Below are 71603 nucleotides of genomic sequence, written 5' to 3'. Positions count from 1 at the left end.
ACCAAACTTTGTCCTTTCTGGGGCTTGAGCCTGCGACCCTCCGATTCTCGAGTCAGGTCCCCAAGGACTGAGCTACTGCCGCCCCAAGGTTATTAAGCCTTGCACCCCTCTCCTCTTCCAGTTCATGCACACATTTGATTGCATCACTATACGTACAGAGTTACACCAAATAGCATACTGCACTATTACAAATCAGCTGGGGAACTTTAAAGAGAAAAAGCAGCCAATACGTGCACTGGTGGAGACCAAAACAGAGCCAAAAGAGAGATAATTTTGGTAATTAACAGGTTATTAAATCTGGTCTGGTTGTGGATTATTTTTTGGATTTGCATTAATGTTGTAAGGTATCGTTTTATCTCCAGTTACTGCCTTCATCAGCACCATCCCAAGCATCAAATATAGAGTAAGCACCAGCATCGAGCTGACGAGGTGTAGTGTTTAGGATCCCGGGCTCATACATCACCTGTTGTGGGACTCGTAAGGTGACTCCTGGCAGCCCGACAGGAATATATCTGCTAATAGAGTCACTCTGAGCTCCTCCCTCCTCCCCCTTTGATTTCTCAGCTCATTCATCAGCTTCTTTTAAAACAGATTATCTGCTCAGCATCCACAGCCACAGCGCATTTAGCATCATTATGTGAGCATGTTTTACTCCTGTCAGGGATTTATACAACCAGAGTATCCAAGACTAATATCCACAGACAGCGACGTGAATATTAATACACAGGTAGGACTTTAAGGTACTTATCCTGATGTCCCCTGGTGCTCTCATGTCTGATTAAACACAGAAAAAGTGCCCTCTTTGGAGGGCCTCTTTATGCTGTTGGGTTCTTATGCTTTGTTCTTATGTATGTCCTGCTGTCTGTCAAGAACTTCGTAAACCATTGTTTGTTTTTTAATATCTTTATTGAGACATATGGCAAATTAACAGTGACAGATCCAGATTGGGAATCAAAAAAGCAAAGACATGTATAGTGAGTGACTATAATAACAGAATGCTGTCTATACAAAGTATTTGAGTAAAAAATTAGAATAAAACAAGACTTCCTGTTTTGTAACTTCCTGTTTCAAAAAAAGACATGAAATATCTCCCAAAAATATCTATATATAATAATAATGTTTATGACAGTTATAATAGTAAAATATTAATACAACTAAACACAATAAAATTAATTGATAATCAAAAATAAATAACAAAAATGTAAGAAGGAGACAAACAGACAAACAGACATGGGGGTTGGGGGGGTCATTAAAAACTATTGTTTTTAAATAGTTATTATTGTTATTATTAAGTGTTGGATGCTCCATATTCCTTGGGGGGGGACCCACAGACCCTCTTATTGCTTGTGCTTCAATTTGATTGAATATAATTAAAGGTTCCCAAACTTTTCAGCCTGCGACCCCCAAAATAAAGGTGCCAAAGACTTGCGACCCAACCTGTCCCTCAGAGTGATTTAATGTGGATTAATTTAGCTGGTCTGCAGAAAATTGGCTTACCTATATGAGCATGTGTCTGTGTTTCTACTGTTACTGATGCTTTTGATAATTAACTGTTCTCTAACCCTTAACTTAGGAGTCATCTGACAAAAAGAAAGGCAGAAAACTTTCTATTTTCAAGGTTTTATTTCAAGGTTACCTACTATTTTTGTTGATATTTTTACTACAATGGGTAAAATGAACTATTTTTAGATAACTTTAAAAAATAAAAATTCTGGAAGAAATCTCACGACCCCCAATTTGTGTCTCCTGAACCCCACACTTTGGGAACCCCTGCTTTAAAGGGATAGTTCAGTTTGCAGGCAGAGGGACTCGTCGGTGGAAACAGTGCTGAACAAAATGTCTTTCTAATGTCAAAGTAAAGAACAGAGAAACTTAACTATGGCTCAAACTCTTAAACTGATGATAGTGTTTGGGTTTGACTTTCTTAAAATGGCTCGGTCTGCAGCGGTGCAGGGTGCAGCTTCTGTGCATATTCTCAATTTAACTCGTGAAACTGCAGTTATCTCAGGGAACAAGTGAAGTGGAAGACTAGAGTATCCGCAGGTCCTGCATACATGTGCATGGCTAAAGGGTGGCTAACGTATCTTGAGGAGATGTCAGGGATGGCTGAGAGTTACACAAGTGGGGAGAAAAAAGTGTTGTGAGTGAAGTCCAAAGATGAAAACAGTCAGCTGAATGAGAGACGATGAGAGGAGAAGAAGGAAGGAGGAGGAGGAGCTGAAGCCAGACGAGCTCATTAAAGAGAGGGCAGCAGTGTGACAAATGATGCATGGAGCTGGCGGCATCGATCGCAGTGTCTGGGCTGGGAGACGCATGGAAAAGTGTGTGTGTGTATGTGTGTGTGTGTGGACTGAGAAATACTCAGGTGCTGCTGCCCTAATGGAGAGGCCAGAGCTGGCAGCCTGTTGACAGATGACTTGTCAGAGGAGAGGAGGAGGAGGAGGAGAGAAAAGAGGAGCTGTAGTGATTAGATAGTTGTGCTAATGCTTGACCTCTTCTCCCTCAGTGTCTGTCCTTCATCTCAACGGAAGAAGGGAGTGAAGAGGGGGGAGAAAGACAGGGAAAGGGAGGAAGAATGGGGGGGAGGAAAAATGCTGAGATGGGGAGAATATCTGGCTTCCTGGCTCTGTGTCAGCAGATTGTCCATGTGCCGTGCTAGCTAAAGTAAATGAAGTTTCCAGGGGGTTTTAAAACCTGCATCACTGAAATTTGGACTTATTCATCCTTAATAATGTCCTGTCTCATTCTCTAATACCTGAAGTTTTATTAAAAATATCAATAACTGCAATTTGAAAATGAAGGACTGGGAAAGACTGATAAATGATGCTGAGTTCTTAGCTAGCTAGCTGGCACATTATACTGCTTCATACTGCTGAGTCACACTAGCTAGCTTACATGTTCTGTGCATCCTGGCTGAGCCACAAAAGAATAAATGTTTTAATAATTTTTTTTTATTCTCTCTCAGAAGTGCACGAATCTAAATTTTTAACATTAAATAACAAATTCTAACATATTAGGAACATTTTTGTCATTGTTCACTGACAGCTACTTGAAAATGGTGCAAATACTTGTGATTAAAAAAACACTACAATTATTCTAATTTATTTTCCAACTTACATAAAAGCAAAATAATTGTGTTTACTTTAACCGTGTGCTTTCTCTTTCAGCATCTGTGGTCTTTTAGCCCCAAGAACTACTTTTAGCCCCAAGAACTACTTTACCCGGTAGTAAAAGGTTCCTGTGCCCCCATTGTTGTCTGCATTTCAACGACGAACTGAAGTCCCGTGTAGATTGTGCAAATCAGGCCAGTGACGTATGGAGAGAAAAATAAGTAAATGCACTACACCACCAGACCAGTAGAGGGCAGTAAGACAAAGACGAATGCCATTCATCACAGATGACACCATAGAAGCAGACGGACAGGCAGGGTAAAGTCCCTAGTTCTGGAGTAGAGTTCCTCCGCTCGAATAACGCCTTAAGATGAGATCAGACTGAGTCCCATCTTCTCTCTTTCTTCATCTCCCTCTATCCCTCTCTCCAACACGGTCTCAGCAGATGTGTGTCTAACATGAGTCTGGTCCTGCTGGAGGTTTCTGCCTGTTAAAGGAAGTTTGTCCTTGCCACTGTAACTTGCTAAATGCTGCAAAGTGCTCTGCTCATGGGGGATTAAGATGAGATCAGACTGAGTCCTGTCTGTAAGATGGGACTGGATCTTATCCTGTCTTGATGTTGGACATAGAGTACGGTCTAGACCTGCTCTGTTTGGAAAGAGTCTAAGGATAACATTTGTTGTGAATTGGTTCTATATAAATAAAGATTGATTACTGATTTTACCTTTTAAGCATTTGAAAAAACTCCAAGCATCATTAGAAGATAAAGTACCAGAGAGGAATGAGGCAGTAATGATTTAAGAGCTTGTATTTTGTTCTAATGGTTTAACTGGGAGAGTTTAATGTCCATCCAAGCAGTTAAAGGGCTGCAGCTCTGAGTCATGTTAAATTGTATTTAGGAAAATTAATCCCACATGTTTCCTAACCAGGCAGAACCCATAATGTTACATGAGTAAAATGACCACAAGCGCTGTCATCAGAAAATTCTGCAGCGGCGGTAATTGTAAGTACATCAACAAAAGTTTATCCTCCTCCTGTTTGGAGAAAGAACTCAGCGGATGAGTTTGGAAATGCGTCATTAAGAGTTTACACGTCTGTCGCTCAGGAAACCATTGATGATGTTCTGCTTTAAACAAAGTAAAACGAAGCTTCTCCCAGAAACGAGGGTTTCATTGAAGTCTGTTGTAGAAGAATGACTGCATGTCAACAACAAACAAACCCACCCGAGAGCTTTCCTCCCTTCATTCACAGACAACCTGAAGTTAAGTAAACATGGCTGCTTAAAAGTTTGTCTATTTTATTATGGGTTGCTGTAACGGCATAAACCAGAGAGAGACAGTTTTGTGTATTTGTGTGCCAGTGTGCAAAGATGCAAATGTCTTCCTGTTTATTATTGGAAGATGGGCCAAGATGACTGCAAGGACAAAGTAAAAAGAAAACAGTTTGCAATGAGGAAAGCAGTCACAACGCGAAGGAGGGAGGAGAGAAGAAGAAAATAAATGAGCGGGTTTGTTGCGATTCAGGCAGCCACACCGGGACTATCATTACCATACATCAGGACAATGAATGAGGCTTTCAGCAAGCGGTAATAAGAATTTGATAAATCATGAGCCGAGAATTAACTAGACGTCAAAACAATGAGAGCACCCTGATGGATGAAGAGAGGGTGATGGCATAGATTAGTCAGAGCAGAGCATGGGAGCAGAGAGAGAGAGAGAGGAGGAGGAGGAAAGGAGAGAGGAATAAAGGTCCGTACAAGGTCAGGAGGTCTGCAGGAAAGAAAACTGCAGATCGCTAATGGAAGGAGAGGAAAAACGAAAGAGTGGAATGAGAGAAAAGTGTGATTGAAGAGGTGACGGAGTGGAAAATGAGTGGCCGAGAGAGGGTCAGCGGACAAAGCAGAACAAAAGCAGGACAGGTTTTTCCTTTGGACACATGTCTGAAGGACACGGTAACAGCTGTGTGTGTCATCCTCTGACATGTGTGATGAAGCAAAAGAGCAAGAGCGTACATGCTAACAATAAGCATGTGTTATTTTTGCATGATAACCCTGTGAGCTTAGCATGTTTGCATGCTTGCATTTTAATGATAGATACAGAACACAAAGCAACAAAGTACCTTCAAATTACAGCCACGGTTGCTTTTGGAATTGTGAGACTATACGGTCAATTATAGGACGTTTATTCTTTCCACTCCACCATCAGCTCCTCGACCCTAACACGGTGGAAACTGCGCCCCATGTGTGGAGGCTGGAGTCCTTAAAGCAGGCGGCCAGGTTTACATATGACCCTCTGCCCTTTGCTCCACTCTCTCTTCCCAGTGTCCTACTCCATCCCTCATCCTATCATTTAAATAAAGGCATAAAAGCACTCATTACCATTTTTAAAAGCTGCACAGACTCCAACCTGCTCCAATCAAACCTTCACAATCACTCAAAGAGGAACAAAAGGTGGGTATCATTTCGACGTGGATGCTCAGTTTCCTCTTGAACGTGCTTTGTGAACGTGTTTTGAACTCACCTTTGCTCCAACAAATCATATACGCTCTAAAATCCTTCTACTTGAGCTTCCTGTACGAGCAACTTTCACTTGTATCAGAGGGATATTTGACCGAGAGGATCTGTGCTTTGACTCAAGTCATGAAGTGGTCTACTTTGTCCTCTACTGCCAATTTGGAACCATGAATGTCCAAAGAAAGAGTTTGCAAATCCACGGTGGACAGGTGTAACTCACCGGAGGCACTAAAGGAAGATTGAGGACACCATTGAGGACATCAGGTACCCCTTATTGAATGAGGCAGTTTCAGGGCCGGTTCAGAGCCGGCGCTCAATTGAGAACTGGTTCCCAGCCAGGAAAACCAGCTCCAGAGCGGCTCCAACTCTTTGCTGGTCTAGAACCGTGAACCGCATACGTCAGGGGCGAGGGGCGGGGTTGCCGTGATCAAAAACACAAACCAAACATGTTTCTGCCATTGTCCTGCAACACCAGCAAGCATGCTACGTTGTCCGCCATCGTTGTTGTTGTGAGGGAAAGTTTTTGCTAGAGCTGCTGGGAAAAGTGGTCACGTGTCTTGTTGCTTAGCACCGTTCGAGTGGCTGCTTGTTGCAGCAGCTCTCTCTTCATTGTTCTTTTTTCATATCTGTTTACTTATCTTTGTATTTGGAGTCTGTCATTACTTTTAATGACTCATTTATTAGCCATGGACACCAAACTGGCTTCGTTTGCAGTGGGTTTTTGCTGTTTTTGTTCCTGTGTGTGTCTGGAGATCCTGCCTGTATCCATGGTAACATTGTTTGCATACGAGATCAGCTGTTAGCAGCCCTTAGCATGTTGATGCTAAACGATGCTAGGCCCGATGTTCCCTGCGAGCTGAGGAGAAGGAGGCGAGGACGACATGCTGGTACTGAGGTGCAAGCTAAAAAAGATGACATGGACCTGTCCTTCCACCCACCTTTATGAGGAATGTAAGATCTATCTATGATAAGGTGGACGAGCTAACCCAGCACCAGAGGGAATAACTGGCAGAGTAGCATCATGCTAACAGAGCTAACACCGTACACGAACACCACATTGGAAGGATTTCACCTGCTGTGGGCGGACAGGATACAGGAGAGCAAGACTGGACTAACTGGGGAAGAAGGCCAGCTCAGTCCTGGACCCTGTGGAGGTGTTGTCTTGTACTAGACACCTTCTTGTTTGCCGCTGTAACTCCATGAATTTCCCCGTTGTGGGACGAGTAAAGGAGTATCTTATCTTATCTTAAATCTGATGTCATGGCGTGCTTCTTCCACAGCTCGAGCGTGAGCAGGTGGAAAAACAAACGGGTGCCATGTTGGTTTGCGAGTTCAACCAGCTCCGAACCAGCGTGAGCACCAGCCCAGAAATACAACCCGGTTCACGTTGGACAAAAAGAGGTTCATCCTCTGAGGAATATCTTTTGTATTTTTTCATCACTATCAAAACAACAGTTGTCAGAGTGACTCTAAACCTCATATCACTTCATGAAAAATTGTTTTGGGTTTTTCCAGTGTTATTAGGGTTCATCCTCTGGGGGTCATGAATGTCATTATTAAATTTCACAGCTATCAATTTCATAACCGTTGAGATAGTTCAGTCTGTGCTGAAACGGTACACCAACAGATCGATTCCATGCCCAGCATGTGAAAAATAGCACCTCAAGCTATTCTGCAAGACTGTCAACCCAAATCCTGCCGCTGATTCGACTTTGATGGACACGTTTTTCATTAACATTCCACTTTATTGTCTGTCCTACTCATACCTCATCTCCCTTCGCCCCTCCTGCCTGCGCTCCTTCTCTCCTGGCAGGGTGAAGGATGTGACAGGAGGATGTTTATTTAATGAGAGCAGTCTGGAGGGGGTAATGAAATCTACCCTAACACCATTAACAACCAGGCTTATCAGCTCCTGGGACACACGTCAGCATGCTGCAGCCTTTTGTTCTCTGGCTCCGGGCTGCCACAGACCTAAAGGACGGATTAAGGATTCCCTGATCGACGCTGACACCTACCTTTAGAAATTAAAAACTGACCAGCAGTCTCTGTTTGGAAGTTACTCTATCAATTTCACTTGGCTCATTATAAAGTGATATGGAAGGCATTAAGGAGACTGTGTAAGTGGGCAGGTGTCTGACAGGTACATGTAAGGGATCTGTAGAGAGTTTGTTCGAGTGTGGGAGGTGGTTGGTTTGTTACCTGACCACACAGACACAATCAATCTCCCTCCATGTCGCCGTAATTGATGCTGATGGTCGGACTTCTCTTTCACTAACACATACAGAGACAGGGCAGGAAGTCTGGGTCTGTGTGGACACATTCAGAGGGACAATCAACCTCACGGTTTCTGCCAAATTCACGTGATATCCACTCTTTATTTTCCTCAATCTTTCCCTGTTTTGGATCCATGTTCCTGACGATAAGTGCCATCCTGTTGCAGCCGTTCCACCCTCGAATCGTACAATATTCAGTGAAAGGCTCATTTGCTGAGCATTACATTAGAGCGAGGCTGTTGATGGCCACACAAAGGCCATGTAAATGAGCTGTGAGAGAGGCCCATCAGTCATCATGCCAGATGCGTGCTCCCATTATTATTTATGGCCATAATTGGCCCGTGTTTCCTCAGGCAATGACTCCACACTGATGGATCTGATGATGACTCCGCTCAGCCCAACAATCAGGAAGCAGAGAGAGGGAAGAGAGGAGGACTGGGAGAGAGAGAGAGTTTGCATGCGAAGTAGGGATACATGTTGGAGGAAAGTGGAAAGTCTGTGTCAACATGACACCGAAATGTTTCCAAGGTAAGCTAGCGCCACATTTAAGTGGAATCCGCCGACAGTAAGGAAACATTTCATTTGAGAAAAGCAAGAAGGGGCGAGTAGACTGCCAGCGACCTTAATGATAGATCGCAGAGCTGTTCAATTTTAAAATTAATGAAGCATTTGGCAACTGAAACATGGTCAGTTTGGACAATGAGAATCTTGTAATTTTATCTTCCTACCATTATTTTGCACTATTAATCAATGTTTTTAGGCTTTTAAGATAAAGAAAGTCAGATATGGACTATCTCTCTGCATCGATATCATCCAATCATAAATGCATCCAGTGGTTGAGTTGCACCAAATGGGATGCATCCAAAGATGGAGGAAGTCCAAAGATGCAAGGTAGAAATTCAGTTGCACTGCTCCTTTAATTAAATTCAAGAATAGTGGTCCCTAGTCAAATTTCTGTACACTAAATCATGTCCAATGTTTGGGTTACAAAACATGAAGAAAGTTTTACTTTGAATCAATAATTTGATGCGATTAAGACCTGAAAAAATAGCAATTTTGTCCCTTTTGGCACACCGTAGTTAAGCTGCTGCAGCATCTTCCTGCTTCCTGCTGCCACCATGATTAAAAATAACAACAACACTGCACTTTTCAGGGATACATTTCACTTTTAAAAACTTGGCTCAATTAAAGCTAGGGTTGGTAGCCACGGAAAACTAGCATGAATTTGAATGTAGCATTTCCTCAGGACTCAGTCTAAGTAATCCAAGTTGCATTGTTCCTTTAATTGAATTCAAGAATAGTGGTCATGAGTCAAATGTATGCTCAAACATTCACCACATCTTAGAGTTTCAAAACATGAAGAAATGTTTACTTTGAACCAATAATGTGATGCGATTACGACCTGAAAAAATAGCTATTTTGTCCCTTGTGGCACACCGTAGTTAAGCTCCTGCAGTGTCTTCCTGCTTCCTGCTGCCACCATGATTAAAATAGCAACAACACTGCACTTTTCAGGGATACATTTCACTTTTAAAAACTTGGCTCAATTAAAGCTAGGGTAGGTAGCCACGGAAAACTAGCATGAATTTGAATGTAGCCTTTCCTCAGGACTCCGTCTAAGTAATTCCAGTTGCATTGTTCCTTTAGTTAAATTCAAGAATAGTGGTAACGAGTCAAATGTATGCTCAAACATTACACCAAATCTTAGAGCAGGGGTGTCCAAACTTTTTTCAAAGAGGGCCACATATGATGCTGTCAGAATACCTCAGGGCCAGTGGCTCCTAATGAGACTTTGGAATCCTAAAAATTATCTATGAAATATTTAATATCAATTGTTTTTAATGTTTTCTCAATCAAACAGTAACTAGGAAGTACCATGTAAAGATTAGCAAACGTTATCTTCTCCTGGGGGTAAATGTTTTTCATTAGGGTCGGGCAATTGGGAAAAAATATTGTATCATTATTTTTCTATGGCAGGATCACGATCTGGATTTCATCACACTTCTTTTTCATGTTGTTTTTAAGACTGTTCTGACCAGCAGACAACATTTGAAGAACAAAATAATTATTTTCCTGAGTTCTGAACATTTTTTATGCACCTAATTTTGCCTTTTCTGTACAATTTCATAATTTTGATCTTGTCTTGTGTCCTCTTTTCTGTCTTCTGAACTTTTAGTGTTCATCAAGAACATTTTCACATCATGATAAAAACATTAATTTGAAAACCTGTCAACTTTAAGAGTTCTTGTGTTTCTTCTTTATTGCCATCTTGAAGAATTCCCAGTGCTTTGGCTTTAGAGAGGTGGTCCATACGAAGCTTGTTGAGATGTTTCTGGATTTACTTTAGTTTTGTTTGTGCACTTGAAAGAAACTTCAAATGTACAGATGACTCAGAATGTGATTAATTTCTGTGCTATAAATAACACAATTTAAGATGGAAGCTTGGGGCCATAAATAAATGGACCTCGGGCCGCAATTGGCCCCCGGGCCGTACTTTGGACATGCCTGTCTTAGAGTTTCAAAACAAGAAGAAAGTTTTACTTTGAATCAATAATGTGATGCGATTAATACCTGAAAAAATAGCTATTTTGTCCCTTTTGGCACACTGTAGTTAAACTGCTGCAGCATCTTCCTGCTTCCTGCTGCCACCAAGATTAAAAATAATAACAACACTGCGCTTTGAGGGATACATTTCACTTTTAAAAGCTTCCAGGTGGCTCAGTTGACAAGTCAAAAGTAATATTCAGGGGGCGCTGGTGGCCTAGCGGTCTAAGCGTCCCATGTATAGAGGCTATAGTCCTCGTCACAGAGGTCCCACTTCATGTCTTCCCCCTCTCCCTACTCCCCACATTTCCTGTCTCTCTTCAGCTGTCCTATGCAATAAAGGCAAAAAAGCCCCAAAATATAACTTAAGAAAAAAAAGTAATATTCAGTTTGTGTCAAACAGAATTAAAATATCACCAAAATACTTAAAAGTCTGAGCTAACATCAACGAGCTAAGCATACAGGTGCAGATAATCAGACTGATGTCAGCGGGAAACCAAATCTTTGAATACTTTGAATCGTTACGAGTGTCAACCTCTGAAAAAACTCAAATCTAGAGCAAAAACATGCAGAGGTGCACTCTTGGATGCCTCTGTTGTAGATCAAATTATTTTGTAGTGGCCCCTCAAATGGATTGTTGTATCTTGACCGCCCGTGATGTGTAGATGCAGAAGGAATCTTCGTGACACTGGCTTGCTTGCATAGTAATACGTTTATTACAAGAAAACAATACCAGTATCGAACAAGCACCGCGGAATGCCTGGGAGAACAGCTCTGCAAATCTGCTGACTCCCAGAATGCTGTTGACCAGCACCTTTTATAGGTCTGCGAACCAATGACATAGCCTACTACCAAGCCCAAACTTATCTCAACCTCTAGTTATTTATTATACTCTCCTGGGCTCTGCTAGCCTAAGGGTTACAAAACTTGTCCATGCATGTCACTAAATTGGAAGGGGGTCTCAACCAAAATTCCTTGAACGTCTGGGACAGCATAGGTTTCTCCTTGACTTATTTTTTACGTCAGTTACTTATTAACTATCAGATACTTCAGGATAAAAAGGTTAAAACAAATAAAGGTATTGTTTCTTAGTATGTGTAATAGGACGGTCGTAGATGGGCTACTACCTTAGGAAGTTGGGAGGGTGAGGGTTGGCAGGGTAACGGGGATTTATTTTCTATTGCCTTATCTGTCCTTTCTATCTAATTTGGGATTTTTTTTTTTGTTCTATCCCATGCAGACAATATGTCCTATCTTGACTTCTATATGACATAATTTTGTACCGTCTGCAAAATTAATAAAAATAAAAAATAAAAAAATAAAAAAATAAAAAGGGTCATCTGGATGCACTTCCTATTGGGTTAGATATAAAAAAAGTGACCTCTGAACACCCTTTCCAATTGCTATAACAGAAAAAGTGTCCTCTAGCCATTGAATTAAATGTGATAAGCTGCCCTATGGGTAACGTATCCTTAATATTTAAGTTCAGTTTTCATTCAAGGTCTGTGAGTAATGTTTAAAGGTGACATATCACGCTTTTTTCATCAATATATATTGGTCTAAGAGGTCCCCAAAACATGTCTTTAAAGTTTATGCTCAAAAAAACACTTTGAAATCAGATTTTGGTCTGCCTGAAAAGTCCTCTTCTTCATTCCTCATCAGAACACTCTGTTTTCTCTCTGACCACGCCCCCTCAGGAAGTGGATGTGCCTCGGCTCTCCAGCACGTTGATCTAATGTTTACATGTTGGCTGAATATACACGGCTGCTCAGAGATCACGTTACTTCAACCCTCTGAATCTGATCCTGACGGAGAGGCGCCTGTAGCAGGACCTTTCTGAAGGATTGGTCACAGATTTAGTGTTTCTTGTTGTTTTATTTGTCAGTATGTCGACGTGTGTCTTGGTACACAGCTACAGCTATGAACATGTAGCTATGTGGCTATGCCAATTAGCGCTAGCACTTATCCATGATAAATAAAAATCATCCACTAGATCTTCAAATCTGCAGACGTGGGGAGTAAAACCGACCTTTGTGTTTATTAAGACAGCCTACAACTAGCATGCCTCCCTCCTAAGCTCCTTGTTAGCACACATTTGTGCAGGTAATGAAAAACGGGGGAGGGATTCAGTATTATTTTATACAGTCTATGGGCTGAACAAGCTCCGAGCTCTGACTCCGTGACAGACCGGATATTGTTGTTACGTAACAAAAACACGGAAGTCTGAACGGCTCGTTTCACACACATTTACAGAAAGGTGGAGAAATCAGAACAGGGGCAGAATGGATTTTTTTCATTCTCGGGGGGTTTGTAGACAGGGACACATATTTCAGGTAGAGAACCATTAAAAAGTCAATTTTGCATGATATGTCACCTTTAAAACACCAGAAAGTCCTTAGATATAATAATTCAATCAGTAAATCAATCACTTTATTTACACTTAACTAGCTTTAAAATGACCTTGTGAAAAGTAAAAGCTTCAGTCTCACTAGACTGTAAGCTTGACCTTATGATTACAGAACGCCAAGAGATGACAGAAAACTGAAGAGCTCACAAAACAGTCTTTAAATTGTTGTTTCATATCGTCAATCAAAGCTCTCTGAGCGCTGGTGCCCCATTTAGTTTTTCGCCCCCGCCCCTCAAACAGCCTGAGTACGCCCTTCCTTAGATAAGCAATCACATCAGTGTCCAAACAGACTTTATTGTGTGAGTCAGGGAGTAGATGTGTCATATCCTAACAGCTTATCTTGTTTTAAATATCTGCAGCAAACTCTTCACATCATGAAAGTGTTGAAGGCTTTTAAGATCTGTCAGTATATTTTCTGTGGCTTACCTTCAAAAGGACTTCACCGGTAAAGTTTGTGGACTCATTCAATGACGGTGAGTCAGTTCAGATTTGATGTCAAAGATTCCTCCTTCAGGGTGCTGAACATCACTTGGTTAAGGATCTGAAACACAAGACACTGACGCAATGGAAGGCTTATTTGACTCACTCCACACAGCCATCCATCATTTAAGCCTGATTTAACCTCCTAATATGAGTCAATATGGGTTGTTTTGCAGTTAGTGCCAATCACAGGACACAGTTCAGGGAATTGAGGTATAGATTGTCGGGGATTGACGTTGGGACGAGGTTGGCTGACTCTTGGATTGACGGGCAGGGCTCAGAGGTCACCGGGTAAGTGGTCAATCGTCTCCTTGTATCGGATGTGCCACTGACCTCGTCTCCTGATCACTTTCTGTCTGCTTCTCCCCGGCGATGAGCTAATGACTTTCTGTTGACGCAGCCGGAGTGGAATTTGTATCAAGGCTGCAGAAATGTTTCTTGTCACGGTTTGTCGTCAGTCATCAGGGACGTGTTGACAAGTCCTGTCTGTTTGCCTCTACCTCTTCCAGTTGGCAGGTGGACTACTTGTTGGCAGGTCTATTTCCCCCTTCGTCTTGCACCGGAGGGCTCCATGTTAGATTAGAGCGTGTTGTTGAGTGCAGGTGTTCTGAGTATGCATATCTAATATGTGCAACTCTGCCAGGCTGACTCAGATAATGTGCTTTGCCTTGTTCGTTTGGCCCAGAAAATGCTGACCTCTTTAAGTGCTGATCTGTGTTTCCTCGAGGTTTTCCTCTTTTAATGTGTCACTCTCAGTAAGTAGAGGGAAATAAGCACAAAATCTTCCCCTTGCGTGCAAATCGGAGCAACCTTTACGACCTTATTATTCGACAGAGGACTCAGGTGATGAGGGGCGAACACATGGGGAGTAAATCTCTCTCCAAGAACTCTGAAACAACAGACTCCCAGAGAAAGAGAGAAAGGATTTATACTTCAATAAAAGGGAACTGTCTACTTTTACAGCAGAATTCTAACTTCAGGTGAACAAAGGGACATTATTTAGCAGCCTGTGTGGTACCTTACTGTCACGCAGTGTGATGGAATTCAGGGAAATTTTAAAAATTTTAATTTTGTTTTCAGTTGCTGTACTTTTATGTGGCCGGTTATGCTCGATCTACTTTCTCTCTCTCTTGGTTGACTTATGTAACTTAATGTACATAAGTAAGTAGTGTTGGGACTTATTATTTATTTAAATAGGAGGGATTTATACCAAAATTCAACCCCCTTTTTTTGCTCTGAAGTCCGTAACTTTGCAGAGTCTTATTGTCCCGCCGAACACAGAATCACAACTGGTCTTGTCTTAACGAGATGAACCCTCTAATCATTCGATTCACCTCAGAACTTTTCCCAAGGGTTAAGACTCACAGATTGAATATTTTCTGTGTCGAGTCGCAGCCCGAAGCTGGCTCAGACCTCTTGACTACCCCCGCAGGGTGCCCGATGCCCAACATCTAAAAATTTGTAGACTCCATTTTATTCCATAACGCCTTAACTTAAAAAAAATATCTACATACAGCAATTACCAATTCACAACTGTCACTATGTGTCAAGTTTAGAACTCTAAATCCCAATTACAGTTTCTTTTAGATCTTGTCGGACTCAGACATGGTAAAGCAAATAAAAGTTTGCACTTACCAGTCTTTGTCGTTAAGATCCTGTTTGTGACGCCAATTTGTGATGGAATTCAGCAACAAACTGGACACTGGACACAGAAGACTCAGGAGACTCTGATGGCTTACGTTGAAATAGTTTATGTAGAACTTGGCCAAGGAGAAATAACATAACAGTACACAGGCAGGAGAGTGCAGTGCAATGCCAAGTCAGTTCTGACAGACAAAACCCTTGGCATGGTATTTATTCCCTCTGAAGACGACACTAAAGTTAGATAACCATGTTTGGACAATAGGAACACAACAAGTGGGAAGAAGACCTGTGCTCTAGTTCTGGAGACAGTAAGTCGGCCATAACACATAGATAAAGACAGGAGCAGGGGGAGAGACCTTGACTACTACCCTGACACGATCTCGCCCGTCACAGACGACATAGGAAACAAGTTACTCTAAACATGACATTTAGACTGAAAGAATACAATAGTTAAACATTCTTAGATACATATATATAAGACTATGAAAATTCCACGACACGCAGGAAAATGCAAAGGATGTTTTTGATTCTGGAAACATCATGGCCTGAGTTACCTCGTTTCAGACCACCAGAAAAAAGTTTAAAAAGTTGTTATTCAACATAACATGTCCTGAAGCCTTTTTTAAATTTAGCTGAGTAGAAAACACACATGAGGTCAGTTAGCTGGGTGGAAATGATGGTGCACAAACAATAAAGTTCCTCATTAATGTCCTTTGAATTGGGAAAATATGTCAGTGCATTGTTGTTCTGCTGAAGAAAGGGGGGTTCATTTGTTGTGCAGATGTTTCTGAGGATGAACCGACGACCTCAGCTCACTTTGTGTGGCAGAGAATTTGATCTTACCTTGAGGTAGCTTGGACTAATGTCCTCTTTCAATCTGCTTGAGTTATTTTTAAACATGATGTAGAAGTGGCATGATCCCCAGAGGAGGAATACTGTTAGAGCCATAGAGTTATTTGAGTGTATGTGCCTTTAATCGTCATGCTGCAGGTAAGTGGTGCTGCTAAATGGGAGCAACTAAGTATGTGGGCTGCAATGTGTGCTTTAATCTGAGCAGGACAAGGAGCAACATGTTTTCTAAATGTAGCTTTTTTTTTTTTTTTTATAGTTTTGTTGCTTTTGTTGAAATATAAGTTAAAAGCATCAAGACAAGTGATTTTTGTTTGTCGATATTTTTTAATAAATTCTCAGTTTGTTTAATTTTATACAGCATCAATTCGATTTTTTGAGGAAATCTGTTTTGCAATGCACGAATCAGAAATACCACGTCCTGCAGAAGTGGCCAAAAAGGTTTTTGCAAGCGAACACATTCACGTCCTTCATCTTTATCCAGTCTGTAATCCTTGCATTGTGATCAGACATCTGCAAAACTACTGACCATGGATTGGACTGTATATAAGAAGGGGGCGTAGTGAAATGTCACGTGACTAATGAAGGTCTCAGCAGATGTGTGTCTAACATGAGTCTGGTCCTGCTGGAGGTTTCTGCCTGTTAAAGGAAGTTTGTCCTTGCCACTGTAACTTGCTAATTGCTGCAAGGTGCTCTGCTCATGGTGGATTAAAGGTGCATTTTGACCAAGAGTTCCGGGGTCTTTTAGCCCCAAGAACTACTTTACCCGGTACTAAAAGGTTCCTGTGCCCCCATTGTTGTCTGCGTTTCGAACACGAACTGAAGTCCCGTGAGGATTGTGCAAATCAGGCCAGTGACGTATGGAGAGAAAAAAAAGTTAATGCACTACACCACCAGACCAGTAGAGGGCAGTAAGACAAAGACGAATGCCATTCATCACAGATGACACCATAGAAGCAGATGGACAGGCAGGGTAAAGTCCCTATTTCCGGGGTAAAGTTCCTCCTATCAAAAAACGCCTTAAGATGAGATCAGACTGAGTCCCATCTCTCTCTCTCTTCATCTCCCTCTATCCCTCTCTCCAACTTGGTCTCAGCAGATGTGTGTCTAACATGAGTCTGGTCCTGCTGGAGGTTTCTGCCTGTTAAAGGAAGTTTGTCCTTGCCACTGTAACTTGCTAAACTCTGCAAAGTGCTCTGCTCATGGTGGATTAAGATGAGATCAGACTGAGTCCTGTCTGTAAGAGGGGACTGGATCTTGATGTTGGGTCTTTGTTAATAATAGAACATAGAGTACGGTCTAGACCTGCTATCTTGATTACGTTTGTTGTGATTTGGCGCTTTATAAATAAAGATTGCTTGATTGATTGATGACGTTCAAAGCTTCAAACGTCACCAGTGCTCCAAAAACTCTTCATTCAGACCGAAACTTTAGAAAGTCTCTAACGTGAACAGTGTGATCTCTAAAAGTAGTAAACACATTAAGTTTTTTATGCCTCTGAGTCTGAAAAAAAAGTAAGAAAGAAAGAAGGCTGCTCTTTCAAGTACCAAACATGTTTGTGTATGTTTTATACGTGCAACTATAAGAAAGAAATACACACAAAAGTATTTCTATATGCTTTTAATATATCTAATGCAGCACATCTTATTAAGGGTGGGCGCATCAGAGCATCACTGAGAGAGCTGCTTTAAGTTTTGCATGCCACCAGATGTCACTGTGCTTGCAGAGTTTGAAGCTTCAAAGCATCAAACGTTTCACTAACATGTAGTATATGCTTATAATTCCAATGTTCAGTTTCCTTTAAGCTCTGTTGTTGGTCTCTCCTCACCCCTAAGGAAATTATCTCGCCAAATGCTTCATTATTTTCACCAGAAAGAGTCCAGCTGTGTCTGTCTCCTGTTAAATATGAAGCTTGTAGTGTGGAATGGCTTATTAGGGCCTTGTCCTCTGAAAGCAGGTGTCTGCTGCAGCTGTAAACACTTACAGAGAGATGAGAGTGAAGAAAACAGAACGATTTGGGACAATAAAACCGAAACAATTAGTAAAAAACAAAAGCTTTAAAGTTTTCTCCTTCTGCATCCAATATCTTTTAAAGTGCTTAATTCTGTTTGAAAGAAAAGAAGTCTGTTCATAGAAATACATCTCACTTAAAGTATTTACTGTGATGTGCGTTTAGTTAAAACAAACATGACATGAGATGATGATGAAAGCAAAGGGCAATGTATTAAGAGGATTAATGAACATGTCTTAGTCTGATTAATGTGAGGTGGGCGTGAGCGTGTCATTAAACATCTGTGATGGGTCCGTTCCAAATGATGTAACCCGCTCTCAACCCCAAAATATGCTTCTGCAAAAAAAGCAGCTCGAGGTATACAGTCAGACCTGCGTCCGGGAGAACACTCTGTGCAGAGATAATGTGGAATGACGGAGCTGGAGGAGCATGTGAACTTGTGTCTGCTGCTCTGCGTTGACAGATGTGCAGTCATACTTGGCCGTGTCTCGGCTGCTTTCGCTCACTCAATCACAGAATGAGAGCGACAGGCAGAGCTGACTTGGCCTTGAACTTCACATTCCACCTGACATGTGGCGCGTGAGAGCTCCTCCAGCGCAAATCTGTGACTCTGTCTTTATTTACAAACCTCTTCTCAACAATGCCAGTGGCAGGAGTTACTTTCTGTTATATATTGTTAGGCATGCAATGTAATCACAAACAGGAAGTCATGGTCCCCAGATGATGAAGCCTGATGACTTCCTGTGAACCCTCTGAACTGTCCTTTAACGCCAACGTGAGCTTGAAAGTTTTTAGTGTCACAAAACATCTCCATATCTGGTGGACGGAGTGGCGTGAGATTTGCCGCACACATGCATGCTCCCCTGAGGATGAAATGTCACAAACTTGATCTGAATCATCGACTCCGGCATTCCCCAGGGATCTGTCCTGGGCCCCCTACTGTTCATTATTTACCTCTTACCTTCAGGCCACATCTTCAGAAAATTCAGTATCCACTTCCACTGCTACACTGATGACACCCAGCTCTATCTGTCCTCCAAACCAAACTCAGTCCTTCCACCTTCTTCCCTCACAGACTGTCTACATGTTAATGAAATCAAATCCTGGTTCTCCCATGATTCTCTCAAACTCAACAGCAATAAAACACAGATTATTCTCATTGGTTCCAAATCCACTCCAGCCAAAACTAACAGCTTCACTCTAACTATTGACAACCCCACAGTCCCTCTCTCCCCCAAAGTCAAGAGTCTGGACGTCATCCTGGACAGTACACTCTCCTTCGAAGCCCAAATCAATGTCACCCGGTCAGCTTATTTTCACCTGTGCAATATCAACCACCTCCGCCCGCCCCTCACGCCTATCAACACCGCTATTCTCCTCAATTCCCTGGTCACCTCCCATATTGACTATTGCAACTCCCTCCTCTTCGGTTTTTCTCCATAAACTTCAACTGGCCCAGAATTCAGCTGGATCATAACCAGAACCCCTTCCATCGAACACATCACCCCCGCCCTACAACAACTCCACTGGCTGCCTGTCAAATACCACATAGACTTTAAGATCCTTCAGCTCACATTCAAAGCTCTCCATTACCTCCATACCTCTCTGATCTCCTTCACACATAGGCACCTACCCGCACTCTGAGATCCTCTTCCTCCATGCTCCTGCTGATGGTTTATAAAGCACTGAATGGTTTAGGCCCAAAATACACTGCTGATCTGCTGCTACTTTATGAACCATCTTGACCTCTGAGGTCATCAGGTACTGGTCTGCTTTCAGTCCCGAGAGTCTGATGAAACATGGTGAAGCAGCGTTTAGTTATTATGCACCACATATCTGGAACAAACTCCCTGAAAGCTGTAGGTCTGCTCCAACTCTCACCTCTTTTAAATCAAAGATTAAGACTTTCTTATTTGACACTGCCTTCCTATCTTAGCTTATTTTAACCCACTTTAAATCCAAATTTTAATTTTATCTTTAACATATTTCTATTTTTCCTTTCCTTTTCTGTTTTATTATATTTTTTGTTTTAATTGTGTTCTTTTATGCTTGTCTGAATGTTTCCAATGCTTTTAAAGGTGACATATCATGCAAAATGGACTTTTTAATGGTTCTCTACCTGAAATATGTGTCCCTGTCTACAAACCCCCCGAGAATGAAAAAAATCCATTCTGCCCCTGTTCTGATTTCTCCACCTTTCTGTAAATGTGTGTGAAACGAGCCGTTTCAGACTTCCATGTTTTTGTTACGTAACAACAATATCCGGTCTGTCACGGAGTCAGAGCTCGGAGCTTGTTCAGCCCATAGACTGTATAAAATAATACTGAATCCCTCCTCCGTTTTTCATTACCTGCACAAATGTGTGCTAACAAGGAGCTTAGGAGGGAGGCATGCTAGTTGTAGGCTGTCTTAATAAACACAGAGGTCGGTTTTACTCCCCACGTCTGCAGATTTGAAGATCTAGTGGATGATTTTTAGTTTCCATGGAAAAGTGCTAGCGCTAGTTAGCATAGCCACATAGCTACATGTTCATAGCTGTAGCTGTAGCTGTGTACCAAGACACACGTCGACATACTGACAAATAAAACAACAAGAAACACTAAATCTGTGACAAATCCTTCAGAAAGGTCCTGCTACAGGCGCCTCTCCGTCAGGATCAGATTCAGAGGGTTGAAGTAACGTGATCTCTGAGAGCCGTGTATATTCAGCCAACATGTAAACATTAGATCAACGTGCTGGAGAGCCGACGCACATCCACTTCCTGAGGGGGCGTGGTCAGAGAGAAAACAGAGTGTTCTGAGGAGGACTGAAGAAGAGGGTTTTCAGGCAGACCAAAATCTGATTTCAAAGTGTTTTTTGAGCATAAACTTTAAAGACATGTTTTGGGGACCTCTTAGACCAATATATATTGATGAAAAAAGCGTGATATGTCACCTTTAATGTAAAGCACAATGAGTTGCCCTCATGTATGAAATGTGCTATACAAATAAAGTTGCCTTGCATTGCTCCTCACTGTACCCCATGCTCGCCTAACCACCATGGGATCTTGAGCTTTCAAAATGCAGCCCCTAATCTCTGGAACTCCTCACCACTAACCCTCCATAACTCAGACTCTCTTCCAAATTTCAAATCCTGCCTCAAAACCCACCTTTTTAGAACAACATATTCTCTGTAAACTCCTCACATGTACCTTTTTTATTATTGCATTTCACCCTTCCATTCATTGTGTTCTTTTCATATTGTATACTGTTGTTTTTATTATTGTTACATCTGTAAAGTGCCCTTGCGTGTCCCAAAAGGCGCCCAGAAATAAAATGTATTATTATTTATCGAGTCGTTTCAGTGTTTTTCTTCTGCATGTGTTTTCTGCTTTTGTGCATCATGTACGAAGTTAAAGCAGTTGTTTTATATTTATGTATCTCATTAATTTTTATTGGCAGCTGTAACCACTGTTGCATTTTTTTTAAAACTTCCTTTGCATGTGTTTCTAAATTTACAACATATTCCTACTAATGGAGGTCCATAAAAATAACTGCAAATAGTAAATGTGCTTGCATGGCAGAAGTAAATCAGCAGGACTAGTCCAAGAATGTATCAATATCAATCAGCAGATTTCAGTATGAGGGAATGATAATTTATCACACAAGTCCAGAAAATACGACGTGAAGAGTTATTTATTGACAAGTTTTGAAAGTACAAGGAATGTGCAAAGTCTTTGGTGATTGGACTCCATCCTGATGTCTTCATGTGCTTGAAGGAGTATTATTATTAGGATACCAACCCTATAGAGTCTAGACTCTGGTGGTGGTGGTGAAGAAAGGATGCAGGGTGAGCTGAAGAGCCAGAGCTGGACACTGATGAGATGGATTGGAGGTGACTGGGGTGGAGGAGGGTTGAAACGATCGAACTGAAACGACGACTGAAAGCGGAACAGAGGAGAACAGGTTTCAGTTTCTGGCAGCAGCAGGACGATTGGTCGATAGAGGTCGAGGCTGAATGTGGTTGGTTGAAAGAGTTAACGACCATAATTAGCTGATCCAGGATGATGTCTTAAGAAGAGTACGATACAGTCTTCTTCTCTATTAGCTGCTAAATTAACTTTTATTCAATCTCTGTGAGGATAGAAACTCTCCTCTACAATCAATCAATCAATCAATCTTTATTTATATAGCGCCAAATCCCAACAAATGTTCTCCTCAGACTATTTCCAAACAGAGCAGATCTAGACCATGTTCTATTATTAACAAAGACCCAACATCAAGACAGGATAATATCCAGTCCCATCTTACAGACAGGACTCAGTCTGATCTCATCTTAATCCACCATGAGCAGAGCACTTTGCAGGATTTAGCAAGTTACAGTGGCAAGGACAAACTTCCCTTTAACAGGCAGAAACCTCCAGCAGGACCAGACTCATGTTAGACACACATCTGCTGATGGAGAGAGGGATAGAGGGAGATGAAAAGATGAGGTTGCATCCTCAGCTGCAACCTTTGGAGATGAAAAGTATAAGTGCAAATAAATGCAGTTCCTCGACTGTCCACTGGGGGCTGGCTGAAAAAGCAAAGGGAACCCTTGAACGCCCACTTATTTCAGTTTTTTGTGACCTATTTATTTCGATAATATTAAGGCTAAGAGCGATGCACATGTTTGCAAAATTAGTGGCTTGGCTTAGGAGGCTAAAGGCCCCCCTCTGCTCCACCTGTAAGTTGCGGTGCGTTCCATTTACCTCCAAAGTTTGACATCAGAGCTGGGAATGACGTCACATTGGAGTTGACCGAGTTGGATACAAAGTCGGACAGCTGTTTAGCCATTAGCTCCTGTAGTTATTACCATTGTTGGCTAATACCAAGCGATAACAACACATGACAACATCTCCACAGATAGAACTTTCACAATACTATCAGTGTGGTTGAATAACATACACAAAACAAGTTGCTAATAAACACTATTAAAAGTATGGCTTTTTTACTTTGATGCAGGGGCAGCCATCTTGGATTTGGGGCTTGGGGTTACTAAAGTTCGTCCAAGTTGACAATTTGGAATTTTGACTTCAGGGGTATTCCAGATTATGTATTCCACTGGCATCCCATAATTTACAACTACAAAGATCAAATGGAACGCATCGTGTGATCAGCATTTCCAAGATGGCGACTACCGCCTTGGATCTTCATTCGGCCTCAACAGAAACCAATGAGTGACGTCACTGAGTCTACACCCAGGTTTTACACAATCTATGTAAGTATCTGAACCAAGCTGACAAGGCAGACTCAGGCTGTTGACAGTTTTAATAGTTTTCCAAATGATAATTACAAAGAAGAGAAAGGGGAAAAAAGAGAAAGTTGTGAAGACATTGTGTTGTTAAGACAAACATCAAAATGATTTCCACGGTAGCACTTGGGATTTTCAAGAATCTTACATTTGATGATAAATATTTAACTGTTCTTTCTAAATGACATTCCTTCCCTCCGTCTCACTCACAGCCCTCCTCTCCCCTTCTCCCCTCCTCTCCTCCTCTCCTCCTCTCCTGGGGCCTACGCTGTCCATGTCTGTAACACATCTTTCAGGAGATGAAGGAAACCTCTCTTGTCACAGTGTGCCTGCTTTTTCCTTCCAGGAGAAGGATTGATTTGTCTCTCTCCTCTGTGACTGACAGACTACATAAACAGCTACATGCGTCGCTCCGAGCTGTCTGGCAGCCGGGTTCCCTGCGCAGGCAGAGGCTGTACTCGCACTGATGTCCTGGAGGCCTGTGATGGAGGAACGAGGCCGGGGGCTGGCACCGCTCTCGTACGCCTACACCCCTGATGTAGATACACAGTGTGCAAGCTGCTATTTTTGAGGAGTGCATATAATTTGGCATGGTGTTCTCATGGTATTAACTTGTAATCTTAATTAATTCATGAACATTTGGACACATTTTGGAGGCATGTGTGATGTTTTTAGTGATATGTCTCAAGGCAAGTGTGTAATTCCTGCTTTGTGGTGCCCAGAAGGGAGGACGACGGAGCCAGCCAAATTATGAAACACATTAAAGGAACAAATTTTGTTCTGTACTTGTTCATTCTGTCAAATTAAAGGCAGTTGTACTCGTCCTTTCATATCGTCAGCCCTTTCTGCTTGTGTTTACTCCAGAAGCTTTGTTGGGTCGGTCCCCTGTGAGAACCAGAGCAGGCTTATGCCTCCCTCTAGTGGTGAGAATCCATATGTACTGTAGCTGGAGGAGTAATAATAAAAAGTTAAAGGACTAAGTGACTTATATGTCATAAAAAAGGCCTACAACAATCAGCATACAGTCATTTAGGCCCCCTCTCGTCAGGTCAGGACTGGAACAGCTCTAACCTGATCACACATGGGCGCCACAAGACCTCTGAAGGTGTGCCGGGTACTTGGACCACCATGGATTGGACAAAAACATTGTTTTCCACAATAAGATTTATTTGCTTGATTCTTACAGAGCAAAGCAAACATGATACACATCAGTCTTTGGGAGTTTCAACACAAAAGCATGTTTTTAACATCATGAGGGAAAGTCTGCAGGGAATCTGTTACCTAAAAGAGCCAACACTTACTTTTGACACGACTTAGAAAAGTTTTATCAAAGTCATAAAAAAGTTACAATTTTGTTTAAATTATTGTTTTTTTCTCATTTTCATTTGATGAAATCTTTGTTGAGTAAAAATTGAATAAATATATTAAAAACATACAAATTTACAGACATCGTTTGAACACAGCGTTAAAACAAAAGCTTCATGTTGAGAGCTTCACCACAGTCTAGATTGTCTAAGATCAATATCATACTGTGTTATTCATACAGCAATTGGTGATCAATACCTTGCATAATAAATAAGGATATACTGGATATATGAATGATTAATGACAGGCAGCTTTAATTGATTTATGAGCAATCACACGACCACCTGAAGGATCTCAACGCCCTTTTTGTGTTTGGTAACGTTTGAGTCGGACTTGTTACAACCTCCTTTCTCCGCCGCACTCATTTTCTCGCCGGGATCCGTCTGACCGCTCTGCTGGTGTCCGAACTCAAAGCTGATCCTGAGCTCTCCCATCTGACAGCGAGGCAGAACGTCGGGGATCCACTCGATCACGAACGGACCAGCATCCTTCTGATCTGCAGAGCCTGGTCCTACAGAGAGGGATGAGGTTTATGTAAACACAGCTGAGCGGACTGACCTCTTAATCCTGGTTTATACTTCTGTGCTGACTCAATGCTGTCATGAGCTCTACATACTTCAGCGTTGGAGTGTCCAGGTCGCTCTGCAAAACTCTGCACAAATACCAGTCTGCAGTAAAGTTTCTATGCTAGTCATATCATCAGTTTCCATTCCTGCTACATTCTTTGCTTCTTTGTGCACAAGTTGGAGGTGATAAATGAAGTTATTGCACAGAAGACAAGAGAGTGGGTTGCATCGTATCCTTGAATACGATGCAACCCAGCAGCCAATCACAGTGCTTGCAGTCTGCATCGTTTCAATGCATAGCTACATTTCTGAGGTGCTGCTCGTCAGGCAATGTGCGTAGGTTTCTTTCTAAATCAGTGCAGGTGTAAACTCTCACCAGCTTTGAGGAAGGCGCGGAGCTCCATGGGTCGTATCGCCTGCGGTCGATCCGTCCTGCACGCCTCTGGTAGCTCCGGCTCAGGCGGCGGCTCGAGGCAGCGAAAACGTGAATAAGAGCCGTCTGCGTTTTTCACGAAGCTTTGGTAGAGCTCCAGAGGCAACTGGTGGAAAGACAGTGAGGTGGAGACAAACCATTATGTGCTTCATTAACAACAGAGCAGGAACAACTCAGCCTTATCACACTTTATTTCCTTAATAGAGACTCAATGTTAATACAGAAGAATATTTCCTTTACTGACTTTGACAGATTTGAACTGAGCTGTTTTTATGGTGCAGTTTTATCAGCCTTGAATTGTGTCTGTTTGTGTTCTATATTTTGAAAGCGAGTGGTTACCTCCGGGGTGTCAAAGATGCGTTTGACCTGCATGAGATTGGTGATGTGCCAGGTGTACTTGGAGAAAGAGCCAAGAGGAAGTCCATCATTCCTCACAAATGCTAGAAGTCAACACAGAAAGACAAAGAAGAAGAAAGAGGAGGATCAGTGTTTGTTCAAATGTGTGAGGGTAACACTGGAGGAAACACTGCAGGTAAAAACTTTATAATACTGTACAGTATATAAAGTTGTAATGATTATGTTCCACCTGTTGTGAGGTTGGGAAGTCTCTTCTTCTTGGAGCCTAATGACAAACGATGCTGCAGAGCGTTGAAGAACTCCTGAGGGATGTGGAACACCAGAGGCTGAGGTTTCCCTGAAAGAAATGATGAAGGAGTTGTCTTAATGTGAGAAAAATCAGATTAAACAAATTTCCTTTTTTTTTTCATTTTTATTCTTATTTTACTTATCTATTTAATAAAAAAAATCTAATTTTATTTTAACTGATTTATTCATGTATTTGTCTTTTATCTTATTTACCTTGGTATTGTGAGCAAAAACAGATTAAACATATTTGTTTTTTTTATTAATTTTATTTGAACTGATTTATTCATCTTTTATTTATTTATTTATTTTATTTCATTTTAATTTAATTTAATATATTTCTATTTTAACTTATTTATTCATTTATTTATTTTTGCTCTTATTTATTTTGTTATTGTGAGCAAAAAATATTAAACAAATTTATTTTTTTGTTTTTTTAATTATTTTTATTTTAGTTTTTTATTATATTATTTAATTTCTCAATTTTATTTGAACTGATTTATTCATCTTTAATTAAATAATTTTATTTTTAATTTAATGTATTTCTATTTTAACTGATATTCATTTATTTTTCTTTTAGTCATTTATTTATTTCTGCTCTTATTTATCTTATTTTTCTGTGATATAATAAAATAAAACGTATATAAAATAAAAGCTTTTATCAGTAATTGATTCTTATTGGATTTGATGTACAGTTAAACTTGTAAAATCAAAGAATCATTTAACCAAAAAGTTATAAATGAGACCTGAATGGAATATCTGAAATATATGTAATATAATTGCACAATAAAAAGATACTTGAGAGAGTAAAAACTATACATTATATCCAAGAATGTCAGATTGTTTCTTAAACTCTGAGTCAGAAATGTATCATATTATGAAATGAGTTTAAAACATGCAGTGTATGAAACCTGGTTCAGCTTTACCATCAAACTGGTAGTGCATGGTCTGGTGGATCCTCTCTGTGACACTCGCCAACCACTGATGGAACCCCAACGTCACCGCATGTTCATCCACAACCTGGGTACTCCCTAACACACACACACACACACACGGAGACACACACACATTCATTATCTGCTTTGTTTCTAAGGGGACCACCCACAAACCACGTACTTAACCTTTAAGTTTCTAAGCTCCTGCCTGTCAGATGTAATTAAAAGGCCTGGACACGTTTTGTACGCCACAAATTAAATGTTAAAATACGCTCTGTGTGTCCACTACAGTGACACTCTGTTCTTTTCAATAGTGGATGAGGATTAGTGCGGCGGGATTAAACAGAGGAATGATAAAGATAGAGACAGATGTCAAAGACGGTGTAAGGCTCTTTGACGGACAGATTCAGGCAGCAGAGAGATGAAAAGGCAGAGAGTGAAGGGGGGTCAGCGGGGAGACAGGCGGGCACAGGGGCAGCACCTGGAGCCTTCAGCCCGCCAGCGCCAGGGGCTTTCCTCTGACCGGCTTTCTTTAGACCGCAGGCCGACACTCCCTCTCTCCCCGGCCCAGAGGGAGAGGCCGCTGAAAGGGCAGGAAATGAAAGAACGACAGGGTGGGAAAGAGAAAGGTAGAAAGAGAAAGGAGAGGAGGGACAAATGGAAGATTCAGACACGTGTGTTTCTGGAGAATCATCCTGCATTAATAAATCTGTGAGGATGTGTTGTTATAAAAATACCTGGAAGAGACTCATCCAGGCGGAGCTTCTTTGACTTCTGATGAGAGCTGACGGGATCGGCCTGCTGCAGAGGTTTCTCACTGGAGCTGATTACTCTGCTGGAGGAGTTCTGCTGCACACCTAGGAGGGGACACACAGAGGAAGAGTTAGTAAGGTAAAGGTCACATTGAATCACATAAAACATTAAAGAGGAAATAATGAATATTAAAATAAAGTAGATTTATTCCACTCTTATATCTCTGTGTTTAATGGGAAGCTGCAGCTTAGCTCTGCAGGGTGAAATCTGCACCCAGTCAAATATGGTGTGCACATGAGGCCTGCTGAAATTATAATTTGTTGTTTCTACATTCTTATTTTTTCAATTATATGTCATTGATTTTTCTACATTTCATCATAAAAAACAAACAAATGGAAAGCTGTGAGACTTTATCTAATGCAGAGAGAAAAATTACAGTACATAAATAATAATTGCATTAAAAAAAATGTTAAATAAAAATATTTACTCTCACACCATAAAAGAACATTTTAAAAAAGCAACAAAAAAAAGCTAATATCATATGTAAGTTTTTTGCCTTTGTACGAGGGATGTGCGATTTTAATTGACAGCATGATTAAATGATGCCAGAGTTACTAGGCCAGGGGTTTCCAAAGTGTGGGTCGGGACCCCCTGGGAGGTCGTGAGACACAAATGGGGGGTCGTGAGATGTCTTCCAGAATGTTTTTTTTTTTTTTAAGTTATCTAAAATTATTACATTTAACTATTACAGTAGAAAATGTTGACAAAAGTAGTAGCTAAACTTGAAATAAAACCTTGAAAATAGTAAATGTAATGAGTTTTCTGCCTTTCTTTTTCCCAGATGACTCCTAAGTTTAGTGTTAGTGAACAGTTAATTATCAAAAGCATCAGTAGCAGCAGGTTCATTCATAACAGCACAGGAAACACAGACACATGCTCATAAAGGTAGGCAAATTTTCTGCAGACCAGCTAAATGAAGCCACATTAAATCACTGTGAGGAACAGTGGGGGTCACAAGCCTTTGGCACCTATATTTTGGGGGTTGTGGGCTGAAAAGTTTGGGAACCCTGATCTAGACGGTTAAACAGGATTAGTTTAGCCTACCACAAAAACTGGGAAGGAGTTAGCCTGGCTTTTTCCAAATTAAAAAATATCTCCAAATTAAACTCAAAGTTTGATGGTTGATTATTTTCATTAAACAGCTTATAAATGACTTGTTTTATTATAATAAGTGTTATTTTGAGGTTATTTTGTTTAAATATCTCATAGTAGAAGTTGCCAAAGTTATTTTGTTATACTGAATGTGTCATAAATGTGTCCACTACATTTAAATAAATGAGGGCAGGCTTATAAAATAAATACCACTGTTATTGAAATCATGTTGAAGTTGTGAGACTTTACCTGTGTTGAATTACTCGTGCTAAATTAGTTTTTCTTGTCTTTTGACTTGTTGGCTAGTTAGAATTTTAATTTCTGTTTAAATTACTAGCAAACTAGAGCATCCCTACTGTTTACAAAACAAATTGCAATATTTTTTTCATATAAAACACTTAGTGATCACACTTTTATTTTAAAAAATTGACAAACCAAAAAACATTTAGATTAGAAAACTGAAAACTAGAGCCACTACATTGATGCTGAAACACTTAGAAGCTGGAGCTACAGGATGGTTATCTTAGCATACCACAAATACTAGAAAGGAGTTAGCCTGTTTTTTCCAATTTATAAAATAGCTCCAGATTAAACACAAAGTTTGATGGTTAATTTGTATTATTAAAGAGCTTATAAATGACCTATTTTATTATTATAAGTGTTGATTTTGGTTTTTTTTCTTTAATTATCTCACAGGAGAAGTTGCAAAAGTTATTTTGATATACTGAATGTGTCATAATTTGAGGGCAGGTTTAAAAAATAAATACCACTGTTAGTACAATCAAGTTTAAGAACACAGCAAGCCTTCAAAATGTTAATAAACACCTCATGAACAAAAAATAACCTTCATGGAAGAATTTACTGAAGGACTGTAGGACTGTAAGCTGCAAAAGTTTAGGCGAAATGAACATGATGTGATAGCAAATAAAAGTATGAGATTTGTTTGAAAAGTGGCCTCGCAAAGAAAATTTAACATTTTTTTCTCTTTCACTAAAACTTCCAAACTGTCTAAACATTCGAAATCCATTGAAATTGAAGGGGAAGCCCTGTAAGCGTACCACTCGGGGTGTAGCTGATGAAAGAAGCGAACTCTGCTGCCAGTTTCTCATCACTTGCGAAGGCGCACACACAGGCGTAGAAGTGAAGGCAGGGCTGGGATGTCGTCTGAGGATGAGCGTTGGCTCCGTCAACACCAGGTTTACTTCTTCTGCTGCTGCTGCTGTTAGTGGTGACCTGACAGGCGCAGTGAAACACGCCATACTGCTGCTGCTGCTGCTGCTGCTGCTGCTGCTGCTGCTCTCTGCTCTTCCTCTCACTCTTTGGAACCTCTGACAGCCCTCCTGCACCTACAGTGAGGTGCAGCAGCCCCAGAGGATGCTGGGAGTCCGTGTGACACTTCACCACCAAAGTGTCTTTGGTGACACGCTGCACCAGGGGGCCTGGAGACTCTGTGGCCAGCCTCCACAGCTCCTCCCTGGCTTGGATGGAGGCCTGCAGCCCCTCCAGGACGGAGCTCTTCAAGGTGAGCGGCGTGGCCCGGCTCTGACACTCGATGGCTTGCTTTATGTGGACACACAGGCTGTCTGAGGACTGTTTCGAACTGGCAACCGCTGATTCTGACTCCCCCTGGTTTGACCTTTGACCCTGCCTGCATGTTGGAAGAAAACAGCGACCCAAGTTGATGCGGGTCAGCAAGGTTGCACCGTCACCTGTTGCTATGGCAGTGTCAGTGGGAACAAGTTCAACAAACCCCAGCTGTGTGGCTGTGGCTCCTCTTCCTCGGTGACACACTGAAAACACCTGCACACCTCCACCTGAGCCACCGAGCACGCCTCCTCCTCCTGCACCCTCCTTGCCTCCTCTCTCCTCACTGTCTATTATAACTTTCACCACCTCCACAGCACTCTTCCTGCTGCTCCTGCACCCCGTGGTGGCGTTTCTGAGGGGTATCCCGCAGGACTTGTTCTTGCAGCTGAGCCCGCGCGTCCCGTTGTAGACGCCACACTGCGGGCACTTCCTGATGCCCCTCAGGGTGGCCCGGCCCAGGTTGGAGAGGAAGGCGGGCGTGTTGGATGTGGTCCTTCTGCTATCTCTTTGTTTGGCTGCGAGGTTCACAGGGGTGAGGGACGTCTGAGTGGAGGAGACCACAGTGGATGAGGAGGAAACTGACACTTCTGTTTCCATTTTGGGAATCTCCATGAGTTCAAATTCAGGTTTTCAAACCTTCAAAACAAGGAAAAAGAAATGTGCAAATAAGAGATGACATTATGTTTATTCTATATTTCTGCACAAAAGTTGCATCAAAGAAATATAATTCATTTTAATATCTTCCTCTTTTTATATTAACTTACATATTAACTAGCTTATTAACACTTGAAAGGCTTTGTAAATGCCTCCTGCTTTAATGTGTCATCCATCACTTTATATAAAGCAACACCTGACTACAACACACAGCAGGGTTATAGAGGACCTTCCTGTGTGAGCTCATCATATGGAATGTGTGAACTACCTGTGTTCCTCTTCTCTTTAGTCAAATCCAGCTCAACCCTGGCCTCCAAAACCGTCTCGACCGTCGCCATTCCTTCTTACATCCCGACAGCCGCATTGCGCCTGTAACGACACTCCTGATTGGTCAGAGGTGGTCACGTGGGCAAAAATGGGCGGGGTCGAACTCTGGGGGCGCTGTGACTCATGGGAAATGTAGTTTTTGTGGAAAGGCGGGCAAATAGCTGAATAAGGGAGCTATCTCATCTTTTATCACATTAAACATTTTTAATATGGTTGCATTTCCACTGTATGCTTATAAAATGTAATTAATGTCTATAATATTATATTAATGTAAATTAAACTCTTATTTTGATCGAAATTGTTGCCAAAAAGTGAAAAAATACCTATTTTATCATGCAATAACTTACCTTATCTATTTATCAGATAGAAGTGTACATAGTGTGTATGTCTGTAATAGATGCCATATTTTATTTTAATTTTATTATTCTATTTTATTACATTGTATTTTATTTTATTCTATATTATTTTATTATATTTTATTTTACTATATTTTATTTTACTATATTTTATTTGATTCTATTTTATTTTATTATATTTTATTTTACCCTTGTCATTGCTATTATTATGATTATATTTTTAAACTATGTTAGTACATTGTTGTATTCCCCTGTCCTGTGTTGTAAGCTGTTGTAACATAAGAATTTCCCCCAATGGGAGACAAATAAAGTATATCTTATCTTATCTTATTTCGCCCATCTTTTTCCTGCATTAACCTTTAGTAAGTGATAATATATTGCATTTATTTTGCCCCCTGGACACAAGTGTACAGTTGTGCTCATAAGTTTACATTCCCCTGGCAGAATTTGTGATTTTTTTTTTGCCATTTTTCAGAGAATATGAATGATAAGAGAAAAACTTTTTTTCCACTCATGGTTAGTGGGTGGGTGAAGCAATTTTTTTTGTTTAATCAAACAACTGCGTTTACTCTTTTTTATATCATAAAGACAACAGAAACCCAAGAAACCATACATTCTGCCAGGGTATGTAAACTTATGGGCACAACTGTAAGTAAAATGCTAATTCATCACAGGTTAAATGCTTGTTTTAATCGCACTGCACAGCACGCCATGTCCATAATTAATATTAATTACTGAAGTTTAACCAGTTTTATAAGTTTTCCCCATTAGAAAATGTTATAACAAGTAATAATCCTACAAAATATGATGCAATTTAGAAAAGGTGATGCCTTCTTGAAGATTCATGCAACTGCTTTGCACTTTATGAAGCAATTTGGTCTTATTGTAACACCAAATTTTTTATCTGCAGGATTTGTAGTTATGGCTCTGACCCATAGCTGTTAATTAGGCCTCACATGGTGTGATTTTGTTATTTGTGGTGTTTTTGTGACTGTACTGTCTTATTGTTTGTTGATTCTGTGAACAGACCCTTGTGACATATGAATTTCACCCACGGGGGATCAATAAAGTTCTCTAATCTAATCTAATACTAATCAAATATCTCTGCTAAACCAATTAAAACCATCGAATCGAACACTTCCTAATGACAGCTTCCCAAATATGATCTGCTGCTTTCCTTCCTTACTGGTTTCTAATTTTCTTCTGACTGCAGGAAATAAACTGAGGATGAATGATAGGTTGCAGCCCCGCTCTCAATACCTTGGAAGTGATATTACCGGACAAGTTTTTGGGACCTTAAGAATCAAAATATGTGACATACAATCTGTTGTTAAGCAGGAGATAGAAGATAGGATTCAAACAGGTTAAATGGGAGCTGTTTTAAGCATCAGCAATTTAATGGGACAAAGCAAAAACTCAAACCATGTTACTGAAGCATCAACAGAACTTGCCTTGCCTTGCCAAAACATAGGTTGAAAACATTCTTAGGCACCGCCTACTCTTGGATGAATTTTTGGTTAAATTAAAAGAAACTCACTGATAGTAAGGCAACACAATGGATTTTTCCAACTCTATTAAAAATGATGGTGGCCACAGTGCAAAAAAATCTGATCCTATAAGGTTGTTTCTTTATCTATAAAAACAATCGTCATTTAGGATAACAGAATAACTTAAATTATGTTATTACTTGTCGATCGAAAGGCTTTTTTTTTTTTTTTGCATTACATAGCAATGCGGCTCGTCCTCTGGAAGAATCAAACCTCACTCTTTCTCTAACTGTACACGGACCAGCACTGGACAGGGATGCTACTGTCAAACAGCTGTTTCTGGAATCCATTACCTCAACCAGAAGCAAGTAACACGTTGTCTTTATACAGATTCAGTACAACTGAACAGACTGTCACATAAAACAGAGTTCCAAAGCAAATAACAAAACAAAGTGGAATGCAAAAACATAAAAAAAAAATCCCTATTATTTGATTTTTTTGAAAAGATAATCTTAAGTATTTGTGCAATATTGTCTGCCTAGAAGTAAGATAAGAGTGGCAGTAATCCCTGCAATTGATTTATTTGAGATATTGAAAATCTAATTTAAAAAATAATGTTGACAGTTGACAGCCACTTTTATAAACAAACATAAAAGGTCTCACATGTCACATGATTCGATGGTGTCACTGCAACGTTTCTTTATAAGACAGTCCCCAAATTGAACAGAAAAAGGCAAAAAGCTCTTTATACAATGTCAGCATTTTGGAGAATAATTATGACAGCAAAAAGTATGGAGTAGTCCTTTAAGTTTTTCAGGGGGGAGATGAAAGTGGACGTTGTCTTGTGTGTAAAAAGCATCAGAGTTCATGCACACACGCCAGCACACACACACATTTTCTTATTCACAGATTTGAATTCAGTCCATTCCAGGAGATGAATCTAAGAAGGAGCGCAGAAATTTGTACTTATTTTATGTCGTCCACTTTCCCCACAACCTGCCTATTTCTTACTCAGTGATATCCTACTCTTCACAGAATGACCTCACCACACCCTGAGAACTTCCTCAGACTTGTTTTTTCACTTTAGAAACAGGCTGCACGAGGTTCCAATTGAGGAAAGAATAAAAATCGCACCCTTATTCAATACATTACGATGGACTGTGGAGTCTTTCCTGTGGCAAAGTTGGTACCCTCTTCTCCCTGTTTTGATTGTTAAACATTGGTATAAAATTCTGCCCTTGCTCTTTGGCTCTGAGGGGCTGAAAACAAAAACAAAAAAAATGGTGTTTTACTATATATTTCATTACTGAACACTTCTTTTTCTTCTAAACTAAAATGTGGCTGTGCTAGAAATATCATGACACGGTTGAATAATTTACATTTGGCCAGTTATCTGCAGGCATTACAAAAATACGCCAAAGAATAAAATGGGCCCAGGAATGCAAGGTGCATTAGCGATAGCTGTAATTAACAGTGTTAAATTGTTCTGATGTGGGTTGATTTCTGTACACTTGCAGATTTTGGGCAGTGGGTTAAGTTATGGGCTGGTGGAGGTTGATAAAATGGCGCACCAGCCTCACTAACAGAATAATTTGTGTGGTAACAGAGAGAGCACATCTAAAAGGGCTCCTTCCCCCCAGCAGAGTATCATCCATGTGGCCTCAGAGGCTCAGAGAGGGCTACTGTGATCACTGATCAATGGGTGTGGAAGCCGGCAGTGCTCATGCCGGCCTGGTTGGTTAGCACCGTCCCGTTGACTCCCTGCCCAGGCTCCACCATTCCCCCGTTGCTCATCGCTCCCACTCCTGTCCATCCAGCGCCAGCGTGTAAATGACTGCAGGAGGAAACAGAAACGACACGGTTACACACATGAAGATGCAACTGAGAAAACATGTCTTTGGAGGAACAAAGGATGAAATGAAAATGCACAAAAATAATATTCTGGCATATCTGGAATGTTAAAATAGCTTCAATGAACTACAACAGCAGATTGGCATTTATCCCAGATGTGCAAGATAAGATGGATTGCAGTCAGGTTTGTAATCTGCACAAAATAAAGTATTAAAGGCACAGTACAACCTGATCTATACTTTTTAATGTGTAGTTTTGATGCCATATAGAGCTTTGAGGGTGAGGTCAACACAAAATGTGATAATATAAGTTGCAGTCATGGGACCAATCTCAATGTCCACCCTAAGCCCTGAGCCCTTCTTGACTTTATTGACATCAGCTGGAAAGTGATTGATGGCAGGAGGCTGTAAGGGCTCAAACTGTAGAACTGGGAATGGGACTTCTCACACACCTGCATGACGTCACCAGCTCACCTTAGCGATATTAGGAATTTTTATTGCAGTTTTTACTTTCCTCAAATTCAAGGCGCTTAAGGGCCTGACTGCCTGATTGTCATGTGATCCAGGCTCTTCCCACATTATTTAAATTATATAAATATATAAATTATACTTTATACAAATATCTGTGAAGATAAATAGATTGAGGCTGTTTTCTATATTTATACTTACAGGGAAACTTTTTTACCTGTACATTTCATTGCAACTTTTATGCTTCTTTTTTACTGTCACATTTAATCCTGTGTTTCACGTCACAATGCTCTCTGGGTAATTCCCTTATGCTAAGTCTGCAAAAATGCCCACTTAAGGAAAGGGTGCATAAAGGGCTCAAAAAGTCTGAGAGAGATCCCTCACACACTTAATGATTTGACAGTGGGACAGTCCTAAGCCCTCACGGTTTTAGAGGGAGCGCGCCTCAAAGTCAGTGAGTGCTTGAGGGTGGACATTGAGATTGGGCCATGGCCTCCTTTTCTCTGGCACATCATAAAGTGAATCTAAATGTTTTGTGTGAAGTCTAATTTGCATTTGCAGGAAATCTAGAAGTTCCACAAAGATCTTCCATGTTTTATTATGGTGAAAAAGAAACAAGTAATTCAATAAAAGCGGCATTAACACATCTATTGTAGGCAATATGAAGCACGTCTGATTCTCTAATTTAGTGTCTTGGTTGTGACATGTTACATAAAAACTAGATTTGCAAGTGTTTTAATTTGCATGTCTGATAAGGAACCAGAAAGACAGTTTAGTCACAGTTTCTTCCTCAAGCTGTCCCTCTGAACGTGTAACTCACTTGTAGCCCTGCTGATCCCAGGTCTGTCCATACACTCCATAGCTCGGCACCTGCCATCCATTGGGCACGTACTGACCAATCTGCTGCGTGTTGCCGTACCACTGACCCCACTGACTGTAGGGCTGCGCCGCAAAGCTCACCGTGTTCTGCTGACATACGGAGGAATATTTTAGGATGCAGGGAGGGGGGGGGGATCACGTTGCATCAACATTGTACAGAATTAGATTAAGGATGAAGCAATGAAGGAGCCATGAGACGAGTCGTAAAGAGTCGTGATAGTTCTGGTACATACCTGTGGCATTTGTACCTGCTGAATGGGGCTAACCATGTCTGTTGTTTCTTTCCCCCAGTAACACTTCACCACATAGCCCTCTATGGATGTGCCGTTCACAGACACAATGGCATGAGCGGCTGCCTCATGGGAGTTGAACCTGAACACAGACGAGAGTTTAAAATGAGGTCACCCTGCAGAGGTCGACGGGAACATGCGCGTCAGAGAGCGAGCGTACCTCACGAATGAATATCCTTTGTCGGGGAAAACACGGATCTCCATTATTTGGCCAAAGGGGGAGAAGGTCTGTCTCATTGTTTGCTCTGCAAACAGAATAAAAACGGGTATTATAATAAGTTCCACGTGCACGCGGTGCTCTTTGACCTGCGGCTAATTCATCCAGACAAAACGTGACTCACCTGTCAGTCCTGTTGTGACTCCACCGCAGTACACGGTGCAGTTGCTGGGGCTGGACTGGTTGACCACCTCGTCGAAGGAGAGCTGCTTGGAACTGGGTGCTGAACGGAGACACAACAAACAAATGATATTTAATTACAGTTACATTATTTTTAATACTGCCTGTAATTACCACTATTTAAACAATTTGTAACATTTCTTTAGATCTTAAATTTGTATTCTATCTTTATCTAAATATTTTTATTATTACTTATTGAAACTTATTCTCGATTGTACTTATGTCTGGGTTGCTGCAATAACCGAATTTCCCCCTGGGGTTCAATGAAGTAGTATCTCATCTTCAAGCAGTCAAGCTTTATTAATATAGCACCTTTCATACAAATCAAATGCAACCCAAAGTCCTTTACAGCGATTGAAAACAAGAAAGAACGGCATAATGGCATAAAGACATATTAAAAAACAAAAATGGATTTTAAAATAGAGACTAATGCACACCAACAACAATAAAAATATGTGTAATTAAAATAAGTTAAAGCATCAAAGTAATAATAAGAATATAAATAGTTAAAATAAATAAATTCAAAAAGGGTAAGGATGAGAGTTGAAAATAAAATTAAGGCTAAAAATGTAAATAAATGAGGAGATAATTAAAAATAAATTAATAAATGAATAAATAAATAAAAATAAAATACAGTTAAAATTAATAAAATAATAAAGCAACATTTAAATCAATATAACACTAAAAAGTAAGTAATACAATTGTTAAACTCTACATAAAAGCCAGACTGAATAAATACGTTTTTAGTTTACATTTAAAAGTCTCAATATCCCTATCAGCTCCTCTCAGATCCTCCAGCAGGCTGTTCTATAGTTTAGGAGCGTAGTGGCTGAAAGCAGCTTCACCTAATGTTTTAGTTCTCCTCTGAGGAACAAATAAAAGAGAGGAGCCAGAGGATCTGAGAGGCCTTCCTGGTTTATACACTAAAAGCTGAGATGTAGTCAGGTGCGAGGACATGCAGCGCCTTAAAGACTAGTAAAATAATTTAAAATCAACATGAAAAGATTTTAAAACAGGCGTGATGTGTGCTCTCCTTCTGGTCTTTGTTATAACTCGTGCTGCTGCATTTTATATTAATTGCAGTTTAATTGTTTTCTTTGGAAGACCAGAAAGGAGAGCATTAAAGTAGTCCAGCCTGCTGGTGATAAAAGCATGCATTAGTCTCTCTGTGTTGCTCAGAGAGAGAAACAGCCTCGCCCTAGGAAATGTTCTTTAAATGATAAAAAGCTGTTTGGGTGATTCATCTTATCTTATCTTAATGATTTAAAACGCTGTAAGAAAACAGCCTAATTCTAACTAACATGCATACTGTGCCAGGATATCAGTGACTTTACTCCACTATGAGTTAAAGAAACAACTGAGCATGCCTCCATTGAGCCTCTTTAAAAGGGTTAAGGTACAGCCAATTAATCCGCCTGTGATTTGATTACTCTGAACTTACTCTCATTTGTATTTTTAGGAGCAGGTTTCCTCGTAGCCCAGTTGGTTCTGATCTGTCTCCCGCCCAGCCACTGTCCTCCCATCTGCTGGATGGCGTTCTCTGCATCCTGAAAACACAGAGCGTGCACAAAACTCCAGAGTCACCGACAAACACGAGACAGCTGACTGTAAAGAGTGCCTCTAAAAAAACCACAACAATAAAATCAGAACCTGGCAATTTATTTCCCCGTCCACTTACTCATGGGCACTGAGCTGTACACTTACCCATTTGTTGAAGAAGGAGACAAAGCCATAGCCTTTTGATTTACCTGTGGCCATGTCTTTCACCACACGACAATCCCTGTGGACAAACACAGCATGATTGATATTTAAGTATAAAGCATATGTAATAAAATGCTTGTTCTGAAGCAACTGTAGCTGCAAATGTAAGGCTAAGACTTTAAAAAGTGTGCTTAATAAAAGTGGATTCAATGTGGATTAACTGGCCACTCATATCCCATAAGTTCCACAACCTTTAATGTCTGAGAGATGCCTGATTCAGCTTTTTTTTATATATATAAATTAAACATTTATTAAGATTTCAAAATGAGGGCGCACTTACGATATTTTTCCAAATGGAGCAAAAGCTGCTCTTATGTCATCTGTGGTAATTTCAGGACTTAGATCTCCGACAAAGACATGGAAGTGACCTACGAGGAGACAGAAAAACACAGACACATCAATCAATCAATCAATCAATCAATCAATCAATCAATCAATCAATCAAGTCTTATTTATAGAAAACATGTCATACAAAAAAATGCAATTCAAAGTGCTAATTTGAAAGTAGAGACTAAAACTAAAGCTGGGCGATATTAATAATTATTTTATCACTGTCAAATATTTCACATCAGTTGATGTAAATAATTATCATGATAAACATGAAATCATTATTTCATCTAAATTTAAAGCAGATTTTTGCTCCTGAGTGAAAGTTGAAGAAGGTTTGTTAACTTGTCTCTGGAATTAGTTTTCTGATGAGCTTCTTGAATCCATCATTTCTGACGATGCAAACAGGAAGCAGGTTGTTAATGTAAAATTAGATTTTAGTGAAGTTTTAGTTTGTAGATTCTTATTTTTCTCAGATTATGGTTATTTCTCTAATTTGATTTACATTCACAACAAATATATATGAAATTGTATTCTGTGTTTCAGCTTATATAGTATTGTTTTGAGTTGTTAACTCCCCTATAAAATTACTAAGGGTTACAGGCAGTGATGTTGTTTCCCACAGTGCATTGAATGTATCACGGTTATTCAGCGTTCAGTTCTACAGTTGCGGTGGACATTAAACGTGTTTTACAGTTTGTCTCTGTGCTCTTCCTTTACCCACACCCTGAAAGTTTATTTAATGAAGTGTGTTAAGTTAATAGTTAAAGCAGAGTCGACTCAGTGTCAGAGTAACGACTCTGCTTTGAGCTGCTAGGTTTTGAGTTGTCTTCAGTGTCGCTGTCGCTCGTTTGAGCGCCGAATGTCTTTAAGCCCCGCCTACCTCTCATCCTGGAACATGATTGGCTGTTCAATGCCATCTTCTTCTGTTTAATGTTGGTTGGCAACAAGCGTTCAAGGCCCATTAGTGCCCCCTTCCTTTTTAGTGACTGGGGGTGTAATTACATGTTTATTTATATAAAATTTTTATCTAACATTTGCTTTATTTATATTGAGAAAAATTATATCAAGGTAATTATCGTTATCTAATTATCGCCCAGCCCTAACTAAAACCAAAGACATTTTTAAAAATCTATCACAAGAGGTAAGACTGAATTCAATGACTTGATCTACTACCTTATAACATTGCTGTTTAGCGCACAATTCCTCCTTCAAATTTTAGTCTACACATTTGTTGTTGCAGGAATTATTATTGTTCGCACATGCTCATAAACACAAAGGTGCTTCCTTAATCTTTAACACAGTTGTTTTTTTAAAAATTGCATCATCTAGAGCAGTGGTTCCCAAAGTGGGGGTCGCAAGATGCCTTCCAAAAATCAATAAAAACTTAGAATGATATAAAATTGCATCCTTTATCCTTTTAGCTAAATTTTAGATACAACAATGTAGATATAAAACGTCATCAATTTTTCTTCTTTACTTTGTTGCCACATGACCCCTAAGGAACTTATCCTGCTATAGCCTTCTTTAAATTACAAAGATATCTGTAGGTTTTTGGATTGGCCTTGTGAGCAACATTTAGCCACATCAGGACAGTGGGGGGTCTCCAGTCTCTGGCACTGTTATTTTGGGAGTCACCGACTAAAAAGTTTGGGAACCCCTGATCTATAGGCACCACGCCACAGCGCTCGAGACGCTCTACTTACTGCTTGTGTCTTTCTTTTGGCTGGTTGGCGTCGTGGCCCAGTTGACCTTCACCTCCTGCAAGAGAGACAGACGTCGAGAGCGAGGGAAGAGGAGGAGAGGTGAGACTTGAAGGATCTTTGTGGACTAGAGGAAGGTGCTTTTTCTTTGATTAGAGGTTTTGTCACACACCAGTTTTTTACTTTTGTGGTTGAGAACTTTCTTTTTTTTTTTAAACTAAAGTGGTCTCTTTATGCCACACTTCGGTTCTACTTAAACCACCACTACAAATTGATTTATCCAGAGTTATAATCTAATTTTACAAACCTTTGCATTACTTCATAAAACAGTACAACACAGTGGAGAATATTATGGGATATCACCTTCATAATCAGGAACAAATCAGTCTCAGTCTAGTAAAAATTTGGAGAAAAATTGTAGGAAGTAAGGTCCAAATAACAAGGGACTTACAAACAAGTGATTTTTACGAACTTGTTATACTCCTCAAATGGTCCTTCAATACCTGTTGAGGATAAAATATTTTCAACTGAATGTATTTCTGTTAAAGTTGCTCTTATGTGGATTCTATGTGGACATAAGTTTGCAGAAGAACACATAGCAGTAAAAACGTAAGGGGCACAGAAGAGCAACAATCGTAGTAGATAGAAGACTGTTAACACATAACATTATCATACAGCAGGACCGGGTTAAATCAACTCAGACACAGACGGAAACTCACTCAAGGAAAACCTTAATAAAGCAGAGTTGTTGCAGCATGTTGTATGAAGTGACAGAAACACACAGCACTTTGTTGAATCAACACATGATGTGAGGTATCAGTTTATGAGTATGCATGATGTTATTTTACACAAAGGCCTGCAAATAATCCCGACTGTAAACCTGTCTCATGTTTCATGTTTGCTGCAGAAGCTGTGAAAGCGTGTGATTTCAAACTGAAAATGTTGATGCAGTGACAGCTCATCCAAACAGCTCTCAACACACAGAGGGTCGATGAACTGAGGTGTTATAAAATGCTTTAAATGAGCAGGTTTTTGTCACTTCTGATTGTGCTCAACGGAAAGACTGTTTCGCTTCATTTGCAGGCCCCTGAGTGGAATCAAAGGTTGTATGGTGGCAGGTTTTGTGACATCTAGAATAAAGAGTAAACCATCATGTTGTGATAAAGCTCTTATTTTAGAAACTTGAGGCTGATTTATACTTCTGTGCAGCAGGGGCTGAAGCGGACATGAGCACCACATACTTGTGCGTCGATGTGTCTGTGTCGCGCAGCAATTCTCTGCTCGAGGGCAGTGTGGTCTCTCTGATAGCCGGTCGCCACTACGATCTCTGTTTACTTTTCCACAGAGCTTCAGAGCGTGTTATATTATTCTACAGCTGATACATGTTGCTGTTTATCATACAGACATGATGCCGCCGAGCCGACCAATCCCAAGGCTTGCGGTCCGCTTTGATTCTACACGTAGTTACCATAGACTGTATATAAAATGAATGTCATCTTGCTCGGCTCGAAGTGAGGCCTCCACAAATGTGGCTCCCCCTAGTGGCTGGCTGCAGTATGGGTCAAAAACTGTCTCCTCATTGATTTGAAAGGGACTGCGGTCAAACTTTAAAAAATAAATACACGTCGTACAAATGTTTCTCACCTCCGTATGCTGTGGTGATACGTAGTTTTATTTGACTGTTTTGTGTTCAAGGTCTCGTCTTTCTGAAAAGTTTCTTCTTCGTTAGTTATTAGAGGTTTAAAAACGGGGTTTTACATCCAGGTTTGATTTGATTGACAGCTGCCGTAGAGAGAAACTCTGTAGGACCTCGGGACGGTGCGATGTAGAGCGGAGACTCTGGCTGCAGAAAATTTAAAAGATGGCAGCTTTCTGGAACGGGATATTTTGGCTTCAAAACCGTACAATAAGAAAAGGCATATATACAGTCTATGGTAGTTACGTTGGCTACGCCGTCGATTGGACGCAGAAGTATAAATCAGCCTTAAATAACTAGAAAAAGATGACTTGAAATTCACCTGATATTTTATTCCATTCTTTGTTTCATAGCTGCATTTGAAGTCAGATTTCAGCTTCTCAAAGATCAATATTTGCTCGTTTTTATAGTTTTCTAATTGCATTAAAATAAAGGCTGTGTTTTAAAAACAACAAAGTAGGACACCTAAATGTAGCAAGCTTGGATTTCTGCAAACAACCAATGCAGTGAGAACATAATAGAGTAATCAGTCGTGAAAACAAGAAGTGGTTTCAGCTGAAGTTGTTGCAAAAAAACAACAAACTGAGCGTCTGCTTTTAATGTCTTGAGTTTTAATGCTGCAGAACGGCTTAATCAAATATTAATTAAATATCCACGGCTTCGGCGCCGGAGCAAAAAAAATAAACACGGGCCAGATTTGAATCATTTATGATTTCAAGATTTAGTGAAACAAAAGCATTTCTACCTCTTAGCTTCTGAAAATTACAAATAAACTGAATACAACTCAGTTTTTAATAAAGTGTAACTTGAAGGAAGAGCATGGGTTTCATGTTGTGACAAACAGCAATCTACTGACGTGTGTTAATCTACAAGAGGAAGACAAAAACAGGAAATAATTGAAGCTAACTCTCATGATTTCAGAACCCTTATGATTACACGGCAGGAGGTTACGAAGTCTGTTGTTCGTCCGGGACAGTTCAGATTGTGCACCGAGCAGTAACGTGCACAAGGGAAGAAAACAAATCAAGTGAAGTGAAGCAGGAAGATAAGCCTTAATACGATACAAGTTTTTCCTGATTTATCATGTCGACCTCACCCACCCAGCCTCGCTCTGTTAGACTCACCCAGGAGATATGATTGCTTACCTTACCCAGAATTTTCCGACCATTCATGGCTGCGATTGTGGCAGTGGCATGTCTATGCTCATAGAACTCCACAAAGCAGTACGGGTCGTGACCTGCTGTCTGTGGGGGAGAATCAGAAATATCAAGATTACTTCCAGTGAAGTCGAGTCAGCATGCAGGTTAAACGTCTCATGAGTTTATATGAAGGAGGGATGAGTGACAGAAGAAGTGAAGGTTGTTAGAAGTGCAGTATGATTCACAACTCAAGGCAGATGTGTGTCTAACATGAGTCTGGTCCTGCTGGAGGTTTCTGCCTGTTAAAGGAAGTCTGTCCTTGCCACTGTAACTTGCTAAATGCTGCAAAGTGCTCTGCTCATGGTGGATTAAGATGAGATCAGACTGAGTCCTGTCTGTAAGATGGGACTGGATCTGATCCTGTCTTGATGTTGGGTCTTTGTACATAATATTAAAAGGGTACAATCTAGTCCTGCTCTGTTTGGAAATAGTCTTCAGATAACATTTGTTTTGATTTGGCGCTGTATGAGTGAAAATAATTTATTCATCGCTTTTCCATTTGTATTGACAGGCTATTAAATCATTAATCTTAACGTGATAAGTGTTGTATTTGATCATGATGCAATATCTGACTCAGTTGTGGCTGCTATGGCTAAGTGTTTGATCCTGAGCTCCAGGAGTCTACCTGTCCCAGTCTCCTTTGGCACCTCAAGATACACCTGATGTGTGAGTGTTGTTAATTCAACGGGCTGTTTGGCACTTCATTGTTGTTGTTCTAGGTCTCTATCAGTCTCTCTTGCTGCATCTCCCTCTATCCCACTTTCAAATCCCAACAGGGCTGCATGAGTCTGGTCCAGCTGGAGGTTTCTGCCTGTTAAAGGAAGTCTGTCCTTGCCACTGTAACTTGATAAATGCTACAAAGTGCTCTGCTCATAGTGGATTAAGATAAGATCAGGCTCTCTCTCTCTCTCTCGCGCTCTCTCTCTCTCTCTCTCTCTCGCGCTCTCTCTCTCTCTCTCTCTCTCGCGCGCTCTCTCTCTCTCGCGCTCTCTCGCTCCAACCCCAACACGGTCTCAGCAGATGTGTGTCTAACATGAGTCTGGTCCTGCTGGAGGTTTCTGCCTGTTAAAGGAAGTCTGTCCTTGCAGCTGTAACTTGATAAATGCTGCAAAGTGCTCTGCTCATGTTAGATTGTATTTTGTCTTGATGTTGGGTCTTTATAAATCATATTAAAAGGGTACGATCTAGATCTGCTATTCTTGTAAACAATTGTTATGAATTGGGTGTGACAGGGTCGATGCAATATGTAGTATAAATGTGCTTTTAGTAGTTTGAAAATCTGGGAATGTGCTATGGAAGTGTGTCCATTTGCTCAGCTGAAATCATCCTATAAAAGTATGAATTCTCTATTTTTGTCTTGGCTTGCTGTTCTCCAAACAATGTAACACACACAAAGATTGTAAATGAACCTTGACCACATGAAAGACAGAAGATGTTTCCTCCAGAAATAGATGTTTTTAAATCCAGGTTATTTGTGCGATGATATGCAGCAACAACCAAAAGAGAAACCACGCTCTGTTATAGGTTGTTGCTGTCTTAGAACATTAATAACATAGGGTTTTGGACAAGATATTAAAACTGCTTGTTATCTGCAATGCACTGCTTTGTTCTCAGATGAGTCTTGGCCTTTACGTTCTAGAGAAAGTTAAAGTGTGGCAGGAAATGCACCAGAGAGCCATGGCTAGAATTAAACCCACAACACACTTAGCCATCATCTCTCACAGGAAAGAGAGCCTGCTCGCTATCAGTTGTTGGACCACATGAGTGTCCATGTTTGTAAGTCAGATAAGGAGTCTTGAGGAGAATAGCAACATATTTTCTCAGGACACAGAAGAAGTGACTCTGAGAGCAGATATGCGAGCTGCAGCACACAAATAAGAAGCAGTTTAATTTCTTCTTCAAAACACGAGGTTCAGCAACATTTCTAGCCATTGGTGAAAAAAAAGGAGGGAAGGAAAGTGACCAAATAAGAACACGAGAGGCAGGAAGAAGTGTTATTTTGTGGAGTATCAAAAGACAGATATCCTAGGATTCCAGGTAAGAGGTGGAAAAACATGAACTTGAAGTTAAAAGATGACACTTGAACTCACATCTACTATCATTTTACAGCTCTTGCAAGGTCCAATCTGGCCAAACAACTCCAAGATGAGGGCCTCTGTCACGTCCCGGGACAGATTCCCCACATACCTAAACGGACAAACAAACAAATGGAGAGAGGAGAGGGAGTTACAAACACTGGGTTGGGGTGCAAGTAGTCATAAAAACAGGGTGTGCTGACCTTCACTGGGATGTTGACTCTCATTTTTATCCTTTTGCACATGTGCAGACTTTTTAATTAGATCAGTAAGGGAGTATTTTGTTTTGAGAAGGTTAAGGTGAGCTAGCTTGACTCATACTCTTCTATTATGTTGTGTTTAAAATGCTCTTTGCTCTTACCTGCCTGATCATATTATAATTGTGCATATTTTTGCATTAAAGTTGGAATACTCAGCCACAAAACCAGAGTAAAATCCTTGTTTATGTAACCTGTGTGATAGGGCTGCACAGTAAATAACATATTTATCAATACAGCAATATGAATATGTGCACCAACTGCAAAAATATTAATGAATTGCAATATATTCTGAAATGATTTAATGTATAAAATAAATGTTTTCTCCCTCCGTGAGTATTTCACCTTTTAAATGGAGGCCTGGTTTTTATGGTAATGCTTTAACACCATTTTAATGCAGTCAAATTAAGCTTTACCCAGCTGTCAGGTGACTACAGATTAATTGGTGATGAGTAAGAGAGGGAAAAAAACGCTTTTTGGATGCATCCTGGAGTCAGGAGAAATACATGTAATGTGTAAGGCATAAAGAACAGGAAGTAAAGAATAAAAACTGTGAGTTATGTTGGTTTAAATGCACTCTTTTATATTGTTTTATATGCCAAACTTCTTATTGATATCACAGTGTTGATCATAGTCATTGCACAGACATTCTTTTGTGATATTGTGCAGGCCAAGTGTCAGATTTGTTACTGGAAAATGCACTTAATGTCAGAATTGATAAAAGAAACCATTATTATTTATTTCTAACTCAACTCCACTGAATTTTATTCATCTATCCGCCATTCATGCATTCAAGCATGCAGCCCAAAGTGCTTCACATAAGAACAAAGTCAGAAAACAACAGCAACAGATAACATTAAACAAGATAGAGGAAAGTGAAATGAAATACTTAAAAATAAAATTGAAATAAAATCAATTAATAAAATAATTAGAAAAGAAGAATCACAATCAAATAAATACAAATGAAATAAAACAATTAATTTAATTTGATTAAATAATTTTTAAAAAAGCACACGTTTGAATACAAATAAAATAACCAAATGAAATGAAGAAAATTAATTAATTAAAAATCAAATAAATACCAGAAAGAATACATTTAATTAATTAATAAAAAAACAAGATAGAATAAAAATAAAATAAATGAATATAATGCTAAAATAGTGATCATAAAAGTAATAATTAAAAACTAACTGTATAAAGGAACATTAAAAAACACATTACATGTATGTGGTTTAATTCCCTGTATTTTTTTTTTTAATTCACCATATATTTTGCAGAATTAAAACATTGTAATTTGAGCTTTTCAGTGTAGTGCAGCCCTAGTTAGCCCTAGAGAACAGACAGCAATAAATGGCATTACATGCCTGTTAATAGTGTAACTGTGTTATCTTTCCAGCTCTGATCTGTTGTCATAGATTGTGTTTTGTTGTCATACCTTGTTGCAGGCCTAGTGTCAGATGTATGTCAGAAATTATAAAAATCATTATTTATTTATTTCTAACTGTATATAGGAACATTAAAAACATATTACATGTATGTGATTTAATTCCCTGTATTTTTTTTTTCAATTCACCATATATTTTGCAGAATTAAAACATTGTAATTTGAGCTTTTCAGTGTAGTGCAGCCCTTGTTTGATTACAGAAAACAATAAATGGCATTACATGCAAGTTAATAGTGTAACTGCGTTATCTTTCCAGCTCTGATCTGTTGTTATAGTGTTTTGTTGTCATACCTTGTTGCAGGCCTAGTATGTCAGAAATTATAAAAATCACTATTTATTTATTTCTAACTGTATATAGGAACATTAAAAACATATTACATGCACGTGATTTAATTCCCTGTTTTTTTTTTAAATTCACACTATATTCTGCAATATTGTGCAGCCCTAGTTTGAGAATAGCAAACTAAAATTATCCCAAACAATAAATGTCATTACCTGCCTGATAAGAGAGTAATTGTTTTATCTTTCCAGCTCTGATCTGTTGGCTTACTGTGTTTTGTTGTCATACCTTGAAGGCCTAGTGTCAGATTTGTTACTGGAAAATACACAAAACCATTATTTACTTATTTCTAACTGTATACAGGAACATTAAAAACATATTACATGCATGTGATTTAATTCCCTGTATTTTTTAAATTCACACTATATTTTGCAATGTGAGTTTTTCCCATTATCCTGCAGCCCTAGTTTGAGAATAGCAAACTAAATTTGTCCCCAACACTAAATGTCATTACCTGCCTGATAATAGAGTAATTGTGCTCCATTCCCAGCTCTGTTCTAAGGTTTGAATCCTCTTCTACCAAATCATTCTAAAATCCATATTTACATAACCTGTGTGACAATGCAGCCCCCTCTTTCCTGTGCCTCCAAAACAGATACCACCACAAAGCAATATGCAGATTCCCAAATCCACCTTCGGGATTATAGTAAATGCAAATGTCTTCAGGCAATGAAACAAATCCTAATGCTAAAATGATTCCTCGTTTAATAAGCAAGCAGCTTTACAGGCAAACACAGGAGTGCATCTGGGGACAAGCAACATTATTGAAATCTCAGCTATTGACCTTGTCTTACATCACTGCTGGCTTTAAATAGATTTAAGTTAATCTTACCCTGGTAACAAAAATAACCCGCATTCAAACCTGAAGTAGCTGCACAATTAATATTAAATATGAGATGTGAGGTTTTCTGGGAGCAAATCTACAGATACTGAAATGTTCTGAGGCCTTTGCCTTTAATATCAGAAACATTACGGAGGCGGTGACACCAAACTCCATTGAAAAAACACGCAGATCAATGTTCTCCCTCACATTGTGATGCCTTTCCATGAGGGTAGAGGTGTCATTTAAACATATTTATGATGTAGTCAAGTGTATATTTGATTCGGCATGAGTACATGTAGGAATAATTGATTGGTTATTGTGTTTTTGCCTTCCTAAGCAGTGTGTACCGGCGCGTTAATTTGAGATTTTTCTGGAAGCAGCTAGCCAGTGTTAATGAATGTGCAGAATATACCAAAGCTAGCTGTGTTATTACGATGTATTTATTTCTTATTAGGTCATATAAGTATTTGTGAATTAAAAAAATAAACAAATAAATGTGTTAAAGTCAATAACAGAGCAGCGTTTCAGAGCACAGGATCATAGCCTCCTCTGAATGTTAGCGACGTGACGAACACAAGCGGTTAGCTAGCTAGCTAACGATAACGCAGACACACACTTACAGGGTTTTGGGCTGGTCATCGTCCATTCTGTTGAACTTGCTGGCCGAGAACAAGTCGTAACCCTGAGAGCAAATCCACGACTGTCGCGGGCAGCTGCCTGTGACACCGTCAGGTTCTTTTATGGCGCAGAATAAAGTGATTTTCCGCCGCCGTTAGCTCCAGGTTTGAACAATGGGTAGCCGACAAAGATGGCGGAGCGACCGGAGCCAGGACGAAACACGCATGCGCAGTGGCTCAGCCTTCAGGCAACTTCAAGGCATGTTACAAAATGCTGAGATAAATTAATTTCACTGATAAAATAACACGCTGGGTTTAGGGGTTTTAGAAACGAATGTGACAGCTGCAACCAAAATATATATATACAGATATCAAGCTGCAAAAATTTTGTTTGTTTTTTTAAGTATTTTTAACATTTTTTGTTGTACATGTATAGAAGAGGATAAGGGCCAATAAAAAAAAAGGTCCAATATATATATTTTTATCATTATTGTTCTGAGAAAAATGACAGAATTCTGAGAAAAAAGTCAGAATTCTGAGATTAAAGTCAGAATTCTTTGATTTAAATCAGAATTCTGGGATTAAAGTCTGAATTCTTAGATTAAAGTCAGAATTCTTATATTAAAGTCAGAATTCTGAGATTGCAGTCAGAATTCTGAGAAAATAGTCAGTATTCTGAGATTAAAGTCAGAATTCTTGGATTAAAGTCAGAATTCTTAGATTACAGTCAGAATTCTGAGATTAAAGTCAGAATTCTGAGATTAAAGTCAGAATTCTTAGATTAAAGTCAGAATTCTTAGATTACAGTCAGAATTCTGAGATTAAAGTCAGAATTCTGAGAAAATAGTCAGTATTCTGAGATTAAAGTCAGAATTCTTGGATTAAAGTCAGAATTCTTAGATTACAGTCAGAATTCTGAGATTAAAGTCAGAATTCTGAGATTACAGTCAGAATTCTGAGATCGCAGTCAGAATTCTTAGATTAAAGTCAGAATTCTGAGATTACAGTCAGTATTCTGAGATTGCAGTCAGAATTCTTAGATTAAAGTCAGAATTCTGAGATTAAAGTCAGAATTCTTAGATTAAAGTCAGAATTCTGGGATTAAAGTCTGAATTCCGGGATTAAAGTCAGAATTCTTAGATTAAAGTCAGAATTCTGAGAAAATAGTCATTATGCTGAGATTAAAGTCAGAATTCTTAGATTAAAGTCAGAATTCTTAGATTAAAGTCAGAATTACCAGATTAAAGTCCGATTTATGAGATTACAGTCAGAATTATGAGATTAAAGTCAGAATTATTAGATTAAAGTCAGAATTCTTAGATTAAAGTCAATTGACCTTAATTGTGTTTTTTTCCAGTGGCCCTAATCCTTATCCGTATACATGTATATAATTTTTTTTTCCTTTTTCCTTTGCACTGCCATTAAGCAGCGCCATGACATTTTCACAGGGTTGCAAATCTTATCCTTCATTTAAAGAATATACATAAATTATTTGGCGATTTAGTCTTGCAAGTGCACATCCGTAACACTCTGTAACTCACTCTATCACCTGCAAATGCTTCATGCACGATCTACAAAAACATGCTGTGTAAGAAAACTTATTCTCCACTATTAAATGCAAAATCGGGGATAACTTGAATGTCTTTTCCAGTCGCTTAAATTTACTCTTGAACACAGAAAAAAACAATTCATGGCGGTTTTTTTTTTTGCAATTTTAGGGTTTAATTCAATTAAGGGGGGATTTGTGTACATTTGATTTAATCAATCTGCAATTGTTCCTTTGAGATCAAGTTAAAAGTAGATCTTAATGGCTAAGTAGAGTCTCTCTCATCCAATTAGGTCTGATAAAAGTCAATGGACCTGCTTGATTTACAACTACAGAATAAATAATTTATAAATGATTCACCAGACATAAAATGCTTTTGTCCATCTTCCTAAGATGATATCTGCCTAATGTACTTCAGTGTACAGTGATATCTGATAAATAAGCTGTAGTAGGCCTCCTGATGAATTAAAGCTAAATTGTTCCCTGCTTTAAATTTAGCGAGGCCTCATCACTGAAAATGCCAACATACAGTAGAACACAGTTCTCCATATAAGTGTCACTGTGTGTGGCAGTGTCATGACTCTTCACATTAACTTTTAGAGAATTGTTTATTTTGTAACATACTTCAACAACGATTTTACTTTATAAAAGTTCACTGAAAATTAGCCCTTCCAGATGTATTCTTCTGCAGTCAGAAAGTCAGCCACAACAGAACCGCTGTAAACAATGTCAACTGTTTTTAAACAATGCAAGTAGGAATCTGGGTTTATTGTCCCACATGACACTCAAACTTTAACTTAACATAACTTAAATTAACCAGCATTTAAAAATATCTTTGAAGAGAAAGAATCAAAAACTCCCAAAAAGCCAACTTTTTCCCGTGTCTGCGCTGTGACGCTGCTGCTGCTGCTGCTGCTACGTGCTGCTCTGATGATCCAGTCCAGTGCAGCGTCAACAGCTCTGTGTGCAGACAGTGTGGCTCACTTCTCTTCAAGTCCCTCCTCTCCCTCATCTCGGGCAGACGTTGTGATCAGTGACAAGTTTCTCCATCCTCTTTATCTTGCGTTTGTTCTTGGGCATGGGTTTGTCGTACATGCCGTTTTTCAACAGGTGCTCCTTGCTGTGGTGAACCTGAGCGCCGTGCTGCAGCTGGAAGGAGCACAGGGCTTTCAGGGGCCTCAGCAGAACCTGGGAAACAGAAGGAAGACACAAAGTAGGGACACATTTAAGAGATGTGTTTTGATTTTAATGCAAATTCTTATTCAGAAAAATCTATGCATGTTTTTTCTGATAGTGCTGCTTCATTGTTTTCCAGATATTTTAAGGTCTTTTGGATATTGTTTGGGTTTCACTGTCAGCCTCTAACTTCACCGTCTTAGTCAGATTGTGAAACTAAAAAAAGGTCAGGAAACTCAATTGGGTGCAGCCTCTTTGGAAATAGCAAACAGGCAGAGTAAGCACTTAGCTGCTGAACATAGTGGATGTTTTAGCAGCTTGTAAATCAGACCTTTCCCTCTACAGTTGGTTGAGACTAAAATAGAGCCTAAAGGAGAGTTGATACTGGAATTACATGAATGAGGAGGACTATTTGATTTCCCTTTGTGCACTCCATAGTTAAGTCACAGTTGCATCTCTCTGCTCTTGCTGCTGCTGCTGTGATGGAAAATAACACCATCACTGCAACTTTAAAAAGGTACATTTGACTAATAAAAACCCAGTTGACTCGCCAAAAGTAGTACGCACATTGTGACTAACAGATTGATATCAGCAGGAAACCGCATTACAAAAGCCAGCAGAGCTCTATTTGCATGTGTATCACCACAGACCTGTAAATGAAACTAAATCAAAGAGGTGAACTGTAGGATGTGCTAAAAAGGGTGGCGACTGACTGCAGGACAGTCAACCGCATTACGGGAACAATAGTTTCACTCTTACAAGACCTGCACGAAACTGAGAGAGCGACCAAACTGGAACTCCTGAAATGTGTAACTGCTGTCGTATTTACCAGGAATCACTGGACGTCAGTGAGTAATCAAAATTATCTCAGTTATTTCCATGTTTTTTAACAGCTAACATTTATTTAAATTGTGTTGTTTTTTTTTTTTTTGTTATCTATTTGTTGATCTTGTTTTTGTTTGTTTGTTGTTTTGTGTTACTGTTAATTTAATTGTCCCCTGTGTTTTATTGTTTCATGGTTTCTTTGTTTTTACTGTGGTTCATGTGTATAATGTTAAAGGTGACATATCATGCAAAATGGACTTTTTAATTGTTCTCTACCTGAAATATGTGTCCCTGTCAACAAACCCCCTGAGAATGAAAAAAATCCATTCTGCCCCTGTTCTGATTTCTCCACCTTTCTGTAAATGTGTGTGAAACGAGCCGTTTCAGACTGCCGTGTTTTTGTTACGTAACAACAATATCCGGTCTGTCACGGAGTCAGAGCTCGGAGCTTGTTCAGCCCATAGACTGTATAAAATAATACTGAATCCCTCCTCCATTTTTCATTACCTGCATAAATGTGTGCTAACAAGGAGCTTAGGAGGGAGGCATGCTAGTTGTAGGCTGTCTTAATAAACACAAAGGTCGGTTTTACTCCCCACGTCTGCAGATTTGAAGATCTAGTGGATGATTTTTATTTATCATGGATAAGTGCTAGCGCTAGTTAGCATAGCTACATAGCTACATGTTCGTAGCTGTAGCTGTAGCTGTGTAGCAAGACACACGTCGACATACTGACAAATAAAACAACAAGAAACACTAAATCTGTGACCAATCCTTCAGAAAGGTCCTGCTGCAGGCGCCTCTCCGTCAGGATCAGATTCGGGATCAGATTCAGAGGGTTGAAGTAACGTGATCTCTGAGCAGCCGTGTATATTCAGCCAACATGTAAACTTCCTGAGGGGGCGTGGTCAGAGAGAAAACAGAGTGTTCTGAGGAGGACTGAAGAAGAGGGTTTTTCAGGCAGACCAAAATCTGATTTCAAAGTGTTTTTTTGAGCATAAACTTAAAGACATGTTTTGGGGACCTCTTAGACCAATATATATTGATGAAAAAAGCGTGATATGTCACCTTTAAATGTGAGTAAAATAAAATATATACAAAAAATAATAATCTCAGAAAACTGCACACCATGTTGACACTGATTGGATATTTTGTACATGCAGTCCAGCCATAGACTGTAAAAAATATGGACGTAGTATCCGTGACGTCACCCATCTGTTCCTGAGAGCTGTTTTGAAGCAAATCGACGGCGGCAGCCATATTGGTAATGCGGAACTCAACTAGGCAGAGTGTGACGTAGTGTGAGTCTCTTAGCCAATGGCTGTGTGTTCCCGACCGGGAGTCACGTCAGTCATGTCCTTATTTGGGCAAAACTCATAATCTTAATATCTTCTTAACCGTCATGTTAGAAAAAAATTCACCCCCCGTACAGTGCATGCCATTAGAGAGATTAGCGTTGTAGGGCCAAGCCGTTTTTTGAACCAGGCTGTAAACATGTTTATTAATGCTGCAAAGATCGTCTTTTTCCCATTCATATCTATGTGGTTTCCGGTGTTTCTGCAGCCAGCCTCTAGCGGATTTTCTGTGTATTGCAGTTTATAACACTTCCGCATTGGCTTCATCGTTTGAGACCGGAGTTTGCCGCTTGAGTCCAGCATATTTCTTAATGTGGAACAGTGTTATCCTTAAAAATAAATAAAGATACACACTATGTTTGACAGACTAAATTCTTTAAAGCTACCTTCTACCTCTAAGTCATGGTTTCAGACCACGCTGGTGTAGCTGTGCAGCATTTGTTTGAATAATAAATCTAAAAGTCAAGATCATAAAGTACATTTCATTGCACTCATTTGATTCAGAAATCAAGACACTGGTGATAATTGTTTTATATTGTTAATATGGACTTAAAAACTGTGTTGAAATGCCAAATAATGGAATTTTAATTACCTAAATACCTAACCCGTTGATGGCCCTACTTAAAAAGGTGATCACACAGTATGTCAGTGTTCTTTGGATGCCCCCCAAGCAGCCAAAAAAGGTTGTATTTTTTCACTTCAGTGGAATAAAAGACACATAACTACACACAAAATCCCAATTATTTCATAACTTCACCTCCTGGATGTCGTCATTCTGCTCCAGGATGGACAGAGCGACAGCAGCACACTCCAGCGTGGACAGACAGATGTTGGAGGGTTGTGTGCGGATCACGTACTGACTGGAGAGAGTCCGATTGAGCTGGACCTGATAAACCAAAGCACAGGTGATCAGGAGTGTAAATTATATTATATACAATGTTTTCTTTGATAAAACAAGCTGCACTCGAATTGATGCACCAGATGAGTTTCTGAATGACTTCTGAAACAGAAGCTGCGGATCAAGTATTTCCTGCTTTAGAAATTCTGGAAATGTAACACTGAATCACACTTGATAAAACTCCCTGTAGAAATCACAGATATCGCTGAATCAACCAGGACAGAAATCTAAAGGATTAAAACTTTAAAAGCTAATCAAAAAAGTATTCTATCCATCTATCCACCAACTTCTCTTAGTAATCTGGAGCTGAGTTAAGGCTGCTAATGAATATTAAAGAGAGAGGATCTTTTTCAAAATGCTGTTTCTTCAAACCCCTGCTCTGATATCTGATTGCATCCAGCAGGACTGAGAGCACCAGAGGGGAAAGAAGAAATTCTGATGAGGCCTCGGTGTTCACTTGCCCACATTAAAGAGACATGTCTTTTTTTTTTGTACAATGCTTTGATTTTCAGTTAGTCATTTCATGTGGGTGAACAAGCTCCTCCACCAGTGGGAGAATCAGCAAGAGAATCTAAACCGTCTCAGGTGTACAAGGCGAACTCCTCTGCTCCACAGAGATTCTGTTTTGAGGTTTAAGCTGATATGCATTTAAAAATCATGAATGTTTGACAGCTGTGATTGGCCAACATTCTGTGAGATCTTATCAGCTTTGAAGAAAAAAAAAAGTCCCTTTCTCTTGTCACCTAACTTCACCCTCTTATGATGTTACAACACAGTCACACACACACCTGTTTCGGCAGGTGGAACAGGCTGTTTTTGAGGAACATGTTTTTGGCCTGGCTCCACGTGCCGTCGATGATGATCACATTATGTTTCACACTTCCTACTTCCTGGTATTGCACTAACTCCTCCAGGTTCTGGGATTTTGGGCCCGGGTACAGGATCAGAGTTCTGCTGTCCCGACATACTGCAGCGAGCTCTGGGTGCCTGAGGAGAGGAGACATGATTGTATATGATCGTTTAGAGGAAATGGTGGAGGGATATATGGAAATCAGTTAACAAGAAAAACAGTGCTCACTTTTCTTCATTGAATCTCCTCCCAACGATGACATTGCATTTTCCTTGTGGCAAACATGCAGCAAGAAGAGGGACAGTGCGAAGAACTCTGCTCTCCTGAAGATGAACCAGAGTGAAGAATAAGTGGAATATACAGACTTTCACTTTCACTACAACTTAAGACACGCAATGAACAAAATGCACATTAGAGCATGTGAAATATGACTCTTGTTAAAAATATGATCGCCAATCAGCAACATGAACACAACTGAGATAACGTCAATAAATTACATTCAAAATAATAATTATAATTATATTTGTAGAGCATTTTTTAAAACAGGCAGTTTGCAAAATCACACAAGTCAAGATAAAGAAATAAAATATATTTTAAAAGACAGAAAATTCCCCAAAAAGAACTCTAAAGGAATAAAATTATTTAAAAACATATTTCTTTAAATGTTAAATTGAAGTAAAATAAAATAAAATTCAGATAAAATCAGGAAAGGCTCTACTGAAAATATCCTGATTTTATATTTTATGATTTTAATATTAATCTAAAGGTTTAATTCATTCCATAAAAGAAAAACAACATTTCCTACTTACATCTATGTTTTATTTAATATATGTTATGCTTTAAAATATCTTATATTTTGGTGTAGCCAAATGCCATCCATCTCTTAGTGGTCTCAGTGTTGTTAATACTGTGTTTTAAAATAATTGCTTTATGTATAAATGGTGCAAACAGCCTATTTCAATGCATGAATTATTAAGATTATAACTGCATACTTTTATTTTACATTAAAAGCTACAACTCCACTGCACTTCTAGTTTTTTTTAATGCATAAAGGGTAGCTAATAAAGTGTTATTGCACTGTATTCCTCCTTATCTCTGTGTATTTTTCATCATATCTTCTTGTAACACTTAATGTTGTTACATGTTATTTGAATGCCCTTGTTTTTAGAGTTATATATCAATATTGCGTCCCTTTTTTGTCTTGCATTTTGCAAAATTGTGAAAGCAGCATTGATCACTGCACAGACTTATAATACTGTGATTCATTGCTGCAACAGTGTTCACTGATAATGTGCATAAAAAATGTAAATCTCCTATAATCAGTTTGCACTAATGTACTGTATAGTCTAATACTGTGAAACATAACCACAGTCATAGCATGTACCTGTAGCAATACTCACTCATGTAGCTACATATTATATTATATTTATTCATCATTCATAACTCTGTATATTCTGTATTATTTATATTATTTAATTTACTGCTAAAGCACTTCTGGTTAGATGCAATCTGTTTTTCATTGATTGAACCTGTGACATGCCCAATGACAATAAATCTAATCTAATCTAATGCACTGTGTCTGCATTGATCACATAGAGTGGTGTATTTACCTCTGCAGGATGCTGCACTACGTAGAGACATGTGGAGACCTCCAGGGGTTGTGTTGGAAGAAAAGGACAGAGACACACCTTCTGAGGGCGACTACATGGGAGGAAAGTTGCAGACGTGAAGCTGTGAATGCTCATTAACTATCCCCCATCTCTCTGATTCAGCTGGTCTTCAGATTAAATACAACCACATAAATCTGTGCCCTCATTAAAACATGCTAGTAACTTGAGGAGGATGAGGAGGAGAAGAGGAGGAGGAGAGGGGAGGGATGAAGGGTTTCTCTTCTGTCTGGTCCAATCACTCTAACTGGGCTAGCTAGCATTAGCTTTTAATTCAGCTCACCGGCACCGAAAACACGTCGGTCTTCTCTCTCCGACCTCCACCGGGAGGGCAGCCAGGTCCCCGAAAGCGTCTACAAACTCGTCCTCTAACGGGGAGCCGTCGCAGGGGTCCTCCCCGTTTTCTGCAGGGGGTTCTGGGGAGAGAACACCGGGGACATGGTCCATGGCGGAGTTAGCTTAAAGCTAACAGAGCCATGTAGTCAAACACAGCGCCGAGGGGACTTCCGGTATAGAAATACACCAAGCAGAGTCAGGGCAATAAATCTAAAACCCTATAATTATAACATTTAATACATTTTATCTGCTCAATTTAAGTGCTGTACATTAAATTAATAAAAATAGAATTAATCAAAAATATTTTTAAAAAAATTAGAAGACTCCCCCAGCCTCGACCCAAACCCATTTAACATCCATATATAAGGTTAAGAACATAATATATGCAATTATAATAATAATTAATTAAAAAAATAATAATAATCATAATAACAAATGAAAAATAAAAAAAAGTTGCTGAACAAACAGAGGAACAGCTGTCATGATATCTTGGAGGAAAAATAGGATGTTAAAACTCACCAAAATAAACTAAATTACTAAGATAATAAAACACTAAAAGATCAAACCAGTAAAAGAATCTAAGATGCTACACTAAATATAGATAAAGAAAAGTACAACAGAATAAATGTAAAAATGCTGAGGGCTAATCTGTAAAAATCTTAAAATGATAAGATCAGATTAATAACTATTAAAAAATGAAATAATCCACAATAAATCAAACAAATAAATGAATAATACAAATTAACTGAAAAATAATATATGTGTGCTTATAATAATTTCAAAAAGGACAGTGTTTGCTTAAAAAAAAACACTTAAAAGTTAAAACAATATTAATCAACACATTATTATAAGAAAAAAAATATTGTTATTCAGAGATAACAAATTAAATGTGTACTGATCTGAAGAAAAATAACCATATAGACTTAGGATTGGACATTTTTACACAAAAAACACATGTTGCAATGTATTTGACATCCTAAAGATGTGTTATTTCACACTTATAACATAATGAAGTCCTTGCAATCCACTGATAGCTATTTTTTGAAGCAGAATAATAAGATGTTAGTAGCTATAGCTATAATTTAACTCCATCTGAAATAACAGGTAGGCTAAAAGAAGTTATGGTGGTCCTATTTTGTTTTATTGTCTCATTTATGCAATAAATTCTAAATTGTTATGGTGATTTTAGCTATTGGTTATGTTGGAGAACTCATATTTGGGGAAATTATAGGTTTATTTGCTTTCTGAATTGATGTATCCACTCTATCTCGTGTACTTCTATGATCTTGACTCTCGTTTTGCCATGTTTCAGGTAAGATATCCACTCACAGCTGCCACCTCTCGATTTGGAGGGTAAAACATTGGTTTTACAAATCAGAAAATAGGAAAATCCTCATGTCTAACACTGGATGTCACCAAAGCCCATTTAAACTGATGAAAAAAAGCCCAACAAGATTCACAGCCAGCATTAAACAGAAATATTTTCTTTACCAAAGCAAAAAAAAATACTGATTTGTACCTTTACTCTGTGTACATTTTATTTAATCTACATTAGTTCATGCTGCAGGCTAATATCTGAGAGTGTGTTTTCATTCTCCTCTTCAAGGTCAGCAGGGACAGGATCACTGCAGAGCTCCAGATGGGACCCTTGGAATCAGGCCTAGAGGCAATAAAATCTGTAAATACCGCCGGACATAAAGCTGCTTTAATGATCACATGTGTAGGGCAAATACTGCATTGTCCAGTTACTCTGAAACAGCTCCTAAAAAGAATATATCCAGGGTTATAAACCAAGGTGAAAATGATGCAGAATCAAGTGCACACAGTTAAAATGTTTTAATTCATGAATAAAACGTGTGACCATTTTGAAAGCATTAAAAATGACACAGAATGAGAGGGTGTTCATGTCCTGAACACCAATTCATTTGTCCACATAAGCACATGTTCAGGTAGTTGTTTTTTTTTTACTGTTTACAAGAAAGTGCACAGACTTCCAGCTGAGATAAGGTGTCAGGTTAACATTCAGGAGTCTTATTTATAGCTGAAGATCCACCCTAATATTGCACAAACACCAACACATGCTCTCACACCCTTTTTATTCACACTCGTGACCCAAACCTCCTCCATCAAAAAAACGCTATGATTCATGCACTGTTGTCAGCCGTCTAAGCTGCAGAAGATGGATTAACTTGGAGAAACAAAGGAAAAATCCCCTCCTGGATATTTGATCAAACTGTTTTAGTACTTAGACTCATGCTTTATGAGAAAAGCAAGACAAAAATGGGAATAATTGAATGTAAAAACTACACCATGCTATAAAATACTGTGATTGTATATAAAGATTTGAGGAATTTCTTGTTATAGGCCTAATCTACTGTGGTTTAAGACCTTGATTAAAGACATATTAGCTGGGAAGCTGTCATAAAACGTGTCTGAGTTCGTATCATACTCAAAGAATCACACAGTTTCCTCTTTCTTTAGGTGGGTCAGCTGGCTCGACAGTTGAAGTATCTTCCTTGACCTCTGGTTGAACTTCTGTTTCAGCCATTTCTGATGACTTAATATCTACCTCTGTAGTCTCAGTTTGTTTTGAAGCTTCTTCCTCTGCTGTTTCAGTGTCTTTCTGTTCAACTGCAGCTGGTTTTGAGTCTGTGATGGTTCTTTCGTTGCTATCTTCGACACTTGGTGGGGACTCAGTGTCCACTTCAACCATTAAATACTCGAGCAGAGCATCATCGCTGGATGGCGGTGTGATTTCATCTCCGTCTCCCTCGTCAGCAGTCTCTGCTGGTGATGCAGTCTCTTTCTCTTCCACCCTCTGCTCCTTTCCACCGGCCTCTTCTTGTTCCTGCAGGATGTCCACTGGAGTCAGAGGGGTTAGGTCCAGACATGACTTTGGAGCAGATGGTGCCCTTCTCCTGGGAGGAGCAACTGGCGTTTGCGCTTCTGACTCTGTTTTCCATAAATCCTGCTCTGCATCAGGACCAACATCCTTCTCATCAAGGCCTGTATGAGGGTCACTTATGCTTCCCCAGTCTGGTCCGTCCGTGGGAAACTCAAAGCTTGATATGCTGAGTGGGTCCACTGGGATTGTTGCAGCTTTCTCTACCTTGATGGAGACGTTTTTGGTCGTCTTGTCTCTAGTCTTTTTGACTGATTGGGTTTCTTCTTCTTCTACAAGTGATTTACAGAACGGTTCTATGTCACATGGGGAAGAATTGTCGCTGGCCCTGAAGAAATCTGTGATTTCCTCCTCTGAATTTGGCATCTCACCCTTTTCAAGCTTGGCTTGCATATCGCTCATATCATAAATATCATCATACAATATCCTTGGACCTTCCTCGGAGTCTTTCTTCTTCTCTGTTGATGCCACTTCTACTGCAGGAGTCTCGTCTATGAGGACGTATTTCTCCAAGTATCCTCTCGCCTCCCGGTCTGAATGCCTGCTGTGGAAGGACTTCTCAGAGGTCATACTTTCTGTGTCTTCTTCTTTCTTCCAACAGCCGAGGGCTTCCTCATAAAGGTCGGAGTAAAGGAAGGCCATTGCTTTGGGCTCCTCCAGCAATATGGGGTCAATAATCTTGGCAGGTCCTTCTGGTAGAAAGATCGGAGTCAGGATTTCCTCTAGGCTTCCAAACAAATTGGAACCACTTGGTCTTGACGGTAGCCTGAGTGGAGTAGCTCTTCCGCCCTCTCTACCTGGACTTTTCATGGCGTAGTCCTCGGTGCCACCATAGAAGACTTCATCCAGGAGCTCACTGGCGATTCCCTCAAGACTGACTGAGTCTAAATTGTCATTACCCACAGCTGTTGTTGGGGTCTTGCTCTCTTTAGGTGTCACAGGTCTTTCTGCTTCCTGGTTCTCAGTTGTACCCTCTGCATCTTGTTCCACCTGTCCCGGTGTGGCTACAGCTGGACTTCCTGGAGCCTGGGCGTCAATCAGGGCGAACGCCTCAAAGTAGTCCACACTTCTAGCTGCACCTCTAGCTGGAGGTCTGGCCACTGGAGCCCCTGGTGGATCCATGGCACTGGAAGGCGAGGGTCTGACCTCTTGAGATGCTGATTCTGCTGTTGAAACCAGCAGCTCATAATCATGAATGTTTCCACTGGCTTTAGGAACGAGGCTCTCCTCCAGATATGAAAGGTTATCCACCATTTCTCTGCTCTCCTCCTCATCCACGGTGACCAGTTTTGGAGGAACTACAATGTTGAGGATTTCCGACCCCTCAGACACCAACCTAAACAGCAGCTGCTCTTTATCTTCTGGGACATCACTGGGCTCCTCTTCATCTCCTTCTCCTTCAGGTTTCACATTTGGCTGTGAGACTTCCACCAGCTCTGGCCTTCCTGAGACGTTCTCTGAACTTTCTACAAGGACTTGTCGTCTGTCTGCTTTGCTCCCCCTCTCTTTGGTTTTCTTCCGTCTTGTCATTAGTTCCTCATCCATGACAAAGATAATCTTCCCTGCTGGTACAGAGCCAGGTGTTGCAGGTCGTACTGCCACCGGAGAGCCGAGTTCCATGGTGGGGTTTCCAGCCTCGGATGCCCAGGGTGTGGTGCAGCGGCTCGGGGTGGTTTCCCATGCAATTCCGCTGTCTTCACCTTGCATGGTCACCATAGAGAAGGAAGAGTCCATCATGAGGCACTGCATCTTGGGTCGGATGTTGTCATCATGGACAGCTTCACGTAAACTAAAGAAACAAAGAAAAATGTGCAGAAAGAAAGGAAGAATATGGGGTTAATCCAGACACTGTGCAGGAAGGTTAGGCACACTTAAGCCCTTATCACAAATGCAAAACTCTTAAAGATGTCCAGACTTTATCCAGTTGGGCTGCTTGAGATTTTCTTGCAACTACCCTTGGAAAATGTTTAAGTCTAAGAACGATTATTTCCCTTCCTAGTCCCGAAAGTATCGTATTGGACCCAGTTTACTCTAGCCACAGATCTTCTGCACATCATGAGAATTAAAGGGCATGACTCATGAAAACAAATTAAGTTTGAGTCAGCTGCAACAAGACCTCTCTCTCAGATATCTTCTCTTGTAAGATCATGTGACTAATACCTCCTCTTTGTTGATGCTGAGCTGTAAGTTCTGCTGACTCATTTTCCAACCAAGTAAACAGATGATTGCTTGGACTAACAGTTTATAGAGTTAGAACTGAAGAAAAGGTGTGCTTCTTTGCTAACGAAGGTTATTATTATGATTCATGCTGGAGGGGAGAGAGATCTTGTCCTCCATGGGGACACAAAGTACTCTTCCCCATCACTGGAATAACTTCTGTTGAAAAATCTTGCACAAGAATAATCAAGACACCAAATAGCTTTCTCTCATTAACATCAATGGCATGAGCAAAATCCTAAAAACACCTGTCAGTTATAATAATTATCAATGTTTTATATCAACTCCTCTTCGAAAGACGGAAACCCTTAGTTCCATAACCCCCATGAAGGGTAGGTTTGCTAGTTTAACCTGCAGTTAACCTTAAAGGACTGGCTACTGAGTGTATTTATAAACACACACCTTTAAAATTATACTGCATGCTCCAAACACACCTTTAAACAGTCAGAGACACTTAAGGAGTTTCCTTCATTAATTCCCAATCCCATTAGGATATGGATCCAATTCATTGCTGTATAATAAAGCCTCTGACCATCTGGGGATTTGTTTAGACTCCACTCAACAACATGACTCCTTAAACTCTGAATTTTGACTCCTAGCTGCATCAAGAGTTTAACATTTAGGATAACAGTGACTGATATGTACCTGTTTCGAAGGTGTTCCACTTCATCGCTGCCCTCAAGGTTTTGTTCTGTAAATTCTTCAGGCGTCAACACTGTCATGTCAGCCTCCACATCTGCCCTGATCATATCCTCCGTCAAAGAATCCATTGTTTTAAACAGATCTCTTTATTTGCCTCAGTCTCTTAGCATGGCTCAGGGCTGCTCTGTTCTGTTGATCTCATTCTAAGCAAGCGTGCTTGAGTTGACTTTTCAAGCTCAGCGTAATCTTGAAATAGAAAACTAGTCTTCCAGTGTTTCATGTGAAGCATTTGCAACATGTCGGGAGGTTATTTTGTCGGGTTCCCACTGGGTGAACTCTTGCATTTGGCGTGTATGATATATAGGTTTGTGTTGGTTTATGAGTTGCAGCTTGTTTTGAATTTGAACAGTTAAAAATGAAGCAGCATGAAGTAAACGCCTCTACTTTTTCTTTGCCAGGTCTAAATATAATGTTTGCTGGCGCCCTGTATCCCATGTCATGAGTTTTTTTTTGAAGGTGCGTCTGAGGCAAATGAGTGTTCAAACTGTCCTGTTTAAGTTTTAAAAGTGACCTATAAACTCATGAGGACAAACAACCAAAGAAATGCTTGTACTTTTTTCACCCTGATAGAAAACACATTTTTATGAGCTACTTTTTAGCATTTTGTACTCAGAAGTAAGCCTATGCTATCTCCCTATGCTTTAAGGATAATGTCATCCTTGCACCTGCTTGTGTCCGTCTTATGTGACAGGATACATGGGAAGTGAAAGCCTGGAGGTGCTGGTGGGGGGGTTGGAGGGGGGTCGCTGTATCTGGGCAAAACTCATCCTAATGTGTAAAGTTTATGACTTAAAATTATAAATGCATACAAAAGACATGGCAAATGTGGATAAAAATGCAGTGTGAGCTTCCCAAATTCAAATTTTTATGTTGACAGTACAATATTTCAACTGCAGTATGCAGGATTTATAAGTTTTTATTTTATTGTATTGTTAATAAGCACAAACAAATAATTTATGGATGTGCAATTCCATATTTCTGCAGCTTTTTGTTTGTGCATGGCTTCAAACTAGAGTAAAATGTATGAGAACCTCACAATTATCTCCATCTTTTAAAGGTGATATTAAAACATACAAGTATATAATAAGCAGTATATATCAATTAAATTCTAATATTTAGAAATACAACTATCAGGGAGGCAGATTTTCACATGTATTAAATCATTTTATTAAGGCCTCTGTAGCTATTTTGAAGAACAGTTTTAAATGCAATACTTTGGGTTGTTGCAAATTAATCTGAGACTTTAGTATTGCTACTTGTACTTTTCTTTTATTTATTAATTTGACCTTTGTTTTACCAGGTAAAAAAATGTTTGACAACCAGTTCTCATTTACAAACATGACCTGACCAAGAGGCGCCAACAAGAACACATACACATGTAAACTACAGTCACAAATAGACATACAGACATAAAATAGAGCAAAAGTGAACAAGTAAGAAGCAATGTGCGTGAGGTGTAAGAAAAGTATGTGTGTATATATAAGTATGCATGTAAATAAAGTCTTAAGTGATCAGCAGGAGCAACAGGCAACTACAATCTGTTGAAGTTTAAGCTTGAAGGTTATGAGTGGAGTCAAAGTTGAATGTTTGAGGGTGTTTTGTAAGATATTCCAGTCGTTAGCTGCTGCAAAACGAAAGTAGTTACAGCCAAAAATAGAAGAAGTACTGGGGATGATGAGCTTGGACTTTACTGGACCTAGTGCAATATGTTACATGGGCGACGTGAAGAAAAGGGGACAGGTAGGGAGGTGTCTTGCCCGGGATTGACTTATATACAAAATGAAGCCAGTAAAGGATCTGTGCACTTCAGTAGCAATAACTGTCCACAAGATGGCAATCATTGGTAGCATATTGTGTGTTCATATCATATATGTTTATTGTCAGTGTTCATATATGTAAGTTTTGAACATTTTGAATGAAAATATACATATGACATGAGATATTTAAGCTGCAACTCATGCATTGTTTTATCAGTTGAGGTGATTTCATGTTTGTGGGGTGTTTTTCTTTTTAATTTGACAACTTGTGGGACTTGTATTGGTCTTTTTTACTAGTTTGTGAAAGATTTAATGCATGACTTTTACATGCTGTGGAATAGTTCTGCACCTGTTAAATGCTTCTGTCAGTTAATTAATATATATTAGTTCTTCATAGCTGCTCAGTAGGCACACCACATTAAACACACCTATTTTTCCACCTTCAATTCTTGATATTTTTACAATGAAAAATGCTCCACCTTCATTAAAAACACACCGGATGTGAGGAAACATTTTATTGCCAATTACGTCAAAGTCCACGGTTTACGTGATGACGTCGCTGCATTAATGCTCCCTATAGAGCAGCAGGAGAGGATGGAGCTGAGTGAATGAATGAGATGCTGACAGACAGACACAGAGGGAGAAGGAGCAGCATCAGCATCCTCTCTTTGAGTTCCTGGTTTTTACAAGTTAAAGGGGGATTTATTGAGTTGGGGTGACTTCAGGTCCAGCACATGATGCATTTGTAGGTGATCATCGACGAAGCTGAGCTGAGTCCTGGAGCAGGAACAGGAGGAGGAGGAGGAGGAGGAGGAGGAGGATGATAAAACCTGGAGTATGCGCCAAGTGTTTTCTGCCTTTTCTCCAAATACAAAAAAAAACCCGACATGAAGCTCCCTGTTGAAGGACTACCAGCAGCACCAAGAGGCGTTCAAACCCCCCCTTTGTGGGAGTTTAAGCGGCTGGTTGGAGGGATTTAATGGCACAGAGGACAGCGAGGAAGAACCAGCGGTTGAAAGTGGGATTTCTGAGCAGACTGAGGAGTGAATATTAAGTTTGATTCCCTTCTCCCGGATGAGGATAACTCACATCTTCACATGGACCTCAAAGGAGAATCCAAATAAGCTAGCAACGGATGGATAAAGCTAGCTTATTTAGACATTATTCGCTCTTTAACCGGTTTGACAACAGATTTATTTCTCTTTTCGACTTTCTCTCTTTTTCTAGTTCAACTTTCACACCCTTCCCTCGGTTATAAATCACTCTGCCTTCTCCTGTCCCGAGTTTAGCCCCTTTAATCCTCGTCCAGGAGGAGTTTAATTTGGCTAGCTAACGGTAGCTTCTAACGGCTAGCTTGTGACACCAACACTCCCCCCCTTCACCTAAAAAATGCTCCCAAGGGCATAAACCACCAAAACCACCAAAACCACCATCACAACACCACCGAGCCATGTCGGACTGAGACCAGCACCGGGGCTCCAGAGAGGCTGCTTTAGTTGGATCAAAAAAGCTGCAGAGCTAGCCTCCAAGACCTCAAGAGACCACCGAGAGGATCAGAGTCTACTCGCCACCAAATCCAGCAAAAATGGGGTATGTAGTTAATTTGAGATGAAATGACAAGCTGCTGCAGGTCCTGCTCTGCATGTCTGTCAGGGGTTTGGCTGACGAGTTTTTTTTTGTGTGGATTAGACTAGTAGTCCTCCTTCTGCAAGAGTCTAAGCTGCACAGTCTGCCTGTCAAAACGTGCTAGCTCGTCCTCTATGGCTAAGTGTATATAAAGTACTTATTGCCAGAGGCGTGTCTGGACCTTTGGTCTGGGGGGCCTGACTGAGACTCTAACTCATGCAGGGGTGGCCTGAAGCATGCACACACACATACACACTAAAGAAAATAATTATTGTATTATTTTTGTTTGTACAAAACATGTACACTTCAAATATTTATATGTGTTGTATACATTAGGGATGTTATCGAGTATCAATGAATTGATTGTTGAGAACTTAATTGAACACTTGAAGAGTTAATTTGCAAAAACAGATAACTCATTTTTTTTTAATCTAAAAAATGTTTAAAAGAACACATTTCCTATTACTAGCTTTAGGTATTATAAATCAACTGAAGTTGGGTGGCTTTGACTAAGTCAAAATGACACTACTAATTAAAGGTATCTTAAAAATGTAGCTATTAAAAATCTATATTAAAAAGAGATATGTTTTTTGAACATTTCTAAAAAAGGAATTATCTTCTTTTTGCAAATTAACTCTTCACTTTTGGTTTTCATTTTTCGTAGTCTCACCTTTCGTTCATGTTTCGTTCATTCGTGAATCAGCTGACTAAAGGTGTTGTCGCTCAGTTTGGGGCTGCGGCTGTGCACCAGGTCTCCACAAGTGCGTTTTTCCTCTGCTGCCGGACTCATTATGACCCGGTTGCGCCCCCGACTGACACCTGACCATGTACGGACGCTTATTTTTCTCAATAAGAACAAGTAGACAGAAAACTGGACACTGCGAGTCTAAAATATGTTCTCTTGTTTCAGTGAACCCACATGTTGTAGACTGAGCCTTCGCTTTATGTGACTAGATCATGAGCCTGCTCCACACATTGATATTCAGCGTATTTAATATTATATATGCCTCAATATGATCCGTAGATATTCAATACCATCAGTTATATACATTGTGTCGCGAAGGGAAATTTATTTAAGGGAAAAACGCATTTGGCATTGTTTTTGTCATGGAAAACCCAGCTGTGTAAAATATGATTTATCAAAACTCCACAACAAAGGTTATTGATTCTGAATAGCAAAGGAGACATTAGGGACAACCTGATCACACATATCAAATCATTTTACAGGAGTTATGCATATCTACTACTTAATATCTACTACTTCATATCTACTACTTCATATCTACTACTTCATACCTGCTACTTCATATCTACTACTTCATATCTACTACTTCATATCTACTACTTCATATCTGGTACTTCATATCTACTACTTCATATCTAGTACTTCATATCTACTACTTCATACCTACTACTTTATATCTGCTACTTCATATCTGCTACTTCATATCTGCTACTTCATATCTACTACTTCATATCTGCTACTTCATATCTGCTACTTCATACCTACTACTTCATACCTACTACTTCATATCTGCTACTTCATATCTGCTACTTCATATCTGCTACTTCATATCTACTACTTCATATCTACTACTTCATATCTACTACTTCATATCTACTACTTCATACCTACTACTTCATATCTGCTACTTCATATCTACTACTTCTTACCTACTACTTCATATCTACTACTTCATATCTACTACTTCATATCTACTATTTCATATCTACTACTTCATACCTTCTACTTCATACCTACTACTTCATACCTACTACTTCATATCTACTACTTCATATCTACTACTTCATATCTACTACTTCATATCTACTACTTCATACCTACTACTTCTTACCTACTACTTCATATCTACTACTTCATATCTACTACTTCATATCTACTACTTCATACCTTCTACTTCATATCTACTACTTCATATCTACTACTTCACATCTACGACTTCATACCTACTACTTCATACCTACTACTTCATATCTACTACTTCATACCTACTACTTCATATCTACCACTTCATATCTACTACTTCATATCTACTACTTCACATCTACGACTTCATACCTACTACTTCATACCTACTACTTCATATCTACTACTTCATACCTACTACTTCATACCTGCTACTTCATATCTGCTACTTCATATCTACTACTTCATATCTACTACTTCATATCTACTACTTCCTGTTGACAACCTGAGAAAAACTTCCTTTTCTGATAGCGTCAGGACATTTTATTATTCCTTTCTATTTATTGGGAGTGCACAAAACTTGAGACTGATGATTAAAGGATGACCAGCAGAGAGAGGAAGACGAGAAACAGAGAGATATTTAAACACAGGAGCTGAGTGACGGGGACACTGATAAAATAGAGGAAAACCCTAATCTGAAGAAACCACAAGCTGCAACAAGGTGTTGTTTTTGGCAGAGTTACAGGACAGGTCGAGTGAGAAACAGAAAAGTTAAAGAGGAGAGGCCCTTAAACAGGTGTGGCTGTTATTTTTATACATCTGTTAAAAATGCAAACAGGAAAAACACAACATTTTAGCATTCATCCGGAATGAAAACGCATATGAATGCCTTCCAGTTTTGTCTTTACAACGCTTCTAAAGAAACCACTGAATGACTCAGTGAATTGAACACCTAGACCTAGACTGATGTTTGCTACACATCGCTCAAGGCCCCTTCATTCTAGATTAGAGCAATTGTACACTTCCCTGTAGCATTGGACTGTATTTTCTTGTAATTATCATAATGAAAAATATTGAAATCAGGTCTTTTTTGCACCTTGAACAGTAACCTCTTGTCTCTAAGAGAAGAATTGAATTTTATGGTGAAATAAGTTGATTTTTTTAGTGGTGTTTTAACCCGAAGTGAGACATTTACTTAATTCTTTACTGTCAGTTCCATAAGAAAGAAACAGTTGTCACAGAACATGAACATCTTGTGGTTTCATATAAAAACCAGACTCGTATAAACCTCCATCACCCGGCTTTACGCTTCTTCTTCTTTACACTTGGCTTTGTGTAATGCGTGTCGCAGAACCTGCAGATGTATGGTGATTCTCCTGATCAAGGGCGACCTAATTCTTCCTCCAGATGAAAGCAGATGATGCAGCATGTGATTGGTTTGTTGTCATATTGTGCTTGAGAGAGGGGGTGGGGGTGAACTTCATGCAGAGCACATCCCCTATAATTCTCAAGGCCAATGGTTATAATCCAGTCAACAATCAATTCCTCCGACACAGAAAGACGGCGCGTCCTGTGTGTGCACTCGCCCCTTAATTAGTAAGTCAGACTGAGCTCTCCCAGCGAGTACAGGAGCTTCTGTTCTTGTATAATAGATGGTTGTAAACAAGCCCTCCCTGCTGGATCTTGGCACTTTGAATAAAACAGGATCCAGGCGATTTTTTTTTTCAACTTGGCTGCTGAGGTTGGAGGGACAGCATGTTTTCACTCAAAACACAGACACGTGCTTCAAAACTCACTGCTGTCACAACAATCAAAGTCCAACAAGTTTGGAGTTTTTCCTTTAAATAAAAAGAGAGAGAGGAGCAGAAAGGTCGAGGGGGGATCGTGTGATTAGATGTCTAGTGTCTTAATCAGAGCTCTCAATAGAAGCTCCCTTTAATACTGTTAATGGATTATGAGTCTTAAACTTTAAAACCATTAAATTTAACACCATAGAGGACAGATCTCAGAGGAATTCATATAAAAATAATCATTAAAACACAGATTTGATGAAAGTTGACCAGAGAAATGTGGCTAGATCTCATGATGGTGGTCCACTGAGGTCTGAAAAATCAGAATCAGAATCAGAAATATTTTATTTTTCCCTGGGAGAGAAATTCTGTCATTACAGAGCTTTTATAAACAGTATGTAAGAAAGTCAAAATATTAATAGAAGAAGGAATAAAATAAGATATAAATATGAGTAGAATAAAATAAAACTGCTGTGCCACAGTTTTTAGATAGTCCTCCTAAGTTCTGTCACAATGTGGCCTATTCCAGACCCCATATATTAAATTAAACAATTATTTATAGATTTTAATTTTAAGTTATATTTTTTGGGGCTTTTTTCCCTTTATTCAATAGGACAGCTGAAGAGAGACAGGAAATGAGGGGAGTGGGGTAAGAAATGCAGGAGATGGTTGCGGCTGGGAATCGAACCGGCGACCCCTGCGACAAGGACTGTAGCCTCTGTATGTGGGGCGCTTAGACCGCTAGGCCACCAGCGCCCCTACAA

At 39.6% G+C, this 71603-nt stretch overlaps 4 protein-coding genes across 7 annotated transcripts in view; 1 reads left to right on the top strand and 3 right to left on the bottom strand.

Annotated features, from left to right (window-relative positions):
- Positions 1 to 24247: 24247 nt before the first annotated feature.
- c19h2orf42 (chromosome 19 C2orf42 homolog) lies at positions 24248 to 31565 on the bottom strand. 3 transcript variants are annotated; one of them, XM_034710366.1, is made up of 9 exons: positions 31457 to 31565; positions 30006 to 31170; positions 27780 to 27899; positions 27524 to 27625; positions 27034 to 27138; positions 26052 to 26159; positions 25805 to 25905; positions 25409 to 25571; positions 24248 to 24977 (listed from the first exon to the last, which is right to left on the bottom strand). In XM_034710366.1, exons 2-9 carry the CDS (start codon positions 31144 to 31146, stop codon positions 24739 to 24741), a joined length of 2079 nt encoding a protein of 692 aa, XP_034566257.1. In that variant the 5' UTR covers positions 31147 to 31170; positions 31457 to 31565; the 3' UTR covers positions 24248 to 24738. The 3 variants fall into 3 exon arrangements, with proteins under 3 accessions (XP_034566257.1, XP_034566258.1, XP_034566259.1); XM_034710367.1 differs by lacking the exon at positions 31457 to 31565 and adding an exon at positions 31299 to 31418; XM_034710368.1 differs by lacking the exon at positions 27524 to 27625.
- Positions 31566 to 33235: 1670 nt separating this feature from the next.
- On the bottom strand, positions 33236 to 49722 carry LOC117830883 (nucleolysin TIA-1-like). 2 transcript variants are annotated; one of them, XM_034709209.1, is made up of 12 exons: positions 49488 to 49722; positions 46019 to 46115; positions 43875 to 43973; positions 41037 to 41091; positions 39284 to 39371; positions 38947 to 39022; positions 38684 to 38789; positions 37187 to 37285; positions 37006 to 37090; positions 36789 to 36927; positions 36497 to 36642; positions 33236 to 35192 (listed from the first exon to the last, which is right to left on the bottom strand). In XM_034709209.1, the coding sequence occupies exons 1-12, from the start codon at positions 49511 to 49513 to the stop codon at positions 35054 to 35056; spliced, it is 1155 nt and encodes a 384-aa protein (XP_034565100.1). In that variant the 5' UTR covers positions 49514 to 49722; the 3' UTR covers positions 33236 to 35053. The 2 variants fall into 2 exon arrangements, with proteins under 2 accessions (XP_034565100.1, XP_034565099.1); XM_034709208.1 differs by having other exon boundaries at positions 36497 to 36645; positions 49488 to 49720.
- A 1897-nt stretch (positions 49723 to 51619) lies between these two features.
- On the bottom strand, positions 51620 to 58301 carry dtwd2 (DTW domain containing 2). Its single transcript, XM_034709867.1, has 6 exons — positions 58085 to 58301; positions 57745 to 57835; positions 56363 to 56457; positions 56073 to 56271; positions 55144 to 55272; positions 51620 to 52218 (listed from the first exon to the last, which is right to left on the bottom strand). The coding sequence occupies exons 1-6, from the start codon at positions 58246 to 58248 to the stop codon at positions 52039 to 52041; spliced, it is 858 nt and encodes a 285-aa protein (XP_034565758.1). The 5' UTR covers positions 58249 to 58301; the 3' UTR covers positions 51620 to 52038.
- A 7969-nt stretch (positions 58302 to 66270) lies between these two features.
- The window catches only part of LOC117831269 (homer protein homolog 1-like), a 24043-nt gene continuing 18710 nt past the window's right edge, over positions 66271 to 71603 (top strand). Inside the window, exon 1 of the mRNA XM_034709890.1 lies at positions 66271 to 67305. Coding sequence (XP_034565781.1) covers positions 67301 to 67305 — 5 coding nt within the window. The 5' untranslated portion in view covers positions 66271 to 67300. The remainder of the gene's footprint in view (positions 67306 to 71603) is intronic.

Source organism: Notolabrus celidotus, chromosome 19, assembly GCF_009762535.1.
Source record: "Notolabrus celidotus isolate fNotCel1 chromosome 19, fNotCel1.pri, whole genome shotgun sequence".
Taxonomy (NCBI): Eukaryota; Metazoa; Chordata; class Actinopteri; order Labriformes; family Labridae; genus Notolabrus; species Notolabrus celidotus.
Note: the sequence above shows the minus strand (reverse complement) of the source record. Positions and strands in the feature narration are given on the sequence as shown.

Excerpts from the sequence above, each read along its gene's own strand:
- dtwd2 (XM_034709867.1), bottom strand. The coding sequence starts at position 58,248 with ATGGACCATGTCCCCGGTGTTCTCTCCCCAGAACCCCCTGCAGAAAAC. Across the intron at positions 56,458-57,744 it reads TAGTGCAGCATCCTGCAGAG|GAGAGCAGAGTTCTTCGCAC; the intron begins GTAAATACACCA and ends GTTCATCTTCAG. Across the intron at positions 52,219-55,143 it reads AGAATGACGACATCCAGGAG|GTTCTGCTGAGGCCCCTGAA; the intron begins GTGAAGTTATGA and ends TCTGTTTCCCAG.
- LOC117830883 (XM_034709208.1), bottom strand. The coding sequence starts at position 49,513 with ATGGACGATGACCAGCCCAAAACCCT. Across the intron at positions 43,974-46,018 it reads GCTGTAAAATGATAGTAGAT|ACAGCAGGTCACGACCCGTA; the intron begins GTGAGTTCAAGT and ends TCTCCCCCACAG. Across the intron at positions 41,092-43,874 it reads GTCGGAAAATTCTGGGTAAG|GAGGTGAAGGTCAACTGGGC; the intron begins GTAAGCAATCAT and ends TCTCTCTTGCAG.
- c19h2orf42 (XM_034710366.1), bottom strand. The coding sequence starts at position 31,146 with ATGGAGATTCCCAAAATGGAAACAGAAGTGTCAGTTTCCTCCTCATCC. Across the intron at positions 27,900-30,005 it reads CATCAGCTACACCCCGAGTG|GTGTGCAGCAGAACTCCTCC; the intron begins GTACGCTTACAG and ends GTCCCCTCCTAG. Across the intron at positions 25,906-26,051 it reads ACTTCCCAACCTCACAACAG|CATTTGTGAGGAATGATGGA; the intron begins GTGGAACATAAT and ends GTTGACTTCTAG.